The following is a 62,203-nucleotide window of genomic DNA, read 5'->3' as shown; positions in this document are numbered from 1 at the left end:
TACTTTTTTTTGCTGAACTTAGTCTGTAAAATACAATTTTTACCGATTGTTCTGTAAAATACTGTGTTTTACCGGTTTTCAGCATTTAAAAGTGACGAATTTCTGTAATTTACAGAAAATTACCGTAAAATGTAAATAAAATTACGGATTGAACCTGTAAATGGCTGCAATTCCGTAATACTGTAAAAAACTAAAAAGTACCGAACGATTTGTAAATTACGTGCTGTCAAACTTATTTTTTGCCCACCTTTTTAAAGTTGGTTATGACTCGTTTCTCCGGTGTTATAAAGTGCGCAATTGGAAAGTGTTTGAAAAATGAGTAAATACTCCAAAAAATTTAAGCTCTCGATGGAGGAACAGAAGATCTTTTTCGTTAGTAAGTAAAATTAAAACTATTATAACTATTATTATTATTTTTATCATTAATTTCGATTATATTTTTTAGATGGTTCTCGAGATGAATGAAGATCCCATCATGTGTTTTTCCTACGGTCAGCTCGGGCACCACCGCCATCACCATCCATGCGCTATCAGCATTTGTGTTCCCTGCAGAAGTGAAGAGATGCATCGGGAAAATGCATCCACCGAATTCAGAGAATGAAGGAATATGAACTCTGGGTACCTTCATGTTCCAAATCACAATGCTGTTAACAGCTTTCCGAAACAGACGGATAATGCATGCATATTAAAAACATTGTAGCTAATAACATTCGTAGAAAAAAATATACCAAATAACCTATTTATCTTATTGTTAACTTCAAATTTGAAAAAAAGAAAGAATAATCCATGCATGCATAAAAAATGCAGTAACAAAACAATCGGTAATTTTTACCGAACAAATTTTAGATCGACCGGTAAACATTTTACAGCATTTTCGGTAAAAATTTACAGAGCGGTATTGTTAAATTTTGACAGCTCAGCTGAATATAAATTTACTGAATGTACTGTAAAACATAAAAATTACCGAATCGATTACCGAATGTTCAGCTGTTCCATATTCGGTAAAAAATTACAATGTTCTGTAAAAAAATCTTAGTGTGTATGTTTGACACATAAAACGTGCAAATTTAGCTTTGTTAGAGTCACAATGAGCGATTTTCTAATCGCCTGTTCGCGAAGAGTGAAGAGCAAAGATTGGGTGAGATAAATGACAAAATCGTTTATTGCGACTCTCGTATAGCAAAATTGGCAGGTAGGGGAAATGACTCTAATGTTGGCCTATGGATCTAGGATTGGGCCGATCGCTAAAAAGCTGCTATTTATCAATTTTATCTAGATGAATGCGTCATTGGGACGGTACTAATGGATATTTTTGGTCGCTATTGAAAATTTAGTCGATTGCTGAATTTATGTATGGGCACAACTAAGGGGCATTTAGGCTGACATTACATCCATTTCCCCTATATGTGTCAAACACAAACTTCACAATCTGTTCTTGTTGCTATTATTCCATAATTTACATTTTTTTAGCCAAAATGAATGGAAGGCACCCTGGTTGAACGTTTAATGGATCATATGGGATATGTTTATGGGTAATTCATACAATTTAAATGGTTTTTATTTAGAAATTTAGAGGTACATTTTTATAATTGTATTACTAAATTTTACAAAAAGCATCGTTTATATTGTCATTGTTATTTATGGATTCACCATTTATAGGAATTTACACCGGAGTTTTATTGATTATTTGGGTGTTTTTATGGTGCGTTTTTCCATTGCTTTATTTTTTACCCTTCTTACAAAGAAGGGTAGAGATATCACTTGAAAAACCGACTATCGATCCGAGGCCCGGAGGGCCGAGTGTCAAATACCATTCGACTCAGCTCGACGAGATTGGAACATGTCTGTGTGTGTATGTGTGTATGTGTGTATGTGTGTGTGTATGTAACGAAATAAATGCGCTCACGTTTCTCAGCAACCGCTCAACCGATTTGGACAAACTCGGCGCCAAATGATAGGTCTTGGGGTTTTTGGAATCGGTGAACCGGTTCCGGAGATATGGCCGGAATAAGATCCGGTGAATATGGGCCTTCACGCTGGATTTAACGGAAAACGTATCAAAACCATCATGCGACACATCAAATTACTACAGAATTCAGAAATAAGATCAATGCAAGTCGTGTTAAGTGTTCCAGACCACATTGGACACACTTGGACATGTTCCGGGTACCCCGGGGAAGTTGCTTGAATATGAATTGAATTAAAACCCATTAAATCACATTAAAATACGATGATAAGGTGATTGGTAGCCTCACCAAATAGACTGAACCCGGATATAATCCGGGTACCCCCAGGCAGTGGCGTAGCGTCACTGGATGACACGGGGGTGGGGGGCTTGGTCACTGATAATGACAATAAAATAAATAAACTTGAATAAGTAAGAAGGGTCTGATCACACCATAGGTGGATAAATTCGGGTTTTTATAAATGCTAAAGGTGTAACCTTAGAGCTAGGGATAATTCAAGGTCAACAATTGAAATGGCCTTAACTACATTTTGTAAACAAACCTTGCAAGGCCATTTTCTCGCGAACCGAAGTCCGCAAAGGCAAACCAACATAATGAACAGGTAGGGGAAATTCTCCTCTACCCGATTGTGGTTTAGGTTTGCGAATGAAGGTTTCGGTTCGCGAGAAAATGGCCTTACAAGGTTTGTTTACAAAATGGAGTTAAGGCCATTTCAATTGTTGGTCTTGAATTATTCACGACTAATTATCGAAGGGTGTAAAACACTGCCAGCGTCATGACAATTCTTACATCAGATTTTTTTAAATTTGTTGCAATATTTACCTAAGTGCAGTGACCACCCCTCTCCCGCACACGCTCATGTTCCAATTTTTTACATCAAGGATATTTATGTTGCTCATTTTTTCCAACCCTTACTAGTTCATAGGGCTGGTTTAGTAATCCCAATTCAGTGTTTCGCTTATCATCCCCTTAACACTCGTTGTATAGATTCATCTAACCGTAAATCAAATTACTGTTAAACTTCATTGGAAAAAGGAGATTGAAAACTCGTTCAAGTGGAAGCCCAGGACACATGTGCCATTTCCCGATCTCAATATCCGCTCAGTCTGTTTCAAAATGTCTTCGCCTACGGAAGGTTTGGATCAGCAGTTTGAAAGTATTATTCAATCGATTGACACACTGGAACTATCGGATTTGGGAATCTACAAGGCTTTTGCTCCTCTCAGATGGCATTTGTTTCGTTGCAAATTGATCAAAAGAGCAAAGCTAGCTGCAGTGATAGCAATTGTTGTGCTGGCTGTATACTACGTTCCTGTGCTGAATTGGAATGCTGCTGCCGTTGGACGACTTACCATGATTCAAATATTGCCATATTGGGATTGGATTCCTCTTTACAAACAGCGATGTTTGATTAGAGATTTTCCCGAATTCATAGAAAAGCAAAGTTTATCACGTACAAACATTCTACTCTCATTTGATGACTGTGCAGTGTGTGAAAGTGTTGGTGAGTTTAGAAAAAGAATGTGATATCGTGGCAATGAAACATTTGGACCTTTTTCTTTTCCATTTATTACAGAATCTGTGCCCAAACTTGAAGCAATTTCTTTTGACTATTTGAATGAACATCATTTAATGAGAAACTTACCAGTAGTTATTGCCGACTCTCATGCTCTATGGAAGGACAGATCCTGGGAAAACGAGACCATTTTCGTGGAAGCATTAGAACCATTAGTGTTGGCCAGACCATGCAACGTGCAAACAAATTTGATATTTGGTTCCCTATCATCCGGTAAAGCGGAAAACACTTTGGTCAATCTTTTTGAAATACTCATTAATGTTCACCGTAACGATTCGTGGTTCCTGCATTTTCGTAATTGTGAGCTGAAAACGGTCAAACGAACACGCTTGTTGATTGACAAACCCTATTTTTATCCGCCACATCTGGAGATGCCATATACTACGTGGATATTGATGTCAAACAATTATCGAACGAAATCACCTAAACATTTGAAAATGCAAGGATTAATTGTCATCATGCAGCTGAAGGAAGTGCTTCGGGTTGTTTTGAGAGCTAAAGCAGACTGTGATCGAGTTTGCAGCGAGTTATTGGTGGACTTAAATGAAGGAGAGTCGTTGCTGTACTCAACAAACCTTTGGACGATGGAATATGTACTATCCGAAGCTCTAAATGGAACTACGATTACTTTTGTAACAGAGACGTATCAGAATTAGTGTCCGCAGTTTGATACATTTCAGTGAAATCGAAATTGTATTTCTTCTTAAACGTCATGTTTTAAGTTGATATAATGATTATTTAGACAAAGCACTACAGGATGGATTTATTTTTTTTTCTCCTTGATTTGTTTTCCGTCGATCTTGTTTTCCGTGCTGAGCACCAAGGCTACAGACGCCAGGAAGACAGATTCCACATCTGGACCCTACCTATCGACCCATCAACTCATGAACCGGGGATTAACGGCTTTACTTCCCGTGATCAGAGATGTTATGCCTCAGAACATCCCGGCGGCGCCGACTGGGATTGAACCTAGGCCTGCTGGGGTGAGAGGTTATCACGCTTACCACTACACCACCGGCGCCGCTTGGTTGTCTTTAATAAAAAATAATAATTATAACCATGACTGCATTAATTTATATTCGTAGTATTGTTTGGCATGATTAATAAATATATATAGGATAAAACATTTAATATTTAATATAAGGAATGTATACCCGACACCCGATTCTTACGTTACACGTTCGTATTTTTCCTCCCATGGTCTTTAAATGACACCATAATTGAATGAAGCTGGTTTCAAAATATCATAATTCAATCAAGGAAAATATAGTAGGTACCACCAAAAAGTTTCTACTATAAGTTCATCACAGAACAAGAAAATTAAACAAACGCAACCGTGCAAAAAAAAAATAACCAGGTAAACTGTTGTACTACTTTTAACAAAACTCGAGTAACGTAACAAAAAACTTATGGCAACAATGGAAAATTAATTTTTATTAAATATGACCGATAATTATATCGTTTTTTTTTTGCAATATCTGACGTGAAAATGTTGGACTTTTGAAATTTTAATACAAGTACTATGTATACTGCATACTCTGAAGTCATAATTTCACTGAAAGTTTTTATGGAAAACATGCATACGATGCTGATATGAAAGTTAAACGAAATTTGCTAATGGAAGTCAAAGTCAATAATATAAAACAATTTTTATCAAACGGTATAAATCCTTCACACGTTGTGATTTTGTCAAGCCAAACTTCTATGCAATGTAGTGTTTAAAAGATTTTTTTTTAATAGCATAGATTTCACTACAAAAGCATAAGCAAAAATAGTGGAAAATTAATATATCCTCTTAATTTTTCATGCACCATTAAAAAAGGTTTATCTATGTAAATTGAGAATTATTAAAAAATGGTTTTAAATGTATATTTTAATCTGTTATTGCATATTAAAATTGTTACAATGCAATCTAACTGTAAAAAATAATAACTCGTGACGTCGCAGCAATTTGATATCTTCGAAAAAGTTGCTCAGCTATGCAACGCCTGCTTATTGAATGAATAATTTCGGTTCATTGGATTCATGTTCTCATAGACAACAAATTAATGTTCTGGTGTGTCCTTTGAATTTAATCCTTTAAATTTGTCGAACCTCTTAACGGAATCCCTTTATGAAAAGCTTTGAGTGGGTTGGTTTATTTCCTTTAAATTCCGTTATAATTGCTTATCTTTTGACAGATACGCGTATTTCGTCTACTACTTGCAGACTTCATCAGTGCCAAGTACTCAACACCACTGTGGTTTGCTAACTCTTCTGACTCCAACCGCTTAGAAAATCAGTAGGGATCCTACACAATTCGAATTTATATTGAAAAAAGTGATACTGCAATGTTAATAAGCTTATAATGTTTAAAATTTTCTTCTATTCAAAACCATTTCATTCTTCAGCAAAAGTTTTGTGTTTAAAGCATTTACATAATTTATTTTGTCGAATACATCAAGTCTTAAGAATGTTAGATTGCAACGTTAGATTTTGGTGTCATGTATGAGGATGAGTATTAGACTATCTGTTTAAGTCAATATATGATCTTTATTATAATGAGAAACTTTGCTCAAGACACCAAATCTTGGATATTTTTCGTTTGGGAGCTATTAATTATGTCCCACTTGATCGCATTCTTGACCCACTGTGCGATGGAAGCAAATATAATCCGATGATGACTGGTACTGAAGTGAGAAATGCCTTTTCTTTTGATATTGCAAATGGAAGTGTGAGACCTACCTTGGGTGAGATTGACAATTTTGACAAGCCATTAGGTGCGAATGCTGGAGGAGAAAGCGGTTTTCATTAGGTTCAATTTGGAGAAGTTTATGTTGTATGCACTTGAATTTACTGTGATAAATTATTTTTCCGTTATGTAGCGTCAACTTCGTGTGCCCTAAATATCGTATTGCTGTGAAGGCAGCCGTGCACAGTGGTCGCATATTCTCACGTGTAATAAATGGATTACATTAGATTTTCACATACATTTTATCGAGTGTTCCGCTATTACCTTGTTTTTTTGCCTACGCGAGGGTGGTGAAAAACTAGCTGAAAACACATTCGATCTTGCAGTGTTTGGGCTGGGCGGGAGTGAAAGTGATATGGAAGAAGTGTTGATCAAATCGTGCAGAGGGTGTGTGTGGAAGCTTCTGTCTAGGTCGCCACCGGACGCTGATCATGAGTTGAGTTGATGAAGGCGATCCAATTGAGGGGAATCCTTATTTAAGTTAAGATTATGTTTGTGTTAAAGCATGATGCATTTTGGGGGAGATGATGAATATCGCGGTCGCGATCGAGAATGTACACTTATAAAATTCCACGCATTTTTATTGACGAATTTGCATGTAAAATTCCACATGATTTTCATGTAACCACGCATAAACAGAATCCACCCAGAAGCACACATGCCATTTATGAGTTAAATGAATAGTATTTGTGCTTACACATGGCTTTTATGTGAACACATATTAAGTATGTGTACGACGCATAGATATAATTTGTTGATCACATTGAAAAAAATCATGTGTGGGACACATAAAAACAATCTTTGAAATTTTATCAGTGTAGGCTTTGCACCGATTATATTTTGTTGTGTTGTCGTGTGCGTACACAGCCTCCCTAACACGATGATAAAGACGGAAAACTGACGGTTGTCACGGCAGGTCGTGATTGTTTATTTATAAAGAGCAACTCACTTAAATGTTCGTGAAATATTAAGGCGAGAGTTAGTGATAAGCTACGTAGCCTAGGCTATTATTATTATTATTATTATTATTATTTTTATGATCTTTAGGTCGTGTCACTTGTGTACGGTTGTTTGGCAAATTCAAAAGGAGAAAACGCTTCGGTTCAGATTGAATAAAAGTTGTGCAGTATTTGTTCCAAACTGATCGATCCTGATCGAATATTTGTGAAAGTCGTCGCCGGTGCGTAGACAATCGCTAGTGAGATAGTACTCGGTCGAAACTGTGAAAAAAATAGGTTTTCTAGGTAATATATGGCATGATGTGGAACATTATTCCATTTGAATAGCTTCAAACCGGCGGTTTTTTTTTATCATTTGTAGGGTTCGGTTGTACAGCCAACCGTTTTTACTTACTGAACAGAAAACCGTTGGTTTCATCCCAGACCACTTTACATTACTGAGTTGATAGGGTCGCTTCGTTTGCCTACCAGACATCAACAGATCGCAAGTCTTATTCGCGTGTATTTCGGAAATGAATACGTTGTATAAAAACTACGTTTGCATCACTTATCAAGGTGAATCCTGACCCAACGAACCTAACGTACTACCAAAATCTCCCTCCTGTGACCTTTTTGGGGACGCAGAGGTAAACACGGTCCCCAAAACAACAAAGGTCATTCTAATATTGCTTCCCTACTCCCACCTGATTGCAAGGACGTGGCCAGCGCCATTATTGATCTTTAAATATGTAGTCACTGAAACTTGTACATTGATCTTTAAATATGTAGTCACTGAAACTTGTACGTTGAGAATGGATCAGTTAATTCAATTTGCAATTTCACTGATTTTGATCAATCGCGGAGTAGCAACCAATGATTTGTGTAGTCAGTCTAAGCTAAGCTAAGCTAAGCTAAATATCGCATATATTTACATTAACATTTATAACGGTGTAACACTGGTGTTGGGGAAACACGGAAAAGGTCGGCGAACCTGGGCTTCAACATGCACACTGGTGTAAGAGGCGTGTATGTAGACACACAAAATGAGATTTTCTCCTCGCATAATTTTCTCAATCGTAATCCGGAAGGGGAACATATTTTGCACCGGGATAAAACACAAATGATTTTTATGCAAGATGGAGTGGCAAAGAAATGATCAAAGAAAGGCCAAAATAATACGTTGAATGATGCAAAAGCGGAACAAAGCATACAGCGGTAACAGAACGTACGCTGGTGTATTGGCTGGAGGTGCATCGTTGGACAATAACTACAAGGAAACAGAGGAACAGGTGAGGGCTGTTTGAAGAGGTGGTGGAAATGAACTTGGAAATCCCGGAGGCCGAGGAGTGGAACAGTGTAAAAGAAGCGATGTCCAGAAGTATGACTTTTAAAAATTCGGAATAGTTAGTAGACTTTAGCGAGCAGAAGCGCATCAAGGACGAAGAGAAAATAAAGCGGATGGTGATAGCGATAGATAAGCTTTTGGAAGAATTAAAAAAAATGTGAAAAAAGCAAAACAAATGTTGGCATATTTTCAGGGATGTTCCAAGTATTTTGAAAATGATAAGAGATCTTCAGAGCATTCCATTAATTTATTTTAGGAACTTTCAAAAAGTTCCGGATAGTTATGGAATTTTCTGAGAATTTCAGGAAAGTTATGAATTTTTTGAAAATATCCGGGGTTTTAAGAAAGTTTCAGAAGTTCAGAAAAACTGTTGGAGCGCTATAGAAGCTCGGAGAACTACTACTTGAAAATTAAGGAAACGTGTAAACGAGAGTTTAATTAAATTAAGGAAACGTATAAACGAGAGCTTCTTGAAAATTTAAGTATCTTCAGAGAAGTTCCATGAGCTTCAAAGAAGTATCGAAATTATCAGAAAAAAATATGGGAGCTTCAGGAGAGATCTCAGAACTACAGGGCAGTTTAAATATCTTCTGAAAAAGTGCGGCAACTTTTAATAATTTCTGAGAAATTACATACATTATTACAGATAAATTACATACATTATTGAAGTTCAAAGATCTTTTAAGGCAGTTCCAAATATTTCAAAAAACTTCAAAAACTTCAGAAAAGTCTACCATTAGACTTTCCATTAGACTTTCGGGAAAGTTTAATGATCTTAAATAGTTAGTCAATTTGTTTCAGCTTTCAGTCTTAAAAAAAAGTGTAGCAGTTTTATCATCATCAACGTATCGATCCAGGGGTTGCAATCTTCACCAGTAAGTTCATTAGTAAGATCGTAAATATTGTTGAGGTAAACGAAATACGGTACCACTTTATATCCCCTGAAGAAGGTTTAGTCCAAAGTCTGAAACGTCAGGCAGAAAACATCCTAGCATTTTGATCCACCGTTAAACTGAAAAGCCAATATCCGAATTATTAAGTATTTTTAAAAGTTATGGCGAGCTCATACCAGACAAGATTAGACCCTAGTTTTAATTAGTGAAAACTAAATTGTGTGTTCATTTCGAAATTAAAATTTTGATATGCATATGGGTAATACGGATTTCGAATTTTTTTCCTGGTGTATACATTTCCGTCCCACCTGATGGTTGTTTTGATTCATCCAGTATTGCAGTTAGCCAACATAGCTTAATGGACGAAAGTTCTGGAGTTGTAATTTTCATTATGCATTTGACATTAAATTACTTACGAAGATTTTGGAAAAGTCTAGAGCAACCGCTAGAATCAAAAGAAGTCACGTACGACGGTAAGTGTTGTAAAAACAGTTGGGCCAAAAAGACGGAGACCAGCTCGAGACCCATTAATGAATCGCACCACAATGGTTGAGATGCACTCGATCATGGTCGGTAGATTGCAATTATTTTAAAATGTAAGCGTCGGGCTACTATTTTGTGTTCTTTTGGGATTGAATGTTGGACCTACTTACTATGAGTGATTTGGAGTGAAGGTATCATGAGTTGTTTGATAAGTTTATCCAAGTAACGTAGGAGTTTAGGTACGTGAGTTTGACTGCCGTGAGAGTGTGCTGTTTGCTGTTTTGAGGTGATATGTTCTCTGTAACGAAATGGAAACGAAAGGATCCAACGTTGCCGTGGATATTTTGGTTTCATTTACATTCACGATTTTATTGTATTTCTCTGCTTGTAATGTTTTTTTTTCTCCTTAATTATTATCGTTACAAAGATGTATTTCTTCTGTCAGTTTCCGCCTGTTTTATTGTTTGTTCTTGTATTTTTTCTCTCTGTTTGTTGTTGTAGCATTTTGTGTTTTTTTTTTCCTGTGTGTTTGTTGGTTTTTGTTTTGCTTTTTCATATTACTGTTTTTGGTTTGGTTTTCTTTGTATGACCTCGGAATTGAGTTCTCGCATCACTTTTATGTGACCTTCCCGAAATTAAGGGAACTGATTTGAACCAAGCGATTATCTGCTTTTCGGTTTTGATTTCCCTTTTCCTCTTTCGCTGTGCACCCGTTCGTGTGATGTTAGTGTTTTATGTGGTGTTTGCGAGACTCGAATGGCTGCCAGCTTCTCGAAACGGGTTGAAGAGTAGGGAAAATGATCAAGCGTTGGTGGATTTCAGTAACGGAAGTTGGATTGGAGGATACTGGAGACAGGATATGGGAAATACCAAAGTCAGTGCACGATGAAACTGGATTTTTGCGTGTTTGAATGTGTGTATTGGTCTGATTCTGACGTATCGAATGAACATGTTTATGATATGTGTTTACCACGTGAATGGCGAAGCTGCTGCAAACAAGAAAACGATAGACTCTGTTTAATTTTTTCGATACTTTGTTCATTTTCGCTTTATTAGAATTTTTTCTCATCGTCGTTAGACACTTTTCTTTCGTCATGGTTCGTGACATTTTCTTTCATTTTTTTTATCTTCTCATAATTAAAGTATAAAGTATTCAACAATCATGTCACCTCTGCAAGTGTTGTGTCGTGACAGCTTCTGCTACACTAGAATTTTTGTCTCAGTTGCGATCCATTACTAAACTAATTATTGAGAGATGAAGGGTTTGAATTTGGCTGCCGTTAAGTTTGGTTTGATCATTATAATTAATTATTGTATTTGTTCTCCTTGTCTTAGACTTGTCGTTTTATACAGATGAATACGGAATAATTTTGTTTGGTTTGATTTTGGACAGAGTTTATACCATTCGATACAAGGTAAGACATAATAACACGCGAAGAGAAGAGTTCAGCCAAATTTAAAGTGATCGAGGAAATTTCTCATCTATGATGTGTGTTTCCTGCTATCCTGTACTGAGGGCTAATAGAGAAAAGCGTTTCGAGGCGTTATTGCGTAAATTCAAATTTGAAACGGTTGTCGTGTTGTATAACTTGGGCTGTTTTCCTTGGTTCTGTGTATAAAGATAGTCTCAGCTTTTAGCTTCGGTTCCTTCCTTCTTTCCGATAATAGCTATCTCATTTGTTTTGGTAACAGAAACGAAGAACCATTCGTCGTAATGTATGTACAAAAAAGCATGAAAAGCGCGTTTGTTGGAATAGTATCGTATTTTTTCTTTTATTTTATTCATATTTTCTTATTTGTATATCTACGTTTATCTCATTGAATGTACAAAGTACTACGCATCTCCAATTTCAGCTCGCTAATTGTCTTTTTTATACACTGTTTTGCGTCGTTTGAATTTAGCTTATTGTAAAATTTACATCCACCTTTCGATCTCGCGCCGTGTCAAGTCATCTGCTGGTTTGAGTTGTAATCGTATTTTCATTTCTCACTTTTGAAACAGTAAAATAAGATTCGATTTCCAACAAGATGAAGCTAAAAGATCCAGCACGGTTGAAAAGAAAACTTTAACCAATGATACTAAGACAAGCGACGCCACAGGACGTCGATCCCATTCAGGTTGCTAATCGCGCATATCTGTGGAAATAGGGATTCGGAATAGGAACGCACGCAAACATAACGAAAGTGGTTCCACATATTGTTAAGCATTACGATAAATAACACGATTCACAATACATAGATAAAGGCTTTGATATTCGAACTGTGGAATGATCACCGGAAACACTGTTCAGCATTAGGACGTTAGCAACATGTAGATGAGAAGGTCAGATTCAAACTGTAACTATGTCGTTTTTTATTTGGTTTTTTGGAAAATATATAACAGTGTGTGTACAAAAGCGAAGGACAAAGAGAAAAGTACCGAAAAGTAAATTCCACGCGTCAAACATTCAGAAGGCACCGAACTGAATTTATTTTATTTCAATTGTATTTTCTCATTTTTTTTTCCTTCATCAATATAACAATAAATATTTACTTTAATATTGATTTACTATGCTGCTCGTACCATTCATTAACTTGCTTGCCCGCATGTTTACGTTTCCTACAATTTGTCGCTATCAATGCATCTCTTTTTAATTAATAGTTTTCTTTTTGTTTACTTTGTTAACAGACATTGCGTGTTCGATAGAAATGTTAGTAGTTTACGAGTGTTTTTTCTGTGTAGAGTTAGAAGTTAGTTATTTGAAAAGTCACTAGAAAGTTGAGGTGAAGTAAATATATTGTTTTCTTTCATTCGATTCCATCTAGAGTGAAAAGTAACGACTAATTCGAGAGTTCAAACTTAGGGTAAAAACGGTAAATCCTTGTTCTCGTACTAATCTTGGTTTTGCGTTCTAGATAATTTTCAAACATTAACAGGTTGTACAATTATGCTAGCACGCTACGGTGTTTAATTCAGTTGCTGCACTGCTCTTTCATTTCTTCTTCCTTTTTGGCCAATATTTCGACGATAACTGCCGCCGAGCAACACCTAGTTTATGTTTTTTTTAAGTTCGTCGATTTGGTTTAGAAAGCTGATGGCTATGAATAAAAATAATACCGTTTCGTTCCGTTCGATTTGGTTCCCAAATTTCAGTTCTACTTGGTATATTGTTCAGAGAGGAAAAAGATTGTTCTTGTGAATCAATTAGTGTATGTTGCTTTCTGATGTGGTGTTTTTTTTTATTAATCCCGGATGATGATTTTTTTTGTAGAATTGTAAATGAAACATACTTTGAACCGGTGCTTTATGATTGAATGGGCTGAATAGATAATTCAGAATTGTGGTATTTGCTTAAAAGATACATCCGAGCAGGAATGAATATCTCGATACCTTAAATTGGTATGGATGAGGCTGAAATAAGACGTAAAATACAAAAAAATAAAACAAAAAAAAATGTACCCACAATACCATTCCAATACCAAATTATGCAAATGCAAACCACACAGGTATTCTTTTGGTATCCAAAAATCAATTTTTGTTAATTACAAAGTATTTTGCATGAATTTTTTTTTTTGTATTATTCTTTGGTATTTTACCTCTATGTCATGCTGGTCAATACCAAACTTAGATATCAGGTCAGAATTAGGTATTCATTAGTTATGAAGAGCTTTGTGTGTGTTTTATTTTCTTTTAATTCCGTTTCGTCCAAGTACTTGGCACTGATGAAGTCTGCAAGTAGTAGACGAAATACGCGTATCTGTCAAAAGATAAGTAATTATAGCGGAATTAAAAGGAAAAAAAAAACCAACACACTCAAAGCTCTTCATAATGGGATGCCGTTAAGAGGTGCGACAAATTTATAAGATTGATTCATTAGTTATTTTCTCGGCACTGAGTTTTTCAAATACTCATAAGATTACAAATTTGCTGAAACTACACCTTCTTAAAACAACTCTTGAAAACGTTTTGAAAACGACTGTTGTCGCCTTAGCTTTCAAACCATCAATGGGTCTCCAAACTACCCCATTGCAATCCAAAATATTTTCAGAATAAAAAAAAAACTCATCAAAACTTGAGGAGTTTGCGTTTTCTTTAGAGATAGATAAAACATCTGTTCACAAATGACCGAGTTATGACAGTTTAAACAATTTGGAGCATCAGACGTTGGGGGTTAATGAGAGTTAATGCGGTCTAATTTCTGTCTACTTCTATTATTTATTCATTAGAACTCTGCAAAAGCCTCTAGATTTGCTTCTGTCCTTCTGGATTTAAATCCTGAAAATGCTTGCAAATTTAAAACAGCAAAAGGGTTTATCTTCCATTTAATTCCACTTAATTAATTTTGGTATCCATGACAGATACGTATTTCGACTACAATGTGCAGTCTTCATCAGTGTCATTCCCACTAAAGAACTTATCAAAATCTAACCCCCTTAAGTACTCATCCCCTAGGTAAAAAAGTCAAGATCATAGGTATAAAAATGAAACTACAATGTGTTGAATCGGAACCTACCTAACTAATAAAAACCAAAGATTTAAGTAAGCTAAAGGAGAAAAATCTATACAAATCTCTAATAAGGAAAATCCCCAAAGGCTTGGTAGCCATCATAATGAAGTAATGAAATTGGGTTGTTAGCGGAATGCTAAATAAAACAGCAAAAGGGTTTATCTTCCATTTAATTATTATGATGGCTACCAAGCCTTTGGGGATTTTCCTTATTAGAGATTTGTATAGATTTTTCTCCTTTAGCTTACTTAAATCTTTGGTTTTTATTAGTTAGGTAGGTTCCGATTCAACACATTGTAGTTTCATTTTTATAACTATGATCTTGACTTTTTTACCTAGGGGATGAGTACTTAAGGGGGTTAGATTTTGATAAGTTCTTTAGTGGGAATGACACTGATGAAGACTGCACATTATAGTCGAAATACGTATCTGTCATGGATACCAAAATTAATTAAGTGGAATTAAATGGAAGATATACCCTTATTAAATAGAAATATCTTGGAATTCTTCTCAAAATGCTCCGCTTAAGAAAATTCCAGGTACTCCATTCTCCACTCTCTTAAAATTTCAATGGATTTTTCCTGTGAATCCCCCTGGATATATCTCCGGTATTATCTATTTTCCTTGGAATTGCTTTTTAACTCTTATTAAATTACATTGGAACTCTCCTCAGAATTCACTTGTGGCTATCTTCAGATTTTTTTTTGGAGCTATCATCTAAACTCGATTATCTTGGGCTCTTTGCAAAATTTTCTTGGAACTCTGCTAAGAAATAACTTTTAACAATGATTTTTTTGGAAATACTATATTGGCACTATCCTGAACTTCACTTAAATTTTCTTTAATATTCTTTTGAAATCAATCCCTGAACTTTGGAATTCCATTTGATTCCTCCTTCAAGCTCACCTGGAATCCTCCTCAGATCCACCCTGAAATACAACTCAGGACTGCCTTGGACTTCTTGGATCTTTTTTTAAGGGACTTCAGCCTAAGTTCATAAGTTCTTCCCACAATTTACCTGGAATTCTTCTCAGAATTACCTTAAAAATCAAATTAGCATTTGCATGGAGCTCATCTCAGAATTCCTTTGAAATTGTTGGCACAACTCCCATGGCATGATTCGCAGGATTCAGTAGAAATTTTCGTTAAGTTTCTCTTGGAACTGTCGTTGGTATTAATTTTAAAATTTCATCCAAATTCCTTGGTCAAAATTCTCTAGAAAATGAATTAAATTGAAAAATCTTTCAAAACTCTTTCAAACCCTACAGCTATGAAAACTACAGATTGATGATATGATATGATGATTTAATTCATAAAACAAGCAATTTTTTAAATTATGACTTGAGTATTCCAATTAGTTACAGTTTCTTGGAAATCTTAATTCTAAATCTAAATCTTAAAAATGTAAAATTAATCAAAAAAAAAAAAATGTAATAAAAATTAAGTCCCCGAACCAAAAAAACCCTTGTGTCTCAAGAGGATTTTTAACTGTTTTTTGTCAGTTCGTGGTGTCGAAAATCCATCTGTTAGGGATCCTGAATTTTTTTCACTAGATTTTTAAACATCTAGATTTTTTTTAAGCAATTTCTATATTCCATGTCTCGCATTACACAATGCGGTAGAATTACCCGATAGCATTCGATCAAGTGGGTTTCAAAGAATTGATAACTCTGTTTAAATTTTAAAATTCTGGTTTTACTTATAAAACTACCAACGTTCAAACTTAAAACACACATTTGAATTGATTTACTCGACAAGATTTGTTACGATCGAACCATACAGCATTTTTATAGACCACTAACAGCAATATCGAGATTTCAAGTTCACATATAGACCAACTATAGTCAATCATTTGGATCGTTTTGTATGGTTCAAAGTAGCTTTCATTTACGATGCATAGACACGAAGAACGATGAATCGGGAAATCAGTCACTGAATTGATTAATCTTGCTTCTGTATAAGATATTCATATATGATCAGTTCATACGAATTCGTTCCATAAGATTTGATTTTCTTACTTAGTTGTTGACTAAATAATTGCACCCAAAATAGCTCTCCTGTCAAATTTTCATTTGTGCATGAACTCGAATTTATCCGTACATTACATTTTTACGCACAGATTACACTTTGCTTACTCGCTTGCTTAACTATGAGAATGGACCACTTTGTCAAGCGATGTCACTGAACTGGACCAATAAATTGTTATTTATGTTATGAACAATGTTCAAATTGTGTCTACTTTTCTCGTGATTATAGAAGAAACATCTCAAAATATTGTTTTATTTAGAAGTTCGAATGGTAGTAAACGTCATTTTAACTGCTCGAATGAAGTGGTTAATTTAGAGTTAACGAATAAGGAATAATCTGCCATGTACACGCATAGACTGACGATTACCCATCGGCGTAAAGAGTTAAGCGCCACGCACAAAGCATCCGGATTTGATCCGTTGAGGACAATCTGACAGTTAGACAATAGATTTAGCTGTCACATTGCCGCAGCAGATCAGATGCGGATGCATTGTGCACCGCACTTTTCAGAAGCTTTCACGAATAAGTCACTTCACGGAATGAACACGAATGAACACTCTCTATCTACTTCTTCTTCTACTTCTTCATTCTTTCCGAAGGAAGACGTGACCAGAAATTTCTATGCCTCAGAAAAATCCCACCGACCTCAGCTGGGATTGAACCTAGACCCATTTGGGTGATAAAGCAGTCACGCTTACCACTACACCACATACGCCGGCACTTTCCATCTTAATAATGTAAGGCTACTCAAACTCTCGATAAAAAAATTAAACAAAGATTCCTCTCTTCAGCGAAAAGTATCTGAACACTCTGAAGACGATGTATCCGGTAAAATGTGTAACGGCAAACTTGCAATGTTTGATAAATCATAACTCAGCCATTTATTGAAGGATTTCAAACCTTTTGTCGCCATTTTAAACGACATACTTTAAAAATTTATTCGGAATCATACATACCGTAAAACGGGGTATCTTTGATAATGCGGGTAACTTTGATAGTATAATGTAAAGATTAAATTTACTCGTTGCGCTTTTTCCAAATTAGAAACATTGGTTCCATATTGTAGCTTAGGGTATTTCCGTTGATATTGTATATAGTTTTTATATAGTATGTGTTACATATTTAACAAACATATTAAAAAACAATTTTCGTGTTTTTCGCCTGTTTGAAAAAGCACTCAAACCATCACCTATGAAATGTATTTCCGATATAGCCATCACAAATATTACCATATTTTTCTACATTCATGGAGCATTATAAAAGTAACCACAAATCAAAAAACTGAAGTTCGGTCACAAAACTAAAAAAAATTGTACAAATGCTTTAATTTTCTTTAAACATATTACTGACCAACTGACTCTTGGATCCTCAGTACTTGTTTTAAAAATATAAAATTTGAAAAACATTCTTTGCTGTAAATATTATTTAGAATATACTTTAAAAAACTATCAATGTTACCCCGTTTTACGGTATTTAAAAAATTTATTCAAAATCTATCGACAAATTGCTGAGCAATGGTTTTTCCAAGTTTGCCAATTTGACGTTACACATTTTACCGGAGGCATCGTGTTCGGAGTGTTGAGGTGTTTCTTTAATTTTTATTTATTTACTTTTAATTTTTTTAATTATTGACGTTGTTGAATGACTTTTTTCTCAATTGATGAAATTTTGAGCTGAGGGCTGGTTTATCTCTAACAAATTTGCAAAGTGAGTTGATCGAACTCCTAATTTTAAGAATCCCGCTAAATAAACGACACATTCGGCAAATGTAAGTGCACGGGATTCTTACACTCCCTGCATATTTGTCTTACGAGAATGTATATGCGGTGTTTAATTAAAGATTTATCGCTTAAGAAATATCTCTTAAACAAATCAGTTAATAATTCAAAGATTAGTTTTTCTTTTTATTTTTTACATTAAGAAGACACAATCGTTAATAAACCATTTTACATCAACTAAGCGAGAAGTTATGTTCCAATGAATGGGTTTTGTCAATATAATACTTTCAAATCAGTGATTAATTTCCGGATTATGTCCATCGTCCTTCCAGCTACGCGGTTCACTTACCGGATACGTATCGATCAAACTGGCGACGACTGCTGGTGAGTGAAAATGATTAATGACAAATAAGCTTACGTGATTATCGTTTGTTTTTGTTATGTTTTTATCTCATCTAATTCGGTTTGTGAGTGTGCGGGCAGTCCTGTTTTTGTTTCTGTGTGAGAACGAGTGTATGAGCGATTAGCGTGCGTAAATTTTGCGACGCCTACTACGCCAGCCTACAGTCGTTGGGGCCTAAAAGAAACGTATGGGAAAATGGTCCAATTTGTGAGTAAGATTTTCGATTAGGAGTTCCTTTCTTCTGCGGAAGTAGGTTTGTAGGTAGGTTGGGTAGCTGCTGTTGGGGTGGATTTTGCTTTTGTGTTGCTAACAGATTCACGCGATTTAGAAACACAAATGGAAATAATGCAGCATTGCTGGCTTTGGTCTCGTACATGACGGTGCGGTTATCGCGGAGCGCGCGTGAATTTCAAGAAGCCGCATTCAGGCGCGAGCGCAGTCTTGTGTGGCGTTTTATTGGATGATTGAAACTGAGTTAGAGTTGTTTAACATTCATAGGAAAGAAAGATGCACTTTGACAGAAAAAAAAATTGGATATAAAAGAGAATACTTACGATTGCCAGTCACTGCGCCATCTATGTGTGTTCCTTTGTGTCTGGTTACGTTTAATTTGATATTACCTCACCTCATCTTAGCAAACGGTGCACGTGTTTTGGAACGTGTTTAGAAGTTGTGTGAGTGTTGTTTTGTTGTGTTTTGTTTAAATGCAATGTGTGGTGCGAACAGAAGATGGCGAAAGCCTTTCACTTTACGCATTGAAATCAATGGAATGTGTTCAGTCTACTGATACTAAATATTTTGAGCTAATCATGTAGTGATTCCTAGAGGAAGAGTGGAATGTTATGAAATCATTTTGATTTGATGATTTCAAAACAATATTATTGAAAGACTTTCACCTTCCCCAAGTGAGTTTTTCTTTTGTATATGTGTATGTATCATTCGTGTTCCTGTGTCATATGTTTGATTTTCGACTGTGTATGTGTCTGAACTCTAGTAGATTTTGTAATCGCTAAGCGTTCAAGATTGTTTGCGAGTTCTGTTTTGTTTTGCAATTGTTGTATTATTATTTAGCATCTCCATTTTCATCATACTAACTCTCAAAATTTTTACACGTCGCGAAATTGGTTGTCATATTTTTTTGTGATTTTTTCTTTTTTTCTTCTTTTTGTTGTTTAATTTTAAAGATTGATTAATAACTATAAATATTCTCAATTTAATAATGGTGGGTAAACATTTGTGGTCGTCTTTTTCTTTAACATTTCACCTGGAAAATTTTTGTGTTCTCTTCTGTCACCGCTCCCGGCCATGTATTCCAGCTAACAACGGCCAGTACTTTCGCTTCAACAAGATTTTCGCTATGTTTCCATGCAGCTTCGTGCCAGTTCTGTTATCTATTTACATGCCAATATTACTTTGTTCGCCTAGTCGATCCGCTAACTTTTAATAACCCGATGCTTAAATGTAACTTCAAGTCAATAGCTAGAGCATTGAAATGAGTTCTTTTGTTATGACTGCATATATTACACTAAATTTTCTTTTAGCTACATGTTTACTTTAGTTTTTGTTAAGTTTCTTCTTAATACAACACTTTAGCGACGTTTGTATATACGAACAAAAATAGTAACAAATGATAACACTGTGACAAGTTGATATTCATTTACTCTTTGATTCATAATTCAAGTTGGGTGTCAATAATAAAATAACGATAAAGATTACTGTAAGTTTTGTTTGTCTTTTTTTTTGTTATTAGTTAAAGATATTTGTAGTAATAGTTAATGTTGTGCTAAAGACGCGCCGATTCAATTCAATATTGTTTGTTGTTGTTTCACTTTTTGTTTTTTTTTATTCGCTAGCATGAAATGATGAGTGGTGAATGTTGAATTGTTGATTAGGATTGATTGCGGTGAAATGTAACTCTAAATGTTGAACAGCACTTTGAAGCATGATTTTTTTTTGTTCATCTTTTAAATATATATGATATATTTATAATAATATTTATATGGAATGATATGGGTAATGATTTGCTTTAAATGTAAATATCACCTTTTCATTCACTTTGTTTTTTGATCACTCATCTTAATGTTAGAACTTGTCTTTTATGTCTGGTAATAACTACAACATTGTATAATTTTAACCTTTACTCTTTGTATCAATTTATCAAACCAGACCGAAGTACAATAAAAATAAAAACAACAATATTCAAACAGTTTTGTATAGAAACGACTACGGTTACTTTCTGGAAGGGACAATATTTTGCCAAACCTTCCCAAAATGAAGAACAAATAAATGCTAATCTGAGGAAATTAACTTTGACCTAAATCAATCCTAACTCTCGTCAAAATGCCGCGAAAAATACGTGTGCGTGATCATGTTTCTGGTTCACTAGAATGCTAGAACTTTAACATTTTTTTTTCAAACCAAAATAAATCTTACGTTTGTAGTATTTACAGTTGAAAATTTTGCTTGCCTCCATTTGAATGAACAAAAAGCTTTCGTCAACGATTTTCTTAATCTTTTTTTTTCATCTGCATTAAACTTACTAGCCTATTATTTGTTCCTTTCATTTGCGGATACGATTTTTTGCTACAATAAGTTCGTCCCGTATTGTGTTCTCGTTTTTAGGATTCGGAATGTTGAGAGTAATTCATAGCAATAATAATGTACAGTATAGTCTAGGTTCATTACAGCTCCAATAATAATAACTATAATTATAATGTTGTGAACTAAATGCCTGGGGTTATTTACCACCGAGACCAAATTTCATAAATAGTAGCTCTTTGCCTTTGGACAGCATGTCCCCGCCTGGAGCTGCCATCTCTTGAATTTTGCCCATTATGTTGGGTCCACCTTGTTGTTGACCAGGCTGGCCTGGTTGGCCGGGTTGACCAGGTTGGCCAGGTTGCTGCTGCTGCTGTTGTTGCTGTTGCTGTTGCTGCTGCTGCTGGCCACCTCCCATGCCCATGTTCATACCTAAACTACTAAATGGACCGGATGACTGTTGCTGGGGCTGTTGGTTCATCGGACCACCACCGGGTTGCTGCTGTTGGGTCTGAGCGGCCGGCTTCTTGCCAAACAGACCACCGGTTGCGGCACCGGCGGCTCCGGACAGAAGGTTGCTAGCTGTAGAAAAGACACCACCGGATGAGGCTGTGGTTGTAGGTTGTTGCTGTTGCTGTGGTTGTTGCATTTGCTGTTGCTGTTGCATCATGGGTTGCTGTTGTTGGCGCATCTGTTGCTGCTGTTGTAGTGGCGTTTGCTGCTGCATGTTATTCATTCCGCCAACATTACCACCGATCCCTATCCCTTGACCGATCATCCCTCCTATCCCCTGCATCCCCTAGAAATCGCAGCAGCTGCGTTAGTCTATTCTGATATGCCCACCAAGCCCACTTGTACTAAAGGATAATGGATTACGTATATAAAGGAAGGGTTCTAGATTTTTGTTTAAGGAAAGTAACTTTGGAAAATCGCATCAGAAAACTAAACGTTAACGAAACTCAATACAAATGAAGCTACTACTAGAGACTGCTTGGTGCGAGTGAGTTTGAAGACGTGCGTTAGGCTGGTTTTAGATTCACTCTGATGGTTTCAGAGTACTGCTAGCTGTTTAAAGATTTTTTTTAAAGGAGATATGACGATGCATTCTTTCAAAGATCAATGAATTTGGGTGATAAGAGTCTCACTCTTGATATTTGAAACACTTTCTGAAGCAAGGCATTTCATGTTTTGAGGGATACAGAGCCACACACAGCACAGAAGAGTAAACAACTCGGTGTGCTTGGACGTCTGAAAGACTTGTAGCACACATTACATAAACAACCCAACTCTAACAATAACAGCAATATTATAAGAGCTGTAAATCTCTTGCGTTTATTTTTCTCCATGTGTAATCTAACTCTTACTTTTGAAAATTCATGTTTTATGATTTCTAGTGTGCGAGAAAAGAAAATCAACTTTACAAGAATATATGTTTCATAACCAGTAAGAGCCAGATTTTCGTCTGTGCAGTCAGTTACAAAGCAAAGCACTGCTGAAGGTGACGTGTTCGACAGGTTTTTCATGTTGTGTCAATGGTTAATGTACACACTCCCTATCATAAGTTTGGGGTCAACATTTAAAAAACGAACATTTTATTTCATTACTGACTGAAACTTAGTTCTCAGGTAATATTTTTTTAATATATTTGACAATTTTTGTGTGCAAAAACTTCTCTTAAGGTTATAACATTTTTTCAAAATTCACACTTTCTCAGAATTGGGTCGGCCAAATTTTGAAATGAAAACTGGAAGCTGAAACTGGAAGCAAAACCTTTATTTTATAGCCATCGAGCTAGGTTTGTGAAAGTTTAGTTGAAACATTTAGGATATGCTTTAACTTAATAACATAGTTATTCAAGTTATCGATCAAAAGTTTGCGGTTACCGCACAGTAGTTATCTATGATTCTGATATACAGTACCTGTCAAAAGTATATACCTGCGTAAGTTTTTTATTCTCTAAAAAAATAGAATTCACAGATTTTTAACTTTTTCGGATATTCATAGAATTTTCTGAAATCTTGGCTGCTGGTTAGTCACGTATTGAAAATGTATCATTATAATTTTGAGCTTGACTGACAGACCCTGTATGAAGCTTGAGCATTTTAGTAAAACACCTCTTTTTGAAACTGATGCATAGTATTACCCGTTCGTGTTGCAAATTTCTTTTGCACGTTTTGATTTATCTAAGAACAAAGAAAATCTGTGTTTTGCTTAGATGTTTACAGGTAAACATATTTTTCTTATCTCATCATGACAAAAAGCTGGATTCTAAAAAAAACTGAATGGTCGTTTACGAAGAGCTTTGAGTGGGTTGGTTTATTTCCTTTAAATTCCGTTATAATTTTATCAAAACGATTTAGTGGTTCGCAGAATTTCGTTAAAATTGGTAATTTTGTTCCTTATCGCAAAATATTAGACCATATTTTTATTTTTTTCATTAGGGTGACCATTTCCATGTAAAGGTGGCCCAAAATATCTATTTTGTGTGTAAATGATATGCATGATGTCTTCATATAAGTTGATAAAACTTTGTAGAAGACACCTAGTTCATATTTTGTTTACTTTTGGCGGAGCATGAGCAAGCCAATATAAATTAAAAGAGCATGCAGTTTTAAAGAGCGTGTTTTTAACTAAAACTAATACAGTATTTTCACCAATGAATCCTTACAGTCGCTTACAGTTTATCGAGTTTACCATGATGTTGAATCACATATAATCTACTTTTAGATTCATGCGAGATAATTTGCAACATTGCACCTTGTTGAGCTTCAAATATGTAATATTTCAAAACATATCCACAAACTTTCTAGTATTTTTTATTTCAAATTATATTGCCCTAGTAGCACACTTGTCACAAACCGGTTAAGGTATCTGCTTTAGTACTCATCTTAGTCACAGTCAAGTTACTACGACAAATGTGTGATACTTGAGGGGATGCTGTATTCGGCAAATTTATCAAATTTCCCATCTGTCTATAACTATTCAGAACATGTCAAAGCTGTAAAAGTAGAAATTCAAAAGTAATGATAAAAATTCCTTTTTCTGTAGAAAATGAAAAATATTTTCAAAACTAAAATTGATCGTACACCCAGAAGATTTTTTTTTCAAAAATGGTAAATAGGCGTATTTTTTTAAATCGTTGCTGAGGATTGAACAGATGTTTTTGATTTATTGCTATAATGTTGGTCTTTATTGGAGGATCCTGTATGAAGTTAGATTAATTTTAGTAAAATGCTCGATTTTCAACGCTCGAACTCAACAAGTGGACGAATTTTAGTAAAATTAGTGGCAGATGAATGCTCTTTATTACGACTAATTGATTTATGTTCATATTATTTCAAGAAAATAAGCTTTTTCTAGATAAAGGCGCTCTAACTTTTTGTAATCTCAACCAAATTTGCCCAATACTGAGCCAATAATTGATAAATGTAGGCTGTGTCAGCTGCCAAAAATTCAAGGACGTATCTATCTAACTTGTGTCTAAAAGCCGTTTTTCTAAAATATAAGTACTGATGTACGATTAATTTTGAGATACACTGTATGGATTTGGTGTCTTCTACAAGTGGTTTCTATAACTTTTATGAAGAGACCAACTATGTATATTGAGAAAATGAAAACATAATATTCTATCTCGCTTATAGGGGGTTAATCATTAATATGAAAACTTCAAACGGAGCGCAATAGCATTGCAATAAACTTCTCAGGAAACATCCCAAGTAACATTGCAATTTTTATGGAGGTTTTCAAGCGTGGTCTACAGAACCCTAATAAAACCAAAATTGTTACTTGGTTACATACCTCTAAAATTGCTATATCAAGGATTTATCAACTAAACGCACGAAAATGATAATTTCAACTACTGTTAACTGTATCAGTGTTAGGATAAACCAACCAGAAAGTACCAAAATCAATGTAAAGTACATTTTCATAGTGTTTTTTATGTTTCTTCATACGTGAAATTTACGAGTTTCAGAGTTGGTTGGAAATGTTATTGAATATGTGATAATTTATTAGCTAGAGAAACGTCTGAAGAGGGTAGGTTGATAGTTGATAGTTCCCCTAGAATACGGCAATATGACAATTTAATAGAAGTTGAAAATGAGCGAAAGGCCATGCGACTGTACTAGTCAAACGCACACTTCTTTATCTAACTCACACATTAATGGATGAGGAAACTTGAGACTTATATACTGACTGCGGTTTGGAATAGTTCTAGCGACGTTTCATCACTACCTAAAGCCCCATGTTTCCGAAAGCACCAACGTAGTCATCTCAGAGAGAAAGCATTAGGGTGGCATTGAGGTGACTACGTTGGTCATGACGAGAGAGGCAACGCAATAGTTGGGTAAAGAAGAATTGGATTATAATACACCATCGACTGAAAATGCCTTCAGCAACATGGGGCTTTAGATAGGATGAAACGTCGCTAGAACTATTCCATAGCCGCAGACAGTATATGAGCAAGTCAAACGCGTACTGTTTTGCCTGTAGATTTGAAGAAATACACTGAATTAAATTATCACTATTCAATTTTCATACTGCCGTACTCTAGTGGAACTATCATCCTCCCCTCTTCAGACCATTCTCTAGCTAATAAATTTTCACACTAAAGCTTCATGTTCGATAGCATTTCCAACCAACTCTGAAAATGAAAGGTACATGGGTTATATATTGGATTTGACAGCCACAGCACCCCCTTGCCTAAAACTCGGCATTTTCGGCATTTCCTATCACAACCATCTATGTCATGCTTAACCACACGGAATTTGAAATATTTTGCATGAAAATAGAAAAAAAAATTTCCAACAACGCTATCTTTATATCAATTATGGTACTAATTTAATCGTAGTTTTAATAAACTATTTCTTCAACACTGTGTAAAGTGTCAAAAAATGCTCCAGGTAAATCATTTCTTGTTAAATAAAATATATTATATAACCAATTTTACACGTGACGGAATCCATCGTTGACATAAAAGATGAGACGTAAACAAACATGTCATGTAATATTAAGTGCTCCGAGACTGAAAAGTTCGTTGCTCGACGAAAAGTACGTTTGAATGAGCTATATTCGCGTCTGTTATGACTCAAATTTATGTCAAAATTGACGCTCGTATATGTCACTCTCAGAGCACATAAATTTATATGTTTTTTTCTAAGTGTGTAGATTTTATTTTCCGTTTACAAGAAAATAGGGTAATTTTGTGATTTTTTTTTTACTAAATTTTCTCCCAATCAAACTCAACACTGCACTAATAAACCTTGAATATTTGTTTCACCAATTGCTAATAATTCAGAGTTTTTGACACACATTCTGAAAAATTATCAAACTTTAGTTTTTTGGATAATAAAAATGTTGTTTTTATTTTTTTTGTTTTTTTTTTTAATATTAATTCATTTGATAAGGCTCAATAGAATTAACTTTACAGATGTTTGTTTCTTGTTCATCATGCAAAGCATCGTAAAACTATTGCCAAAAGGTACAACACAATAAACAGTTTATCTTCCGCTATCCAAAAAGCCTCCTCCATCTGGACGGGATCCACTTCCAGTGGTTTCATTGTATGGCAGTATCGCCAACGGAGGGCAAAGCGCTTCCATTGCAGTAATGGACGCTAAACGTGGTCATTCACACATTCACCACAAAACGGTTGCTTTCCAAAGTCGACGGATCGACCGAAAGAACTGCTGATGAAAGGAGAACCACACATTGCACAATGGTCCCAAAGCCGTGTTTAGGAAGACAAAAATATATGCGTCCAAACTATCGTTTTTAGGTACATTGTGCCTTGGGGAAAGTTTCATCATATTCTTGGTCGATCTTTTTATGTTAGTGAAATTAGGTTGGTCTATAAAATTGGTGAATTGAATTTTTTTTTTTTTATTATTTGAGATAAACCAATGCAATTTTCTAAAAACTTCTAGAACAATCAATTCAAAGAAACTTTGCTCAAGACCCCAAATTTATTTTTCTTATGGTACATGAGATATTTTTTTTTAAGCAAGCAGGTTAGGGTGGTCGCTATAAAAATTGTTTTCTTTGAATATCTTTTCATACGTTCATTTCTGGTTCAAACAAAATTGTAGACACTTTTAGAACTTTTGATGATGTATATGTTTGTTGAAGCAACTAAGTTGTTAAATCTTTTATTTGAAAATTTATGGCTAGTTGTGCTGAAAAATATGACTTTTTTTTTTAAATTTTATTTAATGCTTCGCAGTTCTTTGACCAAAAATGAAAAAGATTGGAAAATTGGTTGCTCCATTTATAGATATTAAAAATCGAAAAGTGTAATTTTTTCGAATAAAAAAGGCCTCTAACTTTCTAATCAAAAAAGAAAGCAACCTAGTTTCTTGAGCAAAAATATGCGTCATCAAAAGTGACTAAAAGTGACTTCAACAATGTTTACGAGAATACGAGAAATGAACGTATGAAAAGATATTCGAAGAAAACTGATTTTTATGGGCCACCTTAGCCTACTTGTTTAAAATTATAATTTCTCATGAACCATAAGAGATAAAAATTTGATGTTCGCTGCAAAGTTGCTTTAAATTGATTGTTCTACAACATTTTAGAACACAGCATTAGTCTATCTAAAATAATAAAAAAAAAGTGTGTATTTTCAAATCACCAACTTTATAGACCCCCTTATTTCACTAACACAAAAAGATCGGCCAAAAAATATGAAGAAACTTTCGCCTAAAACTGACGGTTTGGGCGCAAACATTTTTGTATACTTAAATACGGTTTTGGGACCATTGTACATAGTTGCTGTCGAGTAAACAGACTATTTTTTTTCTTGAATTGTTTTTCCGTCGTTCTTGTTTTCTGTGCTGAGCACCAATGCTACCGACAGCAGGGAGGCAGGCAGCTCCCACACCTGGACCCTACTTATCGGCCCATCAACTCATGAACCGGGGACCAACGGCATTACTTCCCCCGTGATCAGAGATGTTATGCCTCACAAAATCCCGGCGGCGCCGACTGGGATTGAACCAAGGCCTGCTGGGGTGAGAGATAATCACGCTTACCACTACACCATCGGCTCTTCTGAGTAAACAGACTATCGTGAGACAAACATCAAGGGTGGCCTGCTTCTGTCGACAGCGGAGTAAACACTGATTACTTTACAATTGCCAGTACTGTATATGAAATAAATATAAAAAGTCACATGCATAAGTACGTGTTTTGGCGCTCATTTTTTCCCCAAGCATTTTTATTTAAACACTATTAATAATCAACTTAGCCAGTAAATTTTAGTAGAAGTTACCAATTATGCTTTCAATAGTCAATAAACGCCATGATTAAAATACAGTCTCTTACTGGTTTTAGCAACATGGATGAGGTTATTTGACCTTCAATTTGCTCCTCAAAGAATGTTCTAAAGAAATCACAAATAGAATAAAGTGTTCGAAGGAGTTTCTAGAAAGCAAAGAAGTCAAAAATTATGTGTTACCAAAAACGGGAAGGCACTGTAACAGTGGATTTTAACTCCATTTTGATGAATAATGTTTATGCTGTCTAACAAATTCAGGAAGTAGTTTATACTAGTTTAAACACCGAAAATAAAGCGAGCATATTTTGCATGTCTGCCATGTCCATGTCTGAAAAAAATCACTTAATTCGAAAATGTTCAGATCAATCATGAAATTTGGGGTACGATAGGCTCAAATCAAGTGCTGTTCTATTATGTGTCAAATGAAATTATTGGAAAAAGATTCCTTTATCCATTTACCTAGATAAAAAAAACTCATATTGGTATTTCAGCGGCAGCGTTTGAGTATTTGCTTATTTTTCAATCTGGTGTCAATAAAGTCCTTGAGCACTGATTTTTCGCATAAAACTGCTTAATATTCCAGAGCATCGATTTGAAAAAAAAAAACTACACTCTAAGATTTATTTCCCCCCTGGGACGATAATAGGTAAAGATGTGCCTAAGCCGTCACTTCCCTTTCATAAAATTATTGCGGAATACTGGTTCTTTTTTGCTGTTGTAAGACATATCCCGGAATTTCCCTGAATATCTTCCGAAGTTTGGTCCCAAAGCCTTTAAATATATTTTTTTTTATTTGACTTGCCTTGCTCCAGATTTGCACCATGTGCCCTTTGAAAGAATGCCGTCTCAAAGTAAAACAGTACAGTCAATGATGAATGCTGCCTTGATTGAACGAACCCATTGGCTAAGACGCGGATCGCACATCTTAAAACTCGAGCTCCTATACAGTGACTTTTGTCGTACTTTGTCAACTAGATTAACGAAAAACTTTAAAATCCTATCTGTTCGAACGTAAGCGAAACTAGGAACTAGAAACTAGGAAAATTCTAGTGAACATAAATGAACCAACAATCGAAAAACTAAATGAACAAGTATTGGGTGTGAACCAAAGAGACAAATAGATAGAGAGAGAGAGAGAGAAAGAGATAGGCTTTTTGAAATGTAACAAGGAAAGAAAAACGGAAAGACGAAATGTAAAGAAGCAGAATGTCTAGGAGAACAAGTAAAGAACCAGAACGTAACGAACGAACGAATGCAGTAATGAAGCACTGAAGTGTTGACACTATTGAAATGTGTTAACCAGTCAGTGTACCTCATCTGTGGGGGTCGGCGTTAGAGTTCTGCGTAACAGTTTTGCTCTAAAATGTGACATAAATGGCCAAGAAATTGTGTTTCGGAAAACTTGATTCCCTCACAAATAGGATGGAATTGGTGAATTTCCAATTTCCTCAACCGCTCTATAAACATCGTACTTATTGGTTGTTGGGAGGAGGAGGAAAGTGGAAATAATTTACTGACGCTGATGTGTATGTGTGTATATTTTGTACAGTTTGATAGAAAGGAATTTCAGGGAGCCGTCGTTCAGGATTGAATAAAAAATAGGACTATGTAGAATGAATTAGACAGGATAAAATTAACATCACCAATATTAATCGAATACTGATTGAGGTGCAATTTGTTGTAGTATACGCAAAAATAATAACAGTGTACGAGAAAATTACATTATATTCTATTTCCAAATATAAAATGAACTGAACTAAACTGTTATGAATAAATCATCGTAGGGTAAATAACTCTAATGTTGACCTATTGATCTACAGTTTGGGCCCATCGATAAAAATTTACTGTTCTTAATTTTTTCTTAGAGCAATGCATCATTTGAACAATCCAAATGGATCAAAAAGATTGCTAGTGAAAAATTAAAAAAAAATGTTCTCCTTCGAAATTAATGTATGGGTCCAATAATATGGTCCTTACCCTTATTTGGTATAAATATATGCATATTTCAAATTAAGTAACAATATTATTTTATTTATTTTTGACGATTATTTTATTACAATTTCGGAAGTAACGGATGCTTAAGAAATAAGTCTTATCTGGCTTCCAAATTAAACAACAATATATCGGATATAATTTATTGTGAGTGTTAATTGATTTTGTTTTTGCTCGTGTATTCTCTACGTAGGTTAAAAACTAAAATAAGTTATTCTTGTTGTTAGAGTTCTGCAACTAATACAATTGACTGTTGTTCTTTCCTGAACAAACATCATTTTTAAAGTTATCAATCGTAGATGCAAATAATGACTCATTTGGGAGTCAAATCTTCGTTGAAAATACTACTACTGACAGGAACCAACATGAAATCAACATTTTATATCAACTCCAATAACATTTTGAATACTGGAAAATGGTAAAATCAGGACCGAAATGGCGTTAATTTGAATTTTAACGGGAAGCCATTTCCATGGACTTCTGAATGATTTATTTTTTTATTTTCAAATATTTTTAGAAAAATCATAGCATATATTTTCGGCTTACTACTTCCCTTTGAAAACTGCAATAGAGCATGTTGCGAGAAGTTCATAATTCAAGTCTTGCTTGATCTTTAACAGGAGGTGGTCACCCAACGGCTGTGAGAAGCAACATGATCCTGTCATATCTCAAAATGGACTATGCCGAACCGTAAAATTTAACCCATTATACCCAACTTGCTGAAAACCACTGTTCCTTCAGGCATTTTGAATGGCATTGTTTACTTAAATCAGGCAGATAAATCATATCACATAGAAACGTGAAACGCTTGGACCCTGAACTAATATAACTAAATCTCAACAAAACATTGCACAGTGGGAAAAATTCAGCAAAAGATACCCTTGATTGAATTTCTCGCAACGAAAACGGTGAACGTGAACAAAGCAGAACTCCAACCGGTGGACACGTTTCTTCGAGTCCTACTGGTCTTAGAGTTACCTCTATGCTAATACCTTGTAAAAATAACCAGGAAATCGATTGCGCTAGGTCTCATAAACGAGGCTAGACTAGGTTGAAACGGGAAATTCGCGTTTTGCCTCGGATCAGAGATTTAAACCAAACAATAACGTGTGTTTTTCGTAGTTAAAACGCGTAACATTAACAAACTTGCACGAACCTTATGTGAACATGTTAAAAAAATTAATGCGCTAGGTGCAAGCTATTTCTAAACTGCTAACATTTGATCAGGATCTCCTCATCTAAAGAGAAGTTACTCAAAAATGAGCAAAATAAGTTGAGATTGACAATTTGGTAGATGAATAACATCGATTGGATTACAATTTAAAAAAAATATTAAAAGCGAATCTTTATACAGTTTGTTAATATCTTAAGATAGTTTTCGCTTATGTTGAAGTATATAACCAAAAATCAATTAAGTTAATTTAAAAGGTGAGAAATCAATGAACAAATCAAGCTTCATCGGTAGTGCTACCACGAACTTATGAACATAAAAAAATCTATTTGAAATACCAGATCTTATGTGTAACTTTCAACTGTCTTCCAGTGGCTAAAAACTGTCTATTTAGTATTAACTCTTTCTTTCCCATAGTTGCTCAAGAGAATCAACAAGCTAGTGAGTCTAATACACTGATATAATTTTTAAACAAACTCATGCTACAACATGCATCTCATTTACCTTGTAATTGAATTTTAACTTTTCAAAACAGCTAAAATCTTGTGGTAAGTATAGGGTTCCACATTTTCTAGACCGCTCCAGAAATTGAGTCTGCCACCTCCAGATAGGCTTCAGTCTAAGACTCCAAATGTTTGAACAGACCATCTGATGACCACTCAGAGCCAATGACCAGCTAATATATCAAAAACAACAATTTTACTACGTTTAGAAAAGTGGCACAGAAAAATCAAGGCGTATTTTGATCAAATTTACGGAGAAATCAATCTTACGGTTGTTTCAGATCTTCTGGTAGGTCATCCGAGGACAACTTGGAGCCAATGACGAGCTAATATATCAAAAATCATCATTTTACTACATTCCATATAGTTGCAGGTTAAAATCAATGTCTGCTTTGATCAAAAATACATAATAATCAAGATTAAGGTTGATCCGGGTCACCAGATGGCCTTCCGGTTGACACTCAGTATTTAGAAGCAGGTTGTGGGTTGGTTTTGTTAAAATCTTAGTCAGCACTACCCATATATGCCTGTTACTGTGGATTTCCAGCATCACCTTGTTATAGACGACTGGTACCTTTTCTCCCGATGGCCTCTCGGAAAACCCGGAATAAACTGGAACCACTTGGCCAATCTGTTCCAATTTTCAGTAGACCATAATTTTGAACATTTTTCTACTCACTGAAAATTTCAGCCAATTTCATGGTGAAACAAAAAAGTTATACCCATGCAAACATCGCTATTCGTATGCCTGTTCGTAAAAATAAAAACCACAAAAAGCAGGTGGGGCCCTCCCCAGAAGTAAGGCAGGTGGCGTTCATTTGAAACGCTAATAACTTTTCGGGGTTAGCTCGCATTCACATCCAGTCTTCAGCCAAGATGTTCTCAATACTCCAAAAGATCTACATATTGTACACAAAGAAAATTGACCAACTACAGCGTCACCTAGAGCCGCGAATGTGAAAGGGCCCGTTCTCCATACATTTTGTTGATTTTCCCCAAACAAACTTCAAGCCCTTTGAGCGAGGGGTTCCCTTGAACAAAATGACAAAAACCCAAAAAAAAAAAACACAAAATGACATAATACGATAGACGAACGATAACCCAAATTATAGAACTATTCAATAGATGGTTTGAATGATACCCGAACACGTCGTTAAGCAAAAAACCATACAAATTGTATTAGGGTTGCTAACAAACACAAGCGCGTATAGTGTTTCGAAAACACACGAAATTGTTTAGTTTTAGGATCGATAATAATGAAATCGTAGTATGCAAATTATACGCGTTTGAGTTATGAAAAACATTCGAAATTGTTTAGTCTTAGGTCTGATAATAGGGAAATCGGAAAACGGCCATATCATGTTGTATGCTGCGTAAATCCAGGAGTAGACCTTTTTTTTATCTATTTTTGCCGAATTTTGCACTATGCAATGTTTTGGTGAGATTGAGTTATTAGTTGAGGTTAAATGCGTCGAATGTGATATGATTTGCCTGCGTGAAAATAAAATAAACAATGCAATCTAATATAACTGAAGGATACCTACTTTTTTTTAAATACACCGACAAAAGTGAATATTTATGTTTACTTCATAAATGCTTTTCTGACATAATGTCTAATGAAATCTGTAATGACACATTCAATTCAACAAGCCCTACACTGAAAAAAGTTTTCACATAGTTTCTATTAGGAACGCACATAATATTTTTCCAATAACACAATTATTGATTTTCATTGATTTTCATTTTGATTGAATATCACATAACAACATACATTTCATGGTTATATCCGATTTGATTTGTGCTTTTGGACGATACAATAATGATTATTGCAATGGTCGTAACACATTATTAAAAAACAAATCAGTATCACTAATCCTTCTTGGATATCGATTTGGAAAATTCCTCTTCGATCCTTCAGATTCTTATAGTAATCTGCTTGGAAGTCGATTTGGATAAAAATTTACTGCCGCCATGGCGCCTAAACGCAAAAGAAAGGGGCAAACTCTTGACCCCCCTTCTGATGAAATTAATTTGAGTAATCAATTTGATTTGCTCACGGATGATGAGAATGATCCATCATCCAAGAAAAATTCTAGTAAACTTTCCCGGCTTAATGCCAAGAAGGAAAAGATTCCCCCTATTGTGATAACCACTACCGATTTCCATGCTCTTCGCATGGAACTTTTGAATTTCGTGAAAGTTAAGTTTTCACTACAAATTGGACGTCGGGGTGAATGCCGTGTATTGGCTGAAACCTTGGACGGATTTAAATGTCTTCTCAAGTATCTTACTGAGAAGAAGCACAAATTTTTTACTTACGACACCAAAACTGAACGTGTGTTCAAGGTTGTCATGAAAGGACTGCCCAGTGGTGAATCCCTGGATCAGATCAAAGATGAACTGACAAAATTACTTGGAGTTGTGCCACTCCAAGTAATCAAAATGAAAATGAAATCCCGTCCTGGCGATTCGCGCAACGGGATCTCTAATGATTTTTATTTAGTTCACTTCAAGTCTAGTGAACTAAACAACCTTAAGGCCTTAGAAAAAGCTAGCCTTATGCTCCATGTCCGAGTGAAGTGGGAACACTTCAGGAAGACTGGAGGAAATTTCCAAAACCTCACCCAGTGCCGTAAGTGCCAGGGATGGGGTCACGGAACTAAAAATTGCTACATGCCAGCTAAATGCATGAATTGTGGTGATTCCTCTCACGCAAAGGACGACTGTCCTGTGAAGGAAGATCCTAAGAAATTTAAATGTTCAAATTGTGGTGAAAACCACAAATCCAATTTTTGGGAATGTTAGACTCGCAAAGCGATCCTACAATCTCGTTCTAACCGTCAGGTAGGAAACGCTCCACGTTTCCGACCAGGTACAAATTCCTCTGCTGTTAACAACGGTCAGCGAGGAACAAATTCTACATTCGTACCCGTAGGTACAAATATCTCCTCTGCTTCAAATGTTTCATCTGTACCTACTCCCCTCGCTGCTAACAATGTTCAGCGAGTTAATGGAGCTACCTATGCTGCTATTGCAGCGGGTAGAAATCAAAATACTAACCAACGTTCTAATGGAAATTTTGACAATTTTGACTTAGGAAGCATTACTGCCCCCAAAATGGAATTTTTACAGAATTCATTAATTGACATGATTTCTGATATGCTTAAATCTAACTCCATGTTTGATGCTATTCAAACTGGAGTAAAATTTGCAAATAATATTGTCATGACTTTAAAATTCAGTAATGGATCTTAAAGCATTAAATATTGTAAATTGGAATGCTCGATCTCTTAAAGATAATGAAGACGAGCTATTTAACTTTTTAAGAGTTCATAACGTGCATACTGCCGTTATAACTGAAACGTTCCTTAAACCTGCCCATAAGGTTAAGAAGGACGCAAATTACTTGATTTATAGAAATGATCGTCTTGATGGACCCTGTGGTGGCGTTGCCATCATTATTCATAGACGAATCAAACATAAAATTCTTTCTTCATTTGAAACCAAAGTTTTTGAAACTTTGGGGGTTTCTGTTGAAACAAAATTTGGACAACTTACGTTTATAGCTGCCTATTTGCCATTCCAATGCGTAGGCCAGCAAAAGAATTTTCTCAAGGGTGACCTCCAGAAACTTACCCGTCATAGGTCTAAATTCTTCATTATTGGTGATTTTAATGCAAAACACCGCTCATGGAATAATGCTCAAAGCAATTCCAATGGTAATATTCTGTTTGATGATTGTTCTGCAGGTTATTACACTATTCAATATCCAAACAGCCCAACATGCTTTTCTTCTGCAAGAAATCCCTCCACTATTGATTTGGTCTTAACTGATTCATGTCAACTTTGTAGCCAATTGGTTACCCATGCTGACTTCGGTTCTGATCACCTTCCAGTAACTTTTGAAATATCCCAAGAAATAATTTGTAATCCCAACAGCTCTACTTTCAATTACCATAGAGCTGATTGGGAGCAGTATCGAACATTTATGGAATATAACTTCGATCCAAACATTCCTTTGCAAACCAAAGATGAAATTAATTATGCTCTTGAATCTCTGACTACTTCTATAGTTGAAGCAAGAGCTGCCTCAGTACCAAAATGCGAGGTTAAATTCGATTCAATTATAATAGACGATGATCTTCAGCTCTTGATCCGTCTTAAAAATGTCCGTAGGAGACAATATCAAAGAACACGCGATCCTGCCATGAAAGTGATCTGGCGGGATTTGCAAAAACAAATTAAAAAGCGATTCTCTGCCCTGAGGAACAAAACTTTTGAAAATAATATTTCTAAATTAGACCCGAGTTCCAAACCCTTTTGGAAACTCACAAAAATTTTGAAAAAACCTCAAAAGCCTATTCCAGCGCTTAAAGAAGGTGGTAAAATTTTGATCACAAATTTGGAAAAAGCTCAGAAACTTGCTAAGCAATTCGAGAGTTCCCATAATTTCAGTTTGGGTCTTACTAGTCCTATTGAGAATCAGGTTGCTCGAGATTATCTGAATATTTTCTTTCGGGAAAATATTTTTGATGATTCCTGGGGGACTGATTTGGACGAAGTAAGGTCTATAACTAAAAAATTTCAAAATATGAAAGCTCCAGGTGATGATGGAATTTTCTATATCCTCATCAAAAAACTCCCAGAGAGTACCTTGTCTTTCTTGGTAAAATTATTTAACAGATGTTTCCATTTGGCATACTTTCCTGATAAATGGAAAAATGCAAAAGTTGTTCCAATTTTGAAGCCGGATAAAAATCCAGCTGAAGCTTCTAGCTATCGTCCAATAAGTTTGCTTTCTTCAATAAGTAAACTTTTTGAAAAGATAATTTTGAATAGAATGATGCTTCACGTCAATACGAACTCAATTTTTGCAGATGAGCAGTTTGGATTTCGCCATGGGCATTCAACTACTCATCAACTCTTAAGAGTTAACAATTTAATTCGTTCAAACAAATCTGAAGGCCACTCAACTGGAGTTGCTCTTCTAGACATAGAAAAAGCATTCGACAGTGTTTGGCATGAAGGTTTGATTGCTAAATTGAAAAAGTTTAATTTTCCACTTTATATTATGAAATTAGTTCAAAATTATTTAACTGACAGAACTCTTCAAGTAAATTATCAAAATTCCAAATCTAATCGACTTCCTGTTAGGGCAGGAGTTCCTCAGGGTAGCATTCTTGGGCCTATATTGTATAACATTTTCACTTCGGACCTCCCTGATTTGCCTCAGGGTTGCCACAAATCTTTGTTCGCTGATGACACAGGCATTTCCGCTAAAGGAAGAAGTCTTCGTGTTATTTGCAGCAGACTGCAGAAAAGTTTAGATATTTTCTCTTCTTATTTACAAAAATGGAAGATTTCTCCCAACGCTTCCAAAACTCAACTTATAATATTTCCACATAAGCCTAGAGCTTCGTTTTTGAAACCTAGTAGTAGTCACATAGTCACTATGAACGGAGTTCCAATTTCCTGGTCAAACCAAGTGAAATATCTTGGATTAATACTTGACCAAAAATTAACTTTTAAAGATCACATTGAGGGCATTCAAGCCAAATGTAACAAATATATTAAATGTTTGTATCCTCTTATAAACAGGAAATCCAAACTTTGCCTGACGAATAAACTTCTAATATTTAAACAAGTTTTTAGACCGGCCATGCTTTACGCTGTACCAATATGGTCTAGTTGCTGCACTACCAGGAAAAAAGCACTTCAAAGGATTCAGAACAAAATTCTGAAAATGATTTTGAAGTTGCCTCCCTGGTACAGTACAACCGAAGTACATAGAATTTCGAATGTTGAGACTTTAGCACAAATGTCCAACAAAATAATTAATAATTTCAGGCAAAAATCGTTGCAATCCTCAATTGCAACGATTAATTCCCTTTATACTTAGATAAGATTTAGTTTTAGTTTTTAGTTTTAAGATATCAATTGTTATACTGACATGCAGGTTAAAAAACCTGTTTAAAATACTGAATTGCCAAGACATGAACAATGTAAAAACACTTAGATATATATCATAACAATTAAGGCTGGTACGTTACTGCAGTAACTGGTTAAAATGAAATGTAATTTATTTTGAATTTGGAACAAATAAAGAGTTTAAAAAAAAAAAAAAATCAGTATCACTGCACCAAACGAAAATTTTTGGTGCTCCTCTTTCATTTGAGAATAGTATCAAAATGTGCATGTGCCAGCAAGCCTCGTTGGATAATCGACGAGTGCTGAACAAATCTTCTTTTTGTAACGAGTTGCATACAACAATTTTTGGCACCCACTTTTCGACACTGTTTTGATTAACATAATTGGTCTGCTTTTCCAAACTAAAATACTATTACGAAAAGTACTACATTTAAGAAACCAGTGTCGAAAAGCTTTACTTTTCAACACTCTATCGAGTGCAAAAAGTTCTTTAAGAAACTCGATGCAAAATTCGATTTTTTCAGTTCAAGTTGTAATTATCCAACACGGCAAGCCTTTATTCTAAGACTCATGCTGAAAAAAAATATTTTTGCAACTTTTTGCATAAATAGCTATTGTGCATTGAGTGCTGAAAAGTAGTACTTTTCAAAACTGTTATTTTAGTATGTTAGTTAGGAAAAGTAGGCCATCATGTTATTCAAAACAGTGTCGAAAAGCTACACTTGAGTGCTAAAATAGCTATTTATGCAGCAAGTTGCAAAAAGAAGATTTTTTTCAGCACCAGGCGTAGTTTATCCAACGAGGCATGCCGAGAGTTTATTTCTATCAATATGTTGACGTCAATACTTTCAAAAATATTTTTGCTGGAACATCAATGCAGGGCAGGTCCTCACTAAATTTGTTATAGGCTATGAATAATTATTATTCTGAGACAAATAACAACTTTCCAGTCAAAAGATGCCAAGGATCAGGCTACTGCTGTTGTCAAAAAGAAGAGGAAAATGAGTGGAAATATTGGAACTCGAAATCTAACTTTTTGATTTTTCGTCAGTATGTGCATCAATATTTGCATCAATATTATCATCAATAATTTTGAGAATTGACGATATTTTTGTTCGTGTGGTGCCTGCTTTACAGATGCAATGTGTGTGAGCCTAAACTATATGCGTGCTTTATATGTGCTCTTGTACTTCTACTAGAAGTCTGAAAGCACACAGCAAATCATATTTTTGTGCTATGCGTGTGCTATCATACCCTGATCCCTGGTCACAATATTGAGCCATGTAATGGATCACATTATTCAAGCAGTTTAAAATGACGTTTAATGCCACTCGAATTCAACATCCGTGAAGTTTAAAACATTTCTTTTAAAGCGTCGAGATAATGGGTCTGATTTATGATAAGCGCTTGATGTTATAGAAATCGGTGGTAGAGGGCGTCTCAAAACTGATCAAAAATGTGATTAATTTTAAGGTGTGCCAGTTATCGTACTAGTGCTCCCCTAATTGACCATACAGCACAACTCATGTTCTAAATAAGTTTTTTGTATGTTACAAAAAAGGTTGCAAAGTATGTGTTTTATTTATGTAAGCTTCCAATTTCACTTTCAGAAAGTTACAATCAGCGATTTCACTGAGTGCTCAGTCATCGTGCCCTGAATTTGAACACCCAACCGGGGGATGTAAGATTTACTTGCTATGTGGGATTCATCATCGCAGGATGTTCGTGGAGACCGCATGAACGGATGATGAGATATAGCGAGCTGCAGTCCAATGCAAGAAAATTGGAGACCGAACAATGTGGAGCGTTTAAATTAATTGTGACGAAAAAAAAATGTGTACGCACGATTATCAGACCTGTGCTTTCTTCACTGCTCTTTCCATGTTTCGCAAAATGGATAGACTAATAGCGAGAAAGCAGCGCACATGGTAGGGGAATTTACGTATTCTCGTCAATCTAAGCAGCGTCTGCACTTCTACTAGCATTTTCTCAGCGTCACACACATATATGATGTGTCTGTTTGTTTACATTCATCTGCTGCTTGCTTCTCTATCCATTCCAATCGACAGAATTTTTCAAAACGTTTTGAAAGCGTTTTTACAACGCTCCAAACTTCTCAGGTGAGTGTGACTATTGTCGGCAGCCTCTTTTTCTTCGGCAACCTTCCCATTAGAACTGCGTGTTAACCAGCTGTTCTATTATCGGCAACTCGAAATCAACCCCATTTTGTAGTGCGTATGCTTTATTTGAAGAAAAATGTAGCATTACTGGATTGCTCGATCGTTCAAATATAATCAGATTGAAGCTGAAAGGCTAAACAATCGTTTGGACACATTCAGGGAAGTGCGTTGATGGGAAAACATAGTGAAATTAACGTTTAAATTTTGGTTGCCGAAAACAGTCAATGGGTGCCGAAGCCAACATTTACCCTACGTAAATTTTATTTCGCTTGGTTTTTCTGTTGAACGGAAATTGGAGAGAATCGAAGCAAGTGTGTGCGTCGTTCTACAATGTAATAAATTAAAAGCTTGGTGGTTTAGCGATTGCTGACGTTTATCGTACGCACAACACGTCACGTATACGTATCCCCAAAACGTTCCCATCGAAAAAAAAAAACTTCATAGCGGAAAATTTTCCTGATGAAAACAAATCACTAACACAATCACACTTTAGCAATCTCTATAGTCGAAAGCGTAGAGAGAACACGAAACAAAAAAACATGAAAAAAATCATTGCATCGTCTGCATGGACAACTTATATCATTCTCTAACATTGAATTAATAAATTTTTGGTTTACGTGAAATTGACAGGTCTTATGTGTCACACACATACCATACCACACATACCCCTTGTTGTAATTTTATAATATTTTATAATTCCATAATTCCGGGGTGTTTTATGCGAAATGAGTATTTGCAAACTTGGTTTAAATTGGTTGAAATGGTGACCAAACTTAGCAAATTTTCCATTTAATTTGAAAGTGATGTTTATGACTGATTTCATTATTCATAATCCAATCATACTTTTACCACAAAATACCATCCAGTATTTGTTGTAGTCTGCTGGTGCATTGATTTGAATCACGAATGTCTCCATTATAACCGTTGTGCATCGATGATTTATTCATAAACTGGTGTTGTAGTGTCAGTTAATAACTTTTTTCCAGCCTTAAGCTAGTATTATCAACACATGTTTAGGCTATCAGTAATTCAGTGGATTTTCTATGTCCAATCCCTTTAAAGTGTGTAATGGTGTAATTTCATCTGTACACTGTTAAATCAAGAAACAAAAATATGTAACAAAATGATCGGAAACAAGTAATTTTCAAACCAAGGAAATGTGGCACGGGAGAACAGGACAAAACTCCATCACATCTTCAGTTCATTCCTTTTCTATACTAGTAGACGCTAGAAAAGCATATCGTGTTTGTTTTGCTATGTAGAGCTAACTAATGAGTTTAATTATTCCACTATCGCTATTTTTTCATAAAGCTGCTTAATTCTACATGTTATTATGTATATACAAATGAAATACAAACATAAATGGAAACAACCTCAAAAGAACCAAACATTCTAAGCTACTTAAGAGAAAATAAACGTATCAAACAAAAAAGAAAAGAAAAACTGTACGGTCGCTGTCGCATGCCGAGGCAAGATTGATGGAAAATCTTCTAGTAAATCACTTGAAAAGAGAGTATATTACACAGACACATTCCCATTCATATTCTTGCTATTGGCATTAAAGAAGAAAAAGCCTTTTTAGTCTTTTGTTTTTGTTTGGTCGAAAATGCTGAGCCAAGCATTAGCAAGAAGAAACAGTTTGGGTACTGTATTGTTGATTATTTATTTATGAAAAACTGTGCTTTAGTGAATCGCTGTCCTGTTGGAACTGTGGTGTTGGTGTTTTTTCACAGAAGGTATTGTTTTGTGAAGCATGGAATTTTTAATGTTTTTTTTTTTTCGAAAAATATGGCATGATTCCTCTGTGAAGTCTTCAATACAAGTGTAGAATTTTGATCTTGATGCTTTAAGCAGGTACCAAATTTTGAAGAATAGATCAGCATTTTCCAGAAGATTCTTGCAATAACGAAAAGAGGCCAGTTTGTCGATAATGAATTTGATTTTTGCAGGGACTGATACTGCCATTGGAAGATATGGGACTACAGCTACTACAGTTACACAAAGGATTTGTTTTTGTACAGAGTCACATCAACACACAGTCCACGCTATTAGTGATACACATTGTTAACATCGACATAGGAAGAGACAGAGATATACAGAGGTGGTACAGGAAAGTACACGATTTTTCACTAGGGACAACCCAGCTTAAGTACACACACAATACACATTGATTACGGGGAGAAAAGTAAGAAAGTTGTCAATTTGCTTTTCTATTATTAGAAAAGATAAATGTTCGTAGGTTTTGTTTTTGATTGGGTTCGTCATAGTTTGGCACTCAATCTACGGGTAGGATAAGCTTTGCATACATCAATTTATATAGAAGGGAAAAGTTTCAGTACTGACTAGACACAGTTGAAACGCATAGTGTAAAGTACGACTATTAAGATTTTTACAAGCGTATTGCTACCGATCCGATTCTGATACTGTTACGTAAGGAGTATGAAGATTCAAAGAAGGAAATTGTTCTACGGAAGAATTTTGTATACAGACAAGACATCCCTGCCCATTGTACCAATGCGTTTTTTATTGTTTTTTGAAAAATAATCAAATTTCATTAAGGTTTTGAACTCGAATCGCCAATTATTCAAGACAATATGCTTAGCAGGTTCAGCTTTTTGCGCACTTTTTTATATTCTAGCGAGCATAATTGTAGGCAGTGTAACAAATTATTTAAACGGAAATTACTAAAATTAATTAAATAATACCAAACATTAATTTCCTGTATTTTTTTATAAACACCGATCTACGAATAAATTGGAAACACAGTCACGAATCTTGATGCTTTACGGGTGCGGAGAATGTTTCGTTAATTTTCGTTGAAAAATCATTTTCGCATTTTATTCTAGGGCTTCTTTTTTTCTCGGTGTGGGTTTCATTGGAATTAAAAAAATAAAAACATACAGTAAACTGAACCAAACTCCAAAAGTAGGTCTTCAAAAGGAGAGAAATGTGTATTACTGCTTAGATAGCTCATTAGACTAAGTGTGTCACTTTTGGCTCTTGGGTATACGATTTTAAGGGTGGTGTTTTTAATTTCACGTCGTAACTTTAAGTGTTTTAATAGCGGCATCCACTCCCACGAAATATGGATGTTATAATTTCGTTACAATCAACATATTTCGGTTTGTTGCATACAACATAAAATGCCGTAACCTTTTTTGTACTAGCGGTTTCTGATGCAAAAATCAACAATGATGATAATCTATTGTTGTCAGGTTAAATTTGGAACTATACAGGATGTATGTTGATAGGTGGCTGGGTCCTTTCCCAGTACGGTCTAGACATTTTAACGTGTTAGAATATTTCTAGACATCTCTTGGAATATAGTAACATTGTACTTGCCATATGAACACAACAACAGTACAAGTATAGAAAGCTCTAATTAACAGAGATAAAAAAAAAATACAGGGAAATATTCCTGTGCTCTTATATTGAAAGTATAAATATTTGAACCAAAAAACCAAGCTACGAAAATTAGCTTTGATATATCTATCTTCAAGTAGCCAGTTGATTCCCAAATTTATCGAGGAGAATTGTGGAGTTGATTTTTTTTCCGCTTTAATAAGCATCCCTAATAAGCGTTATCAACAGCCCTGGAAGTGCACAAAGTAAACAAACTTGAAGAGGTAGACTTTTAGTTAAGTTGATAAAGTCTTCATTGATGAACAATTTTTGGATCTTGCATTAATGAGCATTAGTGTTAATTTTACCAACAAACTATAATCATAACGAGAAAATTCAGTTCTTGAGTTAAAGTTTTTGGTTGGTATTAGAGAATACATATTAAGCTTAAATAGTGTTTGTAGATGTGCTGAAAATACTAATTTTTCCACATAAAAATCAACAATGGTACATCTTACCTCCAACCCAATCAACCATTCGTGTGACACAGAACTAGTATCACTCAAGAATATCATACTTGTTTGAGTCAGTGTGCTGCAGTTATATCACTAAATAATAACAAATACAGCCAATAAACTGTAAACAGAAAATGGTGGATTTGGCACTTCTTTACCTTCAGAGCGGAACATGAAGCTATTAGCACTGATTTTTTGCATGAAGGTGCGTCATTTTCCAGAGCAGCGTTTTGAAAAAAATGAACACTTTAAGTCTATTTCCCCCTGCCGATCTTAATAGCTAAATAAGTGCTGAAGCCGTCATTTCACCAATTTCGTGCACGTAGTTATCCATGAAAATATCTTAGAAATCCTGGATTAAGGCATAAATGCGTAAGTCTCTTGGCAGATCAACTAGAATACGACTGCGTCGCACCATTCAATTCGTTTCCCTATCCACACGTTTTTTATGGCAAACTTATCGACAAGGCTATAATAGCGAACAAAAACATTCGGTTGCTCACGAAGAGGCAACCCACACCAACAGTCATTCCGTTTAAAGGTCTTGCCGGCAGAACTGAAAAAAGCATTGATGCCGGTGAATTTCATATCATAAAAAAAATCTCAGTAAATAACATTAAATTTGTGACAATAGTCCCCAAATAGTGCGTCATGGTTAAAATTATTTAATATTGATATCATTCATGCGATTGGTTTGCTATCAAATAAATGTCAGCACATTTCTCAATTTAAAAAAAAGTATTTGTATGAAAATGATAAGCTTATTTTAAGTGTTCACAATTGTTGGCCGACATGACACAGACAGTTTATGTAATTTAGGTGATAATAAAAAGTCAATGGTATGCGGTATAAGGTGGAATTGTATGGAATTTCACGAAACTTTTGGGTTTTGTCTATGAAAACAGCAGAATTATGAAAGTTCAACAACAGTTTTGTTGGCTAGATCTCTAAATTGAAAACAATATTAAATCAGCAAATTTTGCTATTTCTGATTTTTATTGTCGGAAATTGAAAATTTCGTTTTGCTTCGTTTCATATCGTTTAGGGTAGATGTACTAGTATATAGCGTATAGCCATGACAGGTACACCTACCCTAGTCAACAATTGATCAGAGCTAAGCACTGTTCATTAAAGAAAGTGGACACCTGTTTATCAATGGTTTAGGGTTAAAACGTAACGAAAAATTGTGAATTTTCGGTGAGTGTTTATTTTGCCAACACACCTGCAAAAAAGTGAGAAATTTCGAACGATGGGTCGGATCAGCTTATCAACTTGCAGATTAATTCTGCTCAAATGGGTTTTCCGAAAAGTTGCCGTTTCGAGAATTGGCAAAAAGCGTGAAGTGCAGTAAACCTACAGAGTTGAAGATTGTTAAGAAGTTTGGAGAAACGTGTTCTCTTGAAGATTAACCGAAATCTGGGCGCAAAAAGGGACATCGGACCAGAAAAAGGAGCCAAAAATTTGGACATTAGCGTCGGAACTGTGCAGAATATCAAAACAACGTAACAATATCAGAATCTACAAGAAGCAAAAAGTATCAAAAAGGACGGATTCACAGAAAGCTTCTTCAAAAATACGGCCATGGAACTTGTATGACGTTCTGCTTCAAAAGCCGAACCGGTGCATTTTGATGGACGACGAGACGTACGTCAATTTGGATACCAGTACTTTTCCCTGGCCGCAAATTTTCAACGCTGAGCAGAGAACAGATGTGCCTGATGATGTGCGACACATCCGAACCGAAAAAGTCGATTTTGTATAAAAATTCCAAAATCCCCCAAACTACCCTGAACTGCGTCCTATCGAAAGATACTGGACAATAATAAGACGGCATCTTAAGAAAGATGAAAGAGAAGCAAGATCTGTTGACTGCTTCAAGAAAATTTGATCTGCAGCACAACGAAAAGTTAAGAAGAAAGTTGTGCAGAATCTAATGGGCGTTATCAAGAGAAAAGTCCGAGCGTTCTTCAGAAATGAGAAGTAAAAATTCAAACTCACGTGAAATCGGTCATATATATCTTGATTTTCATTTACATATATAAAGTAAACTTATGAATTTGTTCTAAAATAAATATTTTCCATCGAGAAACAGGTGTCTACCTTCATTAATGAACAGTCCTCAAATTAATGATTACGGAAAATTTTGAAGAAAATTATGCTTAAATTTGATTTCACATCATCTTACAGAATCACACGTATACAAATAAGGTGAAAAATCCAAATTTGGAAAGTTTATATAGAATTTAAACCTTGTTTCGCTGTTGTTGGGGTTTCAAATAGCATACACCTAGTCACTGAATAAAGAAAGGGTGGATTGCGTAACTTAATGAGTGCTCTGCTAGTTGTTTTAGTTTAAAAACCTTAGTTAGAAACCTTAGCTCATGGTGTCAAGGTTGCAAATACTCATTTCAGCTAAAATAATGTTTTTCGGAATAATAAAACCAAAATCTGCTATGCTGACATGTTCAACTTGTAACTTACAGGAGGAGGTTGCAAAGTATGCGTTTGGAACATAAAACCTGTAAATTTTGCTTTCTATGAGACACAATCAGCAATTTGCTGATTGCTGAGTGAGTGAGTGAGTGAGTGAGTGAGTGAGTGTGTGAAAAATCGCTGATTGTGACTCTCATGAAGTGAAATAAACAAGTTTTATATGTCAAACAAATTCTTTGCAACTTCTTCTTGTATCTTACCAATTCAAAATATGATCATAGCATCTAATTAGTTCATAATTAAAAAAATCATTGTTTTACCTGTAATGAGTATTTGCAACCTTGCATGGTGTCTGTAACATTTCTTTGGATAGCTGATATTGAAATTTATTGCTTATTGGAACCTTCACAACAAAATTAACAACTCCGATTGCTATGCTTTCGTGCATTAGGAAATTGTTGGAGAAAATGATCCTTCGGAGACTCGATCAGTGGGTCGAAGCAAAAAACTTGCTATCAAATTCACAGTTTGGGTTCCGCAAGAGCAAAGGAACAAACGATTGTCTAGCGCTACTTTCCACAGATATTCAACTGGCCTTTGCGCACAAGGAGCAATTGGCTTCAGTATTCTTGGACATTAAGGGGGCTTTTGATTCAGTTTTCATTGAAATTCTGTCAGACAATCTGCACAGATGTGGACTTTCTGGAATTTTAAATAATTTCTTGTACAATTTGTTGTCAGAAAAGCAAATGAACTTTTCCCTTGGACAACTGACAACTTCCAGAATTAGCTACATGGGCCTGCCCCAAAGTTCATGTCTCAGCCCTCTTCTTTATAACTTTTATGTCAAAGATATCGACAACTGTTTGGCAGAACAATGCACGCTAAGACAACTTGCAGATGACGGTGTGGTTTCCGTAAGAGGTCCACATGCCGTGGACTTGCAAGGACCATTGCAAAGTTCCTTAGATAACTTGTCTTCTTGGGCTAGGAATCTAGGGATCGAATTCTCGTCGCCGAAAACTGAACTGGTAGTGTTTACTCGAAAGCGGTACCCAGCCCAAATGCAACTTAATCTTTTGGGCAGAAACATTCATCTACAATTCCACCAAACATTCCAAACTAAAATCTAAGTACAATTCCACCATTTGCCTCGTCGACCTTTTGTCTATTTCGGCGTTTTTTTGCCTTTGGCCCTTTTGTTAATTTGTTTTTTTATCCCTCTAAGGTCAATTCGACCTTTTGTCCATTCGTCCTTTTTAATCCCTACGTTCAATTTGAAACTTTGTCTATTCGACCCTTTGTCCTTCGACCTTTTGTCCTTCGACCTTTTGTCCTTCGACCTTTTGTACATCGACCTTTTGTCCTTCGACCTTTTGTCCTTCGACCTTTTGTCCTTCGACCTTTTGTCCTTCGACCTTTTGTCATAGATTCATCTGAGGCCAGGAGGAATAATAAAAAAATTAAATTTCTTTTATTTTTTCCGTTCTGTTTTTTTCATTCTACGTTCAATTTGTTTACAAATTATGAAACTTTATAGCGTAGCAGAAATTCCTGTTTTTGTGGAGCTTTTCACGACTCTACACACAATGAATATTTCAAAGACGTCTGTGAAGTTTTACCGAAATCTCAATAGCTGAACGTTTTTTTGCAAATTACCGAAATGTACAACAAGCGTTCAGCTGTTGAGATTTCCGTAAAGTTTCACAGAAATATGTGAAATATTCTCAGTGTGTAAGCTTTGAAGTATCATTTCTGAGTCAATCGCAACTGTTTGAATCGATCAGACGTGTGCTTCTCAGATTTGCCTTGAACTTTGCATAATTCTTTGTTATAACATTTGTAAATGTTTTAAAATGTTTTAAATTTGTGTGTTTGTTGTTTAGCTATTCAAGTGATCAATTCACAAATACATTTTTACAAACATACTTGGGGCACAGCAACTTTAATGAAGCAATTTTCAAAACAGTTGTTACTATGATCTACAGCCAAGGGCACGCTTATTTACTGTCATTGTTTACTATGAATTAGCTCACTTCACCGTAATCGATAAAAAATAATACTGTCGTCCTTGAATGAGAGTGAAAATAATTTACGCTTCTCATAACGGTTGGCATTATCAGTGCTAGCATACAGGCTGCCATACTAAGTAGGATTATTAAGGCCCACGCACATTACATCCGTTAGTGATACGTTGTGGAAAAATGACAGTTAAATATATTGTCTAACTATCAGATTTGTCGCAACGGATGCAATGTGTGTGATCCGCAATTAAGCTTTTTGCATTATATCAGCTCTATAATAGTATTTTGTTCTGTATAAGCAATGCATCACTGGTTTATTTGTTCATAATATAAATTATGTTGGCTTTAATATGGTTGATTATACATGATGATATAGTTAAACCAGCCAGAACTGTAGATTTGATTGTGCATTGTACAGGGAGGTTTGTCCCTGCAGTTCAAGGACGCTTGATATAAGAAATATGATGCATTTGAATATTGACGGGTTGTGCTTGTCATGCGTAGTCTAAAAAAAAATGCATATAGAAAATTATTACAAATTTTGTTAATTTATTTTGAATCGTACAAAAAACAATTTTTTATGATTCATAGTTTTGTATCCAAAAGAGCAAATTAAATCGGATAGCTAGTTTAGTTATTGCAAATAAAGTTCTATTTTCAAATTAAATCGTTAACAGTGTAAATTTAAATTTGCTTGTAAAGGTTGAACATGAAAAAATCTCTCAGTAGGCATTGGTGGTCAGGATGAGTTCATTTGTTTACGTCATGGCTTCACCGGAGCACGCACGTCGCGATTCGATCTTGTACGCTTGAAATGAAAATCGTGCTTTCGATCAAATTTCTATGTAGGAATTTTATACCTCGGTTGACCGGAATTCCTTGTCTGGCAAGCAATCTGCAGTTGTGGGCTGAAAAGCGAAACTTTCGTTACTTCTGGGACCATGAACCAGAAAATTTACCAGTAAGAGTGCCTACGAAAGAGACTACTGACTTTTTGGAGCAGCATGAGGTGGATTGCCTATTCTGGCCGGACTTCGCAAGTTGCCACTACGCAAATTACACCAACCAGAGCAGTGGTACAGCGAAAATGGCGTCACAGTGGTTCTCAAGAGGATGAATCCGATCAATACTCCAGAACTAAGGCCAATTGAGAAATACTGGTCAACTGTGAAGCACATACTGAAGAAAAAAGGTGAAACTACATTTGACCTGGAGGATTTCAAGCGGAAATGGAATTTGGCATTCAAACAGTTATCGTGTAAAAGATGATGGGCCGTGTACGAAGAAAAGTTTGAGTAAGAAGTAAAACTGAACCAATGGTCTCACAATAAGCATACTACCTACTTACGTATAGCTGTTACATTGAACTATGAAAAATAAAACGCATTTTTAAACCCCACCGTTCGTGTTCAGATTTTTCCGTGTTCAACCTTTTTGATGATTTTCACGTTTGGGCGTATGAACCCTTTTTTGTGAATTTTATATGATTTATCGATCGGTATATATCAATAAAAAAAAATTAATACGGTCGCATTTTGGTTCTCCAGGTATTAGGAAGCATCAGAATGGTATTTCTCGACAGTAATTAATTTATAGTTGACTAAAAGTATTTCTGGTTGTGCGTAAATTGGTGGTGTGTAAATTATGACTTCAATTTACTGTCACGCAAGAATACCATTCTTATTCTACTTTACAACTGCTTCATTGCTTATGGCTGTTATATAAAACTGTATTTTTTATTTGCGGTTAGTTACAGGAAACTTGTCAATTTTGTTCATCAAAGATGTTCTAAAAAGTCATCATGTACAGCTTACTAATTACACTGAAGTCTTGAATGTAGAACAAAACTCTGAGTGAATTACGACATTTATTGAAGAAACCAATCCTAGCTGGAAGATGTAAAAAAAATATAAACCCAAAAACTAACTAGCAGAAACAAACGAACAGATGGTTTTCATGCATCAGTGAATATTGTGTGAAAGTAAGTATTGACGGTTGACTATTTGAATAAGTTTTCCGTGGTTGTGGCGTTATTTCAAATTGGGTCAAATTATTTCCGGGAAATATATATATATTTTGGTGAATAGTACCGATTTTAAGGCGAGTATAATCAACACGTTCAACTATTTTTTTTAGTTGCATAAAATCACATATGATAAATGTCCATAGGTCAGTGTCTTTAGAACGTTACTTTAAAAACAAAGATCATTTCAGTTTTCTTGATCAATATTTGTTTCCTTTCCTTAAGAATGCAGCACAGTGCACTTAATGTGTGATTAAAGTAATTTTTTGAAACTCTGTGCCAACAAGTGCTACTTTTCAACACTCTCTGGTTGAACGCTTCTTGAAATTATGGCATCCTAGAGGTCCAGAATGGTTATAATTTAAAGTTAAAATTAGTAGCAATTTAAACCAACCATTAGTTCCATGAATTTTTAATAATTTGTAATAACTCGCTGGAACAGTGGTACATATGCTTGACGAAGAGATGTTGGATAGAGGTGGCAGCCATGAATTCTGCCATTAGATATATTGCCTTTAGATTTTAACATGATGTGATGACTTTAATGCTCATTTATAATATGACCTCAATCCGTGGTAATTAACGATTCTTCCTGTGTATTGGTATACTACTTCTGGTTGTTTGGGATATCTGATTGTGCACGAAAAAAAAATGTATAGGTTCGCTCTCATCAAACAGCTTTGTAATCTGGGCTGGTACATCATATTTTTATTGAATTGTTCATGATTTTCTTCCATAAATACCTATCCGGGGATTTAATGACAGTGTCTAAAATAAAGACAAAGTCCATGAATGATTTCTTTTGAGAGTCAACTTTTTTTTAAATTTCTATCACTTTTAATCACTTCCTATCAATGGAAAATGCCATCTGTGTGCAAAAAAACCATCGACTAAATGGTTCATTACATTGAAGGATGTTATTCACCCAAAAAAAATTCCAATTCGTTTATTGGAAGGCTTAATCGCGTTAGCATTATGGAACCAATGTATCATAAACAATTGATTTACAGTAAATAGTCTACGTTTGTTGACTAAATATATAAATCTAGAACAAAACAATAATTTAGTTTGTTTTTACCTAAAAGTCATGTTGATTTAACCTAAAGATTAAATTTGAGCTTCTTTAGCATGTTTCGCTTCTAAAAACCTAAATTTGAGTTGATTCGGTTTTATATTTCGAAATACGATTTGAATCAATATATGATTTTAAAGGTTGCATTCAACTAAAAAAGGAATTAGTTTCAAACGAAATCGTGGATTCCAATCAATTTCGAACCAATATTGATTTTGAATCAACTACATCTTTAGTTTGAAATCAAACATATTTTTGCTAGAGTATACTCATTTCTCTCGGTGATACAATGACTCATTGGGTATGCCCTCTATAAAGTCAATAGTGAACATTTTTCGTAATTCTTTTGTTCTACTGCTGTCAGTTCTTATTATTTATACGTGCGGAGTCACTTGCTTGGAAGTATCTACACTCGTTCAGTAGTTTGTTAGCTATACCTAGCAAAGCTCTTTTGTTTCTGTAGCGCTCGCGAGAGTGAATTAATGTTCTCATGCTTCGTTGAGGAAAGGTGCCAAGTTCATGCTGGAACGTTGAATTCAAAGAAGTATTTGAACTGTTCAAAAGCGAGCCGTGAACATTCAGTAATCCGTTTTTTTTATATTGTATTCTCAGTTATTGTTGTTATATTGGAATACTTGGAAGAAAACATTTTCAGACATATTTTTTTTTTTAATTTTGTAATTAACCAAAACATCTGGAATGACGTCTAACCCACAACAATCGTCGTAATAGTGAATGTATGTCATGAGAAGCAGAACTGATGAAATTCACCACATTAAAAAACCCCAATTAAATGTTGGATACAATGCGGGAGGTAAACGGGAGGTTTGAACAGAGAGTTGTCCCCAAAATGAGTACAAGTACGTCTTTCTATTCAAAAATCAAATCATTATTTCAAAAATAAATAAAACACTTAAAAAAGTCAACTGCACGACCGGTTTGGCGGCGTTTTCTGGCTTTGCCAGGGAAAAATAGTGGAGTCTTAGAAATAAACGCACTTCCATTGAAGAACAACAGCGATACGTATTGAACAGAGGAGAAAAAAGAGAAGAGCTGATATTTCCATCCGACACCGAGAATTGTTGTGAAAAAAGTAACATAAACCGTAAGTGTACTATAGGAAAATCTACTTTTTGCAACATAAAATGAGAAACATAATTCATTGAAGGGCTTATTTTCTAGCAACAATAAAGGAAAGGTTGAAGTGAAAAGTTTTTCGAATATCAAAGAATTAAAATAGTAAGAAATGTCTAGGTATGCAACTGAATCGAAACACAAGGTAAGAGTTGAAATAACAAAACTATTTGTAGAATCAAACCGAAATGCACTCTAGTTAACGAGGTACGATTTTTCAACGTTGACCATTCGTAGGAGAAGTCTTTGCGGGATGTTGGATTCGATTGTTTGGCTCATTTATTCTCAAGTCACCCTAATTATTCATGTATTAATGTAGTTGAAATTCGGGAAGCAATCTTTAACAGGTAATTGATCAAACGAGGCTGGAGTACGAAAAAGGTTTTAACAAATGTAAAATATCATCTCAAACAACTAGAATATAAAATAACGAAAAACGGAACTAACTGACGGTCGAATCAGGGGAAACGCATTAAAAATTATCTATTGATTGAAAGTAGCTCATAAAGATTGGAAAACAAACTTTTCTTACTTTTCAAAACAGTGGGCAGGTGGGTGTGTAAAATTAAATATCTTTCAACGAATCATCGTTCTAAATCGTGAATTTCAAACATTCGATTGGACAGCGGTACAGTGAATCATGGTACGCTTTTATGAAATTTTCATGCAAGCGACTGCGTTTTTTGTTTTGGTTGAAATTCAGAATTTATGTAGTTTTGCGATGTTTTTTTAAGTAGTTACCTGCGTTTGGTGATCGGGGGCAGGGTGGCCCGTGTTGTCTAACAGTGTAGGGGAAGAAGGGCGAGCATCTAGCAACAAACAACATGAAGACTTGACATTTACCACAGCAGAGCAGAACTCGGACGTTTAGAACGGTGTTAGGCAAGTTTACCTCATATTAGAGAAACGCGTGGCCATAAAGGATATAACGTTCACGTATTGAAGAAATAAACAAATGCGAACGAAAAGTTCATACACACATAAACACGTGGCAAATTATACATACACACATCATTGGAGGGGACAATTTCACACCACAAAAGGGAAGTGCACATGTTACGAATGAGTTTGATCTTTGTGTAATTGATCTAGGATGATTTAAGGAGTGCCAATAGCAAGAAATTCAATGGGAGCTTTAGAACACCCACAACGTCCATGGATATGTGGGTGCCAGTGTGTATCAACTTTTTGTTCCTGTTATTAGGGCTTACTTGCCTTCGCACCATCTAAACGTTCTGTTTTTTTTGTTATATCGTTAAATATTCTCATAATAATTGATCTTATAAATAAAAAATATGAAATGTTACATAAATGAACGGAAAACTTTTCGAACAAAACCTGAACATAATCATAAGAAGTACATATAGGATAGAAGAATATAGAGCTTTCGCAAATGGTGCGCACACTGAACATTTAAAGCTTTTCTTCGGCTTAATCATTATCATACTTCGATTAATGAAAAAAAGAACGAATCAAACTGATATGGAATCAAAGAATTGCTGACTTCTAATGATGCAGTTAGTTAGCCATCTCCCTCAAACTCTAAACTGACAAATCGAAAAGCATACTAGAAAGTCCAATCAACGGAGAGGATCGAAAATAGAAGAAATTACAAAATCATAACGTTAAAGGAGGTGTGCAAAATTCAAAAAAATAAGAATTTTGTTATCGCTGCACGCAAAAATCAAACGTATCGAGAATATATGCAGTTGGCGAGTAATTGTAGCTGTAGATTAAGTATTTCATGAAAGAGATAATCTGCATCTTGTTTATCTGTAGTTCAATGTATATAGTACTATTTTGTAGTTACTTATGCTGTGGGAAATGTTCAGTTTCAATCGTAATGAGAATGAATGTGTTTGAGAAGAATCTATATGAGTAAATATTAAAAACCGGAAGCAAACGGATTGAATCGATACACTTTATGTCAACACAAGGATGATTTCTATGGCAGAAAGTACAGAGAACGGATTCAATCGGTTTCGGGAAATTGTATTGACCTCGGATGGTTGGTTTATGGACATAAGCAAAGTTCTGCTTGCTGCTTCAACTTGTGCGTGTCGGTGGTGTATATAAGAGTAGAAGGCATGCAAATAGGTAGAAGCATGTAGTAGATTATGTACAAGAAATAGTTGGTGTATTTTGTGTTGTATTCTCTACCAAATTATTGAGCATTTGGTATTTCTGGGATGTGTAAAAGTTCGATTCGGTATTTTTGTTTTCACCATACTCTGTAAATTTAAATTTGTCTAAAAGTACACTGAGATCTAGATTTTGGTAACACTCAAGTATATGGCATATCTCATCGATCTGATATTACATGTATCTTATTATTTGTCAAATTGACAAAACAATGCGTATTTTGGGAAATAGTTCGTACCAAAAAATGAGATGTGTGATGGAGTGGAAACGATAATTGCACCTTTTTTTTTTAATCCAATGTAAAACTACATTATGCGACATTATGCAATCGTTGACGTTGTAGCTTTTTGATCTATGAATCACTTTGTCATTCAGTTTAAAATTACATTTACTGCCATTCAAACTTTGAAATTTATTAAAATTTTGAGATTTTTTTAAATTAATAAAGCAGGACATGTTTTGGTCATTGACACCAAATCGTAATGTTGACGGCTAATTTGATTTTATGTGACTAATGGTAACATAAATAGTACATTACCGATCACTTCATTCGTGTAATTTAAAAATCATTCACAACTAGAACTTCATAATTTGAGGCAACCAAATTTGACAAATCATGTGATTTTGGTTAAGTTGTTGTTATTCTTGGTAAATGATTGTTTAAATGACGAAAATGTTCATTCATCATTTTCTGTGCAAAAATAACAAATATATACTACAAAAATTTTTTTTTTCAAAATTTGTTGTTCTTCGCCTTTTGTCAACTTTTAAGTGTCCAAGGTTTGAAATATTTAAAATGTTTGCGTTTTTCATAAAATTAAAATTAAATCAAAAATATTGAATAAGAAACGTTTATGTTTTTTAAAGATTTAAAACTAATTTCAATTTATTTTACAAAATAACTAGCTAAATTTTTTTCTGAGAAAGACTTATTTTTCCCTATCACTTAGTTTCAGAAGTCATTTCGATTAGAAGTGACGTTTTCGATTTATTGAAAAATGTAAAATAAGTCATTTTCAAACAAAATTCAATATTGAAAATGGGCGAATTGCAGCACAAATGTGAATGATTGTTAATAGCAAACAATTATGCAAAATTTCATGCTAATCCAAGAAGGTCGAGTCTGATTGAATCGTCATTTGGCGTGGAATTGCTCCGTTCCTACTTACTCCAGACTATCACTTGCCTCGGAGTACCTTAACCTAAATCGAACTTATTTTAATCCCAGAAATACCGATACTAATCGACTTCAAAGTTTCGTTTATTCCAGTTTACTCAAATAAAAATAAATTCTAGCGTAACATTTGAAAAGGGCCTATGTCCAAACTGTAAACAAACCAGAAAAAGAATTTAAAATTTTCCGCTACTATTCTAGGCATTTATATTGTTCACAATAACAATAGAACCTGTATCTCAGTATACAGCATCCAAAATATGCAAAAAAATTTCAAAAATATATGATAATCGATAACAATTTAATTTTATAAATTAATAAGCCTCTTTGTGAATCTTTTAATTGATAGTCCCTTTTTGTTAAGCCGTTGTGCTTGCCATCAGATATGGTACGGCCTATGCTAAGCCTTTTCGCAACGTCAAATAGATTCAAAACAAATCATCGGCCCTGCCTCAAGCAGTAGGGCCTAGCTTTGGCATAGAAAACTTTCAATCGTCGGCCCTTCTACGTCACTACCCAAGTAACAATTATGGTTTTATGAGGGTTCTGTAGATCATGATTTAGACTTGTAGAATGCTTTAAAACCACGATAAAACTAGCAATGTTACTTGGGTAGGCTTATCGAAAAAATGAAAAAAATGAATGGTTTACTTTTTGGCGTGCGGACCTATTAATGAATCGAAAAATTTATTTGATCGGCCGTTTCGAAAATCGTGTTATTTTTAATGATTTTTATCGAATATGCGGAACTTTCCTACACGATTAGTTGCTATCAATCGGTACTATAGAATGGTATGAAAACCCGATTTGTTTACGTTTTGGACATAGGCCCATTTCAAATGTTACTCTGGAATTGTTTTATTTGGTTGAAATTGACAGTGTCAGTTTCACATATTGGGAAAGAGCCCCACATATGGGTAGCGTTGCAGCGTCAGCTTTATTTGAGTAAACTAAAAATGAAAGGTACATATCACATTTATAATAACTTGGCTCTGTAAAGTTTATTCAATTGAGCCTGTACAAATAATTCAATTCATAAAAAAATATCACATTAACCTCAAGCTGGTTCCATCATTAAGATCGGATTGTTGTGTTTGTGCTTAAGGTATATGAATTGGCATTGGCATGATCATTAAAATTTAAATGATTATACCTACATTTTTATTCATATAACTTGCCCGGTTTTCTTTAAACGCGAATGTGTAACCCCGCTTGTTGATGTGTGTTTGTGTCAGTGAATGAAATCGTTTGCAAAAGAGAGAGGCAATAGAGAAGAGAAGCAAGCAGAAAACCTTTGATTGGAGATTTTTGTTCTCTTCTTTATCGGAAACCACCATTTTTTTACTGGCATTTCCACATTTGAGTGTAGTTTAATTGTTTCGCAATCGGTTTGAAAGAAAATGGCGATTATTTGATTAGCGTGCGCCATGTTGTTAGATGGGTTTTCTGTATGTAACAAATGTCAGGTGAAACAATAACAACAGCGTGTGGTTCGAAAAATGAAATAAACGCAAAACAAAAGAAGGTAAAAGTCAATGAAGACATAAAGAAAACGGGAGCTGTAGTTACTATAGCCAATCGTAGAAAAAAGGTTGCATACAGTGATTTTGTGAAAGTAAAATCTCAAGCCAATTTAAACAGTTTGTTTGGAATATGGCTGCACTGGTGGCAGAGCGCAAGTGTTTCAGAACGGAAAACCAAAGTGTCTATTCTTATCAATGCACTCAAATCTGCAGATATAGCTTCTCTAGTATTCCAGATAAAGGACTGAAAATGTTCAGTGTTTTGTTTGCATTTTCCGATGAACTAAAAGAACACAGGCATGGTAGCGTTCCTCACAACACAATAGTGTTCAACGACCGATTGGGTGGTCAATGAATTGAACTGAATGGTAGTAAACAATATCTGCAGACCAGTTTTTGAAGGAGTAAATTTTATGTTTTTGGTTTGGGTAAAAGTCGAACAAAATAAACGAACACAAGTAGGATAAACAACTGAATTCAGATGAGAAGAGTTGGATGAAAATTGGAAAGAATTTCTCTCGAATGAATGAAGACGAGTTAAAGAAAAGTTGATATACCGAACCCAAATGAAGGTTGAAGAGAGAAAAAGTCGAAAGAAAAAGAAGAAGAAGAAACATCAGGCGGACATACCTTTCCGTTGTGGGCCCCGTTGAGTCAAGCCACCCATGCCGCCCATGTTGTCCCGTGGCGGAGGTGGAGGTCCACGTGCACCGGGTCCTATCGCTCGTGCCCGATTGTTGTTGCTATTGAGTGCACGCTGGGCCATATTGTTGGCATTGGGGCCTTGATTACTAAACTGGTCGTTTGTATCTCTGAGGAAGTTCGATGGGACCAGACCACGTACGCCATCTAGCTCGCCCATGTAGAAACCGTCTTCATCCATTTCGCCATACACGAGTATGACGGCGCCGGTTTGGAAACTTAATTCCACCTGCAGTTGGGGTTGAAAGAAATCGGGATAGAGCCACATAAGTTAATAACGTATGCCACTACTTTGCAAAACATTCCGTTTTTTCTGCGAGGTTTTTCTTCCTCTCGCTACACACTGAATCTAAGTGTTGGGAAACTATGGAAAATAAATAAAATAACATGCAGCATGCAGGAATCGATCACATTGAACCAAAACGGGAGGTACGACTGTGTTCAAAATCCAAAAAGATTACACCCTGTCTCTCTCTATCCAAATATACTAGGGTCTCACCTCGGCGTCCACATTTGGACTTAGCTCTTGCGGATCATAATCGTACATGGCAATCATCCGCTTTACCGGCATGTTGGCATAGATATCGCCCCATCGATCTCGACTGATGCCTCGTACCGATGGTCCAACGCCACCCTGAGCACCATCTTCAATCTCCTGAACCATATTGTGCGGAACATAACCTCTTCGACCTCGCAACTCACCCCAGTAGAAACCGTCAGGGTCCTTATCGCCGTAGACCTACAAACAATAAATTAAATGATAAAATCCGCTTATTGCAAGCTATAGCATGTTACCCTTATTGTGTCACCCTCGCTGAAGGGCAGTTCCTCTTCACATGCGTCCGGATTGGGACTCATCGTTGCTGGATCGTAGTCGAAGAGTGCCATAAAGTATCGCGGCTTTTTAGACGCTCCTACCAGGTGAGCCGGAAACGCTGGCATCGTTTGAGGCGTCATTTGCTGACCAGGCACTGGACCACCCATCCTCTGCTGCTGTTGCGTTTGAGCTTGCATCTGCTGGTTGGGATTCATGGGCCGCTGTTGCCCTAATGGATTCCGATTCATCTGTTGTTGCTGCTGTAGTTGCTGTTGTTGTTGTTGTTGTTGTTGTTGTTGTTGCTGTTGCTGTTGCTGTTGCTGCTGCTGCTGCTGTTGTTGATGCTGTTGCTGTTGCGTTTGTTGTTGTGGGTTTTGCTGTTGATTCGTACTACTATAGTAGGGTTGATTTGGTCCTTGAGGATTCGTCTGACGTCCGACTTGGTTGGCGGGCATGTTCTGAGTCCGGTAGCCCTGCGATGCGCATATCCGGTGGTATGGAATGGAAATGGTAATACAGAAAAAATAAATAAAATATTAGCATTGCATCACTGAAGTGCATCACAACATGACTTTTCCGAGTACATTTCAGCACAAAGAATAGAATTTCAAGAGCCACGACACAAGCACATTTACGTTACTCAAATTGCAGTACACCGTTACAGGTTGGTTGCGTAGGCATTAGCCGACGTGGCTACGTGTTTGTATGTACAAGTATCCTGATCGAAGGTGTCTTTCGAATATTTACCAAATGGAAAATGATAAAGATTTGTTGTGAAGATCTGGTATACTGCTCTACGGTGTGATAAGAACGACTTTCGAGGTGGATACAGAACTACCTATGTACATTTGAATTGGCCTGGTGTTGTGCTGAATGAGCAGGACTTGTGAACGGTCTTCTACGGCTGGAAAGTATGATCTGAAACTATACACAAGGGCAAATAGGATTGCTCCAGAGTTCTAGTACGCCACTTTTGAAAGGTTGGCAGAGATGAAAGTACGTTTAGGGGCCTATAGATTTCATAGTTCTATCAAAAGGGTAGCTTTTATGAAGGTGATTATATTCGATTATTAACGATTTTGATAAATGAACAAATTCGGAATGATTAAAATATATCTCACAACTAAAAATTCCAAGTTTTGCGATAGGTAACGAAGATGACAAGTTTGTATAGTATTGGATATATCTTGAATCTCTAGCATATGTCATAGCATTTAGAATCTGATGTTAAGTGAAACCTTTAGAGTTACTGTAAAGTTGAAGAAATTATCAAGATTTGATCTAATTGAATATTGCCGAATATAAGTGTATCATTTATTCTACATTAATTTTGATCGTTGTTTTTATGAAAAAAGCTAGAAAAAAAAATGGAAAGAAAATTTCAAATAACTTACAACTTATCCAATATGCTTCTAACATTCATAAGAAATCATTCCAATTATAAAAAAAAAACTCAACGGTCGGTGCATATTACAAAAAACAAAAACAAAAACAAATTGAATCAATTGATGATCCAATCAACCGAAACTCCAGCAGCTACAACTGTGTGCATAGGCGACGAACTCTTGCCTTGGTCGCAATCCACCCTGGCTTTTAGCACTAACTAACGCAAACGAATGCACGACCTACGAAGCTTTGAAAGCTGACAACTGTTGTGAGATAATCATCGCACCGCTACGACCAACGGACGGCATCAAAAAGCGACAGCAGCCCGTCAGAAGTTACACTCACACAAGAAAGTTTTTGCCACCCTCACGGATTGTTGTTGTGAACGACATTACTGAAGAAATAACTGAAACAACTGATGACAAAGCATAATAGCAAACATATTTCACCGGCCCTGCTGGTTTTGATTCCCGATTTTATCAGGTTAACTCACGAGTATGTAGCACTATTACGATGCACTGTTACACAATAATGCTACAATATTTATGAACGGAGCTTCGAGACAGAGTGATTCACTGTTGGTGATATGTCGCGTACTGAACGAATACACGATTTGGTGGTTTTGAATGATAATGCGTTTCTGGTGTGCGTTTCAATACTATTGTCTGGTGTAAACAAATAAACATTGAAGCTTTGACATAGCTTACATTCAAACACGGGGATTGTATACTGTATATATTCAGGAAAATTTACGTACAGTAATCCTCTAAAAAGTACGGTACTTTATTAACGACCGCTGCCACCGTGTGTTGAAGATTCCGTACTTGCCACACAATAATTCAAATGCAAAAATCGTACAGACTTCGAAAGCTCTCATTTAATAACTGTGAAAGTACTGAAGTATCACTAAGTTGAGAGCCGGCGTAAGGTCCCAGTGGGGACGCAACAAAGTCTAAGATGAAGAATGCATTGCAACCCTCCTCCCTCTTAAAGCGTGACATAATATACGCATCACCCTTAACAGAGCAATGTATAATTTGTATAAATACAAAATTATCAATATTCCACCATACGATCAAACATCTAACGACATAAGAATTTATAATACGATTTTTTATCAACTCAAAATTAATCACATAAAGTCTCTTAATTTAGGAAGTGGACACTAAAACATACCTGTAACTTTTAATATTACATTTTATCCTTTAGTTTCTTTGCGAGAGGTTAATATTATGAGCCAAACATCTTTAAGAATAGCTTCAATTAATTATTTTTAAATACATAACTTTTGAATTAATACTCGAAGTAAGCCTCAATCTAAATATGTATTCTAAAGGTATAAAAATATTTATGGAGATTTCGTTTTTATGGCTTTCTCAGTCTAGGGTAATTCAAACAGTTAGTTTTTTTAGGGCAATGCAAAACTAACTGTTTGAATTACCCTAGACTGAGAAAGCCATAAAAACGAAATCTCCATAAAACCAGTCGAACAACCAAATCAAAAATATTTATTTTATTTTTTTCAGTTTTCTTAAACAAGTAAGAATTTAATATCGATTCATGGGATATTTTCAATATGTACCTATATATTGAAGCCTTTCGAGAAAAAAAAACCTTGAAAAAATGGTTTTACAAGATACAAATGTGCAAATTCATTTCATAATTGATGAGAACTTCTATGGAATTGCTCAAAATAGTAGCAACAGGAAATATCAAATTTATTGTTAATATAGTTAATGTTTTCTGGAGCTATAAAAAT

General features: G+C 35.4%; 2 protein-coding genes across 3 annotated transcripts; one reads left to right on the top strand and one right to left on the bottom strand.

Moving 5' to 3' along the window:
• Window positions 1-3,083: 3,083 nt before the first annotated feature.
• On the top strand, window positions 3,084-4,497 carry LOC135715965 (uncharacterized). The gene is made up of 2 exons (XM_065238881.1): window positions 3,084-3,471; window positions 3,544-4,497. The coding sequence occupies exons 1-2, from the start codon at window positions 3,084-3,086 to the stop codon at window positions 4,197-4,199; spliced, it is 1,044 nt and encodes a 347-aa protein (XP_065094953.1). The 3' UTR covers window positions 4,200-4,497.
• A 15,901-nt stretch (window positions 4,498-20,398) lies between these two features.
• LOC135715966 (mediator of RNA polymerase II transcription subunit 12-like) lies at window positions 20,399-61,036 on the bottom strand. 2 transcript variants are annotated; one of them, XM_065238882.1, is made up of 6 exons: window positions 60,938-61,036; window positions 59,037-59,531; window positions 58,741-58,980; window positions 58,170-58,470; window positions 53,442-53,509; window positions 20,399-21,906 (listed from the first exon to the last, which is right to left on the bottom strand). In XM_065238882.1, exons 2-6 carry the CDS (start codon window positions 59,511-59,513, stop codon window positions 21,307-21,309), a joined length of 1,686 nt encoding a protein of 561 aa, XP_065094954.1. In that variant the 5' UTR covers window positions 59,514-59,531; window positions 60,938-61,036; the 3' UTR covers window positions 20,399-21,306. The 2 variants fall into 2 exon arrangements, with proteins under 2 accessions (XP_065094954.1, XP_065094955.1); XM_065238883.1 differs by lacking the exon at window positions 60,938-61,036 and adding an exon at window positions 60,453-60,924.
• Between the last annotated feature and the right edge of the window lie 1,167 nt (window positions 61,037-62,203).

Source organism: Ochlerotatus camptorhynchus, unplaced genomic scaffold (assembly GCF_037179485.1).
Source record: "Ochlerotatus camptorhynchus isolate MF236.1 unplaced genomic scaffold, CSIRO-AGI_Acam_v1.1 ptg001058l, whole genome shotgun sequence".
In the NCBI taxonomy this organism is placed as follows: Eukaryota; Metazoa; Arthropoda; class Insecta; order Diptera; family Culicidae; genus Ochlerotatus; species Ochlerotatus camptorhynchus.
This window is presented reverse-complemented; position numbering and strand designations above follow the sequence as displayed.

Excerpts from the sequence above, each read along its gene's own strand:
- LOC135715966 (XM_065238882.1), bottom strand. The coding sequence starts at position 59,513 with ATGCCCGCCAACCAAGTCGGACGTCAGACGAATCCTCAAGGACCAAAT. Across the intron at positions 53,510-58,169 it reads ACGGGGCCCACAACGGAAAG|ATGCTCGCCCTTCTTCCCCT; the intron begins GTATGTCCGCCT and ends GTTTGTTGCTAG. Across the intron at positions 21,907-53,441 it reads CCCCCGATCACCAAACGCAG|GGGATGCAGGGGATAGGAGG; the intron begins GTAACTACTTAA and ends TGCGATTTCTAG.
- LOC135715965 (XM_065238881.1), top strand. The coding sequence starts at position 3,084 with ATGTCTTCGCCTACGGAAGGTTTGGATCAGCAGTTTGAAAGTATTATT. Across the intron at positions 3,472-3,543 it reads TGCAGTGTGTGAAAGTGTTG|AATCTGTGCCCAAACTTGAA; the intron begins GTGAGTTTAGAA and ends CATTTATTACAG.